General features: G+C 34.1%; 5 protein-coding genes across 7 annotated transcripts; 1 reads left to right on the top strand and 4 right to left on the bottom strand.

The window, feature by feature from the left end:
* Positions 1-12,119: 12,119 nt before the first annotated feature.
* Positions 12,120-21,919, bottom strand: LOC112017775 (putative cyclic nucleotide-gated ion channel 8). The gene is made up of 8 exons (XM_024050227.2): positions 21,794-21,919; positions 19,860-20,033; positions 18,073-18,658; positions 16,008-16,220; positions 15,194-15,498; positions 14,166-14,277; positions 13,552-13,788; positions 12,120-13,326 (listed from the first exon to the last, which is right to left on the bottom strand). Exons 2-8 carry the CDS (start codon positions 19,916-19,918, stop codon positions 12,595-12,597), a joined length of 2,244 nt encoding a protein of 747 aa, XP_023905995.2. The 5' UTR covers positions 19,919-20,033; positions 21,794-21,919; the 3' UTR covers positions 12,120-12,594.
* A 583-nt stretch (positions 21,920-22,502) lies between these two features.
* Positions 22,503-28,431, bottom strand: LOC111987658 (nucleolar GTP-binding protein 1). 2 transcript variants are annotated; one of them, XM_065781832.1, is made up of 8 exons: positions 28,199-28,431; positions 27,856-28,025; positions 26,489-26,609; positions 26,294-26,358; positions 26,058-26,171; positions 25,539-25,613; positions 23,677-23,715; positions 22,503-23,596 (listed from the first exon to the last, which is right to left on the bottom strand). In XM_065781832.1, the coding sequence occupies exons 1-8, from the start codon at positions 28,278-28,280 to the stop codon at positions 23,495-23,497; spliced, it is 768 nt and encodes a 255-aa protein (XP_065637904.1). In that variant the 5' UTR covers positions 28,281-28,431; the 3' UTR covers positions 22,503-23,494. The 2 variants fall into 2 exon arrangements, with proteins under 2 accessions (XP_065637904.1, XP_065637905.1); XM_065781833.1 differs by having other exon boundaries at positions 22,504-23,596; positions 27,856-27,989; positions 28,199-28,430.
* Positions 28,432-33,005: 4,574 nt separating this feature from the next.
* LOC112035651 (dicer-like protein 4) lies at positions 33,006-40,528 on the bottom strand. The gene is made up of 10 exons (XM_065781831.1): positions 40,323-40,528; positions 39,942-40,216; positions 39,420-39,859; positions 39,062-39,162; positions 37,604-37,809; positions 37,250-37,459; positions 36,304-36,765; positions 35,951-36,223; positions 34,457-34,783; positions 33,006-33,418 (listed from the first exon to the last, which is right to left on the bottom strand). The coding sequence occupies exons 1-10, from the start codon at positions 40,426-40,428 to the stop codon at positions 33,281-33,283; spliced, it is 2,538 nt and encodes an 845-aa protein (XP_065637903.1). The 5' UTR covers positions 40,429-40,528; the 3' UTR covers positions 33,006-33,280.
* A 7,804-nt stretch (positions 40,529-48,332) lies between these two features.
* Positions 48,333-56,418, top strand: LOC112035648 (phosphatidylinositol N-acetylglucosaminyltransferase subunit A). 2 transcript variants are annotated; one of them, XM_024068480.2, is made up of 9 exons: positions 48,333-48,506; positions 51,538-51,674; positions 52,210-52,782; positions 53,586-53,740; positions 54,825-54,915; positions 55,054-55,170; positions 55,428-55,531; positions 56,001-56,091; positions 56,179-56,418. In XM_024068480.2, exons 2-9 carry the CDS (start codon positions 51,555-51,557, stop codon positions 56,284-56,286), a joined length of 1,359 nt encoding a protein of 452 aa, XP_023924248.2. In that variant the 5' UTR covers positions 48,333-48,506; positions 51,538-51,554; the 3' UTR covers positions 56,287-56,418. The 2 variants fall into 2 exon arrangements, with proteins under 2 accessions (XP_023924248.2, XP_065637902.1); XM_065781830.1 differs by lacking the exons at positions 53,586-53,740; positions 54,825-54,915.
* Positions 56,419-62,107: 5,689 nt separating this feature from the next.
* LOC112035645 (leucine-rich repeat receptor-like protein kinase TDR) lies at positions 62,108-65,993 on the bottom strand. Its single transcript, XM_024068477.2, has 2 exons — positions 63,180-65,993; positions 62,108-62,691 (listed from the first exon to the last, which is right to left on the bottom strand). Exons 1-2 carry the CDS (start codon positions 65,734-65,736, stop codon positions 62,375-62,377), a joined length of 2,874 nt encoding a protein of 957 aa, XP_023924245.2. The 5' UTR covers positions 65,737-65,993; the 3' UTR covers positions 62,108-62,374.
* Positions 65,994-71,697: the final 5,704 nt, after the last annotated feature.

The raw sequence follows: 71,697 nt of genomic DNA, 5'->3' as shown, positions 1-71,697 counted from the left end.
TTGATTTCTCAAAAATTCATTCTTTTTATTAGACTCATCTAATCTCACAATCAATTCCTCTTTTTCAAGATTAGCCAATTGTAACTCTTTTTTAAATTTCTTAGAAATTTTCAAAGATTTAGATAATTCCTTATGAAGAGTTTCAAAAGCATCAAAAAAATCAACAGAAACAATAGTGTCCTTTTTATTCAAAATATCACAGGTATCAATAAAATCAGCAGAAGCATGAGCAGAAAGACACTTCAAATTATCCATAACAACAGGGGTCAAGGATCAGCTCTTAGATCAAAAGATCTAAAACAGAAGAGCTACTTGCTCTGATACTATTTGTTAGAAATTTAGACCCCTTAAAACACAACCAGATTGAGTAGCCTAGTTAATTAGCCAAGTTGTTACTTAGTCAAATTAAGCAATTCTAGGTTAAAACAATCAAATAATCATATCAAGAATATAAAGCAACGGAATAATAAATAACACAAGATATGATCACTCAGGAAAACCAAACTGGTAAAAAACCTGGGGAGGATTTTACCCACCGATCCTCAAGGAAAACTAAATTCACTATGAAAGAATTGAAGTTCACACAAAGGACTTACAAGCTCCCCGCTCGACTTCCTAATGCTACCTACCAGTAGAACTTACTGACACAACCCCGTGCAAACTCCGAATCCACGGACTCCTTCTTTCTTGAATTCTTCAATCAGCTACAAGCACCCACGCTTGATATTCTTTAAGTTTCAATGGTAGCAACCTTATTAATCATCAAGATGTAGATAATATCTCTACCTTGAAAACCCTAAGTTTATGTGAAGGAAAGCTCCTCTAAGATCTCACAAGAGATTCACAAAAACAGCAAATATGAGCAACAGAGACTTAGAGAGGTTTGGGTACAAAACCCTAAAAACAAAAGGAGGCACAAGAGGCACTCTAATCTCTCTCTCCACAGTCCCAAAAACGTGGCTTAGGGTTTCCTTTATATAGTGGGAGAAGTAGATCTGAAACCCTAATCCTTAATGGGCTTAAGCTGCTGTTTGGACCGACTTAAAATTCTGCAGATACAATTTTCGATTGATCGAACCAGGTAGAATATGAAGTCTTCTTCCTGCAGCTTGTATGTTCTTGAATCTTGACTTGAATCACCTTGAGCATTGTCTAATAAAACCTATAGACTCTAAGATCTATATTTAAACAAGTTTGTATTCACGATTTTCCAATTGTTCTAAACATTTAGAACCTAAAAAGAGTAATTTATAGTCACTCTAAGGCAAGGTTTGGAAACAAGTTTCAGCCAGATTTATTAAATAAATTATCTTTTCTATTACTCCAACATGTACTCATATCTCTCTAATGAGATAATACTTACGCTTAATGTATATCTTCATCATCTAGGATGAGTATATATCTTGAAGTCCAACTTCATGAATCACAATTAAACTACAAGTCAGTATTTGTACAACTAGTAACCGTCAAATCCTCACTTGGTGGACAAGCATATAATCCCTCATTCTCCTAAGATATTTGAGTACATGCTTTACTCCCACTAAATTAAGTGATCCTAGATTCAATTGATATTTGCTTACCATGCCCACCGCAAAATAGATATTTAGCCTAGAAGTATTACATGCTATACTTGACTAGAATTTAATTTATTTAAGCATTTTGAGATAGACCCAACATCCTAATTTTTGAATTTTAACAAAGTTTAATTCTTAAGATGTGACTAGTCTTTCCCAAATACTTTATATCAAGCTAGACAAGACAACAAAAAACTCCATTGATGACAATAACTCAACATTATTCTAAATGATTAGAATATCATCAACATACATTAAGAAATTTATTATTCTATATAGTTTTTACACACATAAGGCCTTTTAATACTTGATCAAAATCAAACATCTTGATTGCTTGATCAAAGATGATATTTTATAATACAGATGCTTACTTTAGTCCATAAATGAACTTTAAGCAACTTGCATATTAAATACTATTGGTTCTTTGCTATAAACAAGTCTAGTTACATCATATAGATGTCTTCCTCAATATTGCTACTAAAAGAAGCTTTCTTGATATCCATTGCCATATTTCATCCAAATGAAATATAATGAATAAGAGAATCTAGATAGAGTCAACCTTGACTATTGGTGAAAAAATCTTTTCATAGTTGAACCATTTCTTTCTGAATAAATCTTTTTGCCACTAGTCTTGACTTTGAAAGTTTATACCTTCAAATCTATCAATGTCATTTACTTGTAGAGCTATTTGAAAACAATAGGCTTAATGCCATTAGGTGCCTCTACAAGCTCTAGACTTTAAATAGAATCTAATTCTATTCACATAACCTTGATCCAGTAATCCATATTCATATCATCTATTGTCTTTACATAAGATTGAGGATCAAATTCATATCCTTGTGGAATGACTTCAAAAGTTCATTCCAAAAGTATGAATTTATTTGATAATTGATAATCCTCCCACTATAATATTGTACTAGTGTAATAGTTATCTATAGAATAATGTCTTGTGGTGTATCTAATATAACTATCTCATTTCTAAATATATTTTATAGTTGTCTTACAACAAATTCTGACATTTTTCTTCTAGAACATTCTACCTTTAAAAGAGCCCTATTCCTCCTTTACAAAGAGAGGCCCTAGATCATATTATCCTCTAAATAGAATTCATAGTCTGGGAGTATAACAAAATAATGGTTCTAAAAGCCCATCTTTCACCAATCTTGAATAACTTTTAGATTAATAAGATCTAGGCATAAGTGCCAAAACATACAATACCAAAGGATTGGAACTTTCTCTTTAAAAAATAAAACATGTAAATTTCTATCTAGAAAACAATCATAGACAATGCTTAGCTATACCAAAATGGAAACACTTTCCTTTTGGTCATACTTTTAAGTCTAATTTCCTTTTGGCAACTACTAGGACAACTTACTTGTCCAACTGTTTGGTATTATAATTCATCTTCTTATCACCCCTACCTTTTGGTTCAGGTTAAGAATTTGAATTAAATCATATTAATTCTATCCTTCACTTTTAGGATGTCTTTTGTTTCGTAGAACTCACTCATCAATTTAGATAATATACAAAGAATTTATTTTCAAAACAATCTGAATCGATTAAATGATTCTAACTAGGACTTGTGGATCATATCCATGTGAGATTAACATTTAATCTCTACTTCGAAGAATTCCAATTCATTTAAAAATAAAACATCTTCATAAAATGATATAGAATTGGAACTTCTTAAGCCTTTCTTAGCACTCAATATGATTCATACCAAACATCTAATTTAGACTTAATATAAAGTCTAAGTCTATTAGCTGTAGTACAATTAAGATAGAGGCCAATGTAACATTTTAGCATTCCAATGGAGAATATGATCACATCATAAGTTGTTTTCCATAAATGCATCATGTATAGGAAATTATAACAATGTTGAATCAATAAATATATTTATTTACTTCAGCTCCTTTAAGCACCATGTCCAAAATTATTTCTTAGTTAATGTGATTCAATTAAAATAATAGTTAGAGAACAAAAATTTATGACAACTTCAATTTGAGACTATGAACATAATTACAAGGACATTATATTTTGCAACCACAACCATATAATATGAAACCCTAGAACCATATTATATTAGGTGCAATGACAACCCAATCCCGCAATTAATATTCCTTTGTAGTGAGTTTATACCAATCACTATGATCAAGCGAGACCTATTCTCATTATTAACGCTATCATGGTAACTCTTATCAAACAAAAATAATTTTCCGCTTTTGCTTCAGCCTCTAAGTAACAATGACATAGCTCCTCAGCCTTTAAGTAACAATGACATAGCTCCTTTGGGAGGTTAACATTACACTTAATCTAGTGTACACCATTATCTAGAATCATGTGTAGCCACATTTCATCTCTCTTTTTCTTGTTTACACTACTTTAAACGGGTAAGTTCAATCTTGCAGTACTATGAAGTAAACACCCTCCTTTGGGATCGCGAGGCATATACGCTAAGACAAGGTGCTTACCCACACTACTATGAGCCGATAATGGAGGCCATGAAATCCAGACCTTGTATCTCTCTCCCACTAGAAATTTTAAAACAAGTGAATTGTCCTGAAATCATTGTGATCTTATCATAATTTTAACCCTACACATCAAATGTGTTTAATTGTTTAAATTCGATGTGATGTTACTAAGTCACGTCATAATAGCATAACGAACATTCGCACAATCACAAAGAAGTTTAATCATGTAATCCGTGAAGTAAATACCTTCCACTTGGAATGCAAGACTTGAAGTCAAGACAAGGTACCTACTCACATTACAATAAACTTAACAAAATGGTGATTTCAGCACTTCCACTCGTTATTTGGGTTTTTCTTAAATAATTGTGATCCCATCACAACTAATAACCTTGCACTTATTGAATACTCTAATCTCATTAGAATCACTAACTTAAATAGAAGTCCTAAACTATTTAGGATTCTTTAAACACTAATGAATCATAAATTAGTTATATAGAACTCTATCCTTAATTTACTAGATAAAGTATTATAATCTCATTAGAAACTATATAACCTCAATTATAATTTTAATCTCATTAAAAACCTCTAACTAAAATAAATTAGGGACTTTTAATCATAAAACAATTTAGGACTAAGAGTTCTATTTAACTAACATCTTTGATCTCAATAGGTCTTTTAGTTCGATAATGGTTAATGTATGACCTTAACTTTTAAGGACTATAAAATTAATCACATAGCCTTCCTTTTTATCAAAGTTTTAACACACCTTGCTTTTTATCAAAGTTTTAACACTTAGTCAAAAACAAGTGAAAATTCAACATCCAGTGCCTTCGATCGGCCGAACCTATTACTCAATTGATCGAAAAATGAAAAATTCATCTCAAAGGATTTGCCTCGTTTGATTAATTCTCGATTCTTGTTAGATTGATCGAAATCAACATTCGATTGGTCGAAAGGAATACTCGATCGATTGAGACAATGATGAATTTTGTCATAGAGCTTCTGCTTGACTCGATTGGTTCTCGATTCCTCTTCGATTAATTGAAAAGTACATTCGATCAATTGAAAGGAATTCCCGATCGATTGAAACTCGCAAAACTGAATTTTTCTCAGAATTTTCTAGTAACCGTTTTTAACACCTTCATTGTTCTTCCATCAAAAACACCTTTTTGATTTTATGAAAGAAGATTCACGGATCAAACATTAAGGTTTTCAAGATCATTATCAAGAACCATAATAATGCTAGAAACTTTGAAAACATAATCCTAATCTTATTAGGAATAAATTTCATAATCCTAGCATGAGCATATTGTTTGATCATAAAAAATATAAAATGCAAGGCAAGCAACAATATGATGAATCCTTTATAAACAATGAAAGACGACACCTTCATAAAAGGATATACTTTGGGCCACTTCATCCTATACAAACATTTTGCATATGAACCCATATATATAATATACGGATTCAGTAGAATCCTTGATGCATACGAACTCCATGAATACAGCAGACACATAATCATGATATGGCACCATAACTTGATGCATAATCATGAAATGGCACTATAACTTGATGCATAAACATGGTTCATTGATAATACGAACCAATATGTATATCTTATATACTAAAACATGGCATTGGCAACGGTTATCAAATAAAATTCAACTACCAACTCTATCCAAGCAGTGCAAAATGAAATGCTCATGCTTGACCGATATACTAGTTTCATTTATATTCTTAAACCTTAATCCATGTCTTTCACAAAAGAGTATGATCAAGAACATAATTATGCAGAAACTTTACTGCGGAAAATGAAATCATCAAGAAAACGGTTTTCTTTAATTCTAAAACTCAATCACATGTTATACAAGCATGATATTGAAGACCGCTCTGAAACCAATTGTTGGAAAATCTGGTTTTTCATCTCATACAAAACACACAACAGAAGCAACAAACACGGATCTACTTCATTCATGCAAGATAACATGTAACTTGGAATCCTAGAACAAAGAATAGAAAGCATACCTTGATACCGTGACATTCAAAACAAAAGATCACAAGTACTTATGAACACTTTTGATCTTCACTCCAGTTCCACTAATACCCAAGAAGTGTGGTCTCTTAATTAGTACAAGGGAGAATAAGAGAGTGGCTTTCTCTCGCACATACACACCATTTTACAATGATTGCTTTTCAAAAATTTTGTATGCTTCTTCCTTAATATCTAACTGATTATCTAATTGGGTTAGCCTTTCGGGCCATTCCAATTGGGCTTAAATGTGTGGCTTGGAGTGGGATGAAAAGGGAACCAATAAGACTTTAGTTCTAATGGGCCTTGGACTTTTTTGTCAACTTTTGACAAGTTCAAATTTACTATTAACTATATTTAATACTACTATATAAATATAGTTGCACTCTTGGCCTTATTTATAAATTATATCTCAAGACTTTATTGTACATGCAACGCCTTCATAAAATATTTGTAGTAATACAAAGTCATGAATATATGTTGCCACTTTGAAGATTACCATATCTTAATCCTCAAGTACCTGGTTTAATTCTTTAAGTTGTTCATTATATATTTATGAAATTCAATTTTATAAATATATACTTTAGTAGCTCTTTACTAAAGTGGTTGGGTCCAACACTCTGAATAACCAAACCCATTAAACTTATCTCAAGAAAATATTTTATATCTCTATTAAGAGATTATGAATTACATCTTGAGAATATATGTTCCATCAACATTAAATGCGGCTGCCCAACATACTAAGGTTTTGATCGTAACTTTAGATCTCACTCTTGATATATCAAAGCAATTTACACTTCATGATCAAGTCCATTATTCTCTCAGGATTAAGAGTTCATGCTAATAGAAGTCATGAGATTTATTATTCATTAACAGTTGTTAGGAGAATAATAAATCTTACAGTGGTCTAGTTCAATATGTCTTAACTCTTAAAACATATCAATATATCAACTAGAAGTCTCCACTTCCATTATCAAGACAAATCATCATAGTTGATATGTTATAGTCTTTGCATATGAAACGTCTAATTTCATCACCGCCTACGAACTACTTTTTGAGTTTATAAGGAACTTGTGATTTATATCTTTTGTGGCTAAGTTACATACAATGCATCTCAAGGACTATGATAATGTCCCATTAGTTTATTTATAAATAGTTTTATATAACTAAACAATTCAATTATTTATGACATGCCATTAAATTTGATTTTAGGGCATAAACCCCAACACTACTTTTAGCCCCCAAATCCCATGCCTTACAAGTAGGATTATCAATCACTTTCCAGTGACGTAAGTTGGCTTTTGTTGGTATGCTATTTTTACTCGCACACCATGCAAAGGACTTGAATTTGTTTGAAATGTTGAGCCTCTATATGGTTTTCTAGAACAATTTATTTATTTGGTTGTTTGATGCTTCCCCAGAATTCCCATTGTGCACCATCTGCAAGGCTAATTTGTAAGCACTACACACCGTGAAGTCCCCTTTTGGGGTAAATGCCTAAACCATTCGATCACAAGGAAGTCGAAAGCTAAGGGGAATGCTTAGAATTGCAGAGGCATCTGTTGGTGAGACAAATTGTTGAACCATATCAGCTCTCCAAGCCTCTGTGTATGGGTCAATGAGCAGGGAAACCTTTGCATCATGTGGGACATTGGCGGGGCTGGATGTGAGTTTGAAGGTAGATGGTTTAGTAAGCCATTTATCCCTCCAAATATGTAGTGATTGTCCATTCCCCATCTGCCATCGATGCCCTTTCTAAACAATTATCTAGGCTACCAAAATACTATGCCAAGCAAAAGAGGGATGGTTGCCTAATTCAGCTGAAAGGAAATCTCCATCAGGAAAGTACCATGCCTTGAAGACTTTATGGACTAGTGAGGTAGTGTTAGTTTGCAATCTCTAGCCCTATTTTGCCAAAAGAGCAAGGTTGAAGGCTTTAAGATCGCGAAAGCCCAAATTACCCTCTTCCTTTGGTAGACACATCTTGTTCCAACTCAACCAAGCCATTTTGTTTTTCTCATTTGTTTTCCCCCACCAAAATTTACATACCATACTAGTCATCTTATCACAAAGAGCATTAGGGAGTTTAAAAGACTCTCACAGTATACATTGGCATCGGTTGTGCCATAGTCTTGATCAAGATCTCTTTTCCTGCATTGGATAACAACTTCTCCTTCCACCCTAAAAGTTTACTATCCAACCTCTTAATTAATTAATGGAGTATATTACACTTATTTTTTTTTTCCTACCAATGATGGAAGCCCAAGGTACTTCTCATGTTGCTTAATGATCTCTGCTCCAAATTTGTGCTTGATCTCATCTTGCAAATTTTGTGGTGTGTTACAACTGAAGAAGAGAGAAGTCTTTTCTCAATTCAACTACTGGCCTAAAGCTTTCTCATATTTTTCCAAGATACCAATCAAGTTATAACATTCTTCACCTGTGGCTTTACAAAAAATCAAACTATCATCAACAAAGAACAGCGCGTGAGATTGATGGTCCTTTGGCACACGCATCAATTCCCTTTATAGTTCCAAGTTCCACTGATTTTCTTATATGGGCTGAAAGACCTTCTGCACAAAAAAAGAAAAGATAAGGGGAGAGGGGATCCCCTCGACATAATCCCTTAGTAGGATTAATGACACCTTGGGGTTGGCCATTAATTTTGACTAAATAAGTGACAGAGCAAACACACTTCATCATTATGTCAACCCACTGTGTATGAAAGCCCATTTTGATCATTATTTTTTCTAGACAATCCCACTTGACCTTATCATAAGCCTTACTCATGTCTAATTTAAGATCCATCTCCCCCACCTTTCCATTCTTTTTCTGGCTTATATGATGCATTGTTTCAAAAGCAACAAGAACATTATCTACGATTAGACGCAAAGACATAAAAGCATTTTGGTTCTCACTAATAATATGTAGTAGAAATGTTTTTAATCTATTAGCAAGGACCTTAGAAGCAATCCTACAATAACATTGCTAAGGCTAATAGGTTTGTATTGGGTAATCTTTGTTGGATTTTTCACTTTGGGAATGAGAATAACTTATAATAATAATTCAAAAAAAAAAAAAAATCTCTATCATCAAGATGAAAAAGGCAAAACAAATTTTCTTAAGATTTTTTTTTTTTAATTTTTTATAAGAAGATGGTAACCTTTATTAAGATGAAGACAACAACATTACATCATGAGTCACAACAGATTGAACTATATAAGTAGTTTCCTCTATCCAAGTTACATAACCAACAACATGCCTAGCATATTGTGCCAATAAATGAGCAGGGCGATTGCCCTGACAAAGAACATGTGATACCCTTGCCTTCTAGAAGTCTTGCAGTTTCAGTCTAATCCCCTCAATTAGAGTGCTTATTGCTGATGGTGGTTCACTACATCTAGTTACTGCATCACAAACAATTTTGGAGTCACTCTAAAAAATAACATCCCGAACACTCACATCCTAGGCAAATAAAATGCTCTCCTCTAGTGCCTTTGCCTCAAGCCTCCAGTGACCCCAGAGGTACCAAAAGTGCCTTGCTAAGAGCTATTTCGACTTGTCCATCATGGTCTCGAATGATAGCTCCTACTCCAATAGAACTGGTGCTTTCAAAGATTACAACATCACTATTTATTTTGTACCACAGGTCACTTGGGGGCTCCCATCTTACCTCTTCTTTTAGACTGGTCTGGGATAGCTTTAGATTTGCAGTTTGGAACTCATCCAGTATGTATCGTGCCTTCTGCAGAATAGCTAGACCTTGTAGTCTTGCCTTACCAAGTCTGACTTCATTACGGTTGAACCATAAACACCAAGCCACCATAATGACAAGCTCTAGCAAGTCATCCCCTACTCTTTGCCCAAACTTCAAGTGCCATAAAAAATCCACAAATTCTGGAAAATTGGCCCCACATACTTCAAAGGGAATACTAGAAAGCTTCCAAATATCTTGCGCTTTTTCACAATCCCATAGTACATGCTCGCTACTTTCAGCCCCCAAACCACATGCCCCATAAGTAGGATTATCAATCACTTTCCGATGACATAAGTTGGCTTTTGTTGGTATGGTATTTATACTCGCACACCATGCAAAGGACTTAACTTTCTTTGGAACTTTGAGCCTCCATATGGTTTTCCAAAACAGTTTATTTTTCTGGTTGTATGATGCTTCCCTAGAATTCCCATCGTGCACCATCTCCAAGGCTAATTTGTAAGCACTATGCACCGTGAAGTTCCCTTTTGGGGTAAATGCTCAGACCATTCGATCACAAGGAAGTCGAATGCTAAGGGGAATGCTTAGAATTGCAGAGGCATCTGTTAGGGAGAAAAATTGTTGAACCATATCAGCTCTCCAAGCCCGTGTATGTGGGTTAATGAGTAGGGAAACCTTTGCATCATGTGGGACATTGGGCGGGTTGGATGTGAGTTTGAAAGTAGATGGTTTAGTAAGCCATTTATCCCTCCAAATATGTAGTGATTGTCCATTCCCCACCTACCATCGATGCCCTTTCTAAACAATTTTCTGGGCTACCAAGATACTATGCCAAGTGAAAGAGGAATGGTTGCCTAATTCAGCCGAAAGGAAATCCCATCAGGAAAGTATCGTGCCTTGAAGACTTTATGGACCAGTGAGGTAGTGTTAGTTTGCAATCTCCAGCCTTGTTTTGCCTAAAGGGAAAGGTTGAAGGCTTTAAGATCGCGAAAACCCAAACCACCCTCTTCCTTTGGTAGACACATCTTGTCCTAGCTCAACTAGGCCATTTCGTTTTTCTCATTTGTTTACCCCCACCAAAATTTACGTACGATACTAGTCATCTCATCACAAAGATCATTAGAGAGTTTAAAGACACTCATAGTATATTTTGGCATCGCTTGTGCCACAGTCTTGATCAAGATCTCTTTTCCTGCATTGGATAACAACTTCTCTTTCCAACATGAAAGTTTATTATCCAACCTCTCAATTAATTGTTGGAACATGTTACACTTATTTTTTCCTACTAGTGATGAAAGCCTAAGGTACTTCTCATGTTGCTTAATGTTCTCCACCCCAAATCTATGCTTGATCTCATCTTGCAAATTTTGTGGTGTGTTATAACTGAAGAAGAGAGAAGTCTTTTCTCGGTTCAGTTGTTGGCCTAAAGCTTTCTCATATTTTTCCAAGATACCAATCAAGTTAGAACTTTCTTCACCCGTGGTTTTACAAAAAATTATACAGTCATCAGCAAAGAACAAGCGTGAGATTGATGGTCCTCTGGCACATGCAGCAATTCCCTTTATAGTTCCAAGTTTCACTGATTTTCTTATAAGGGCTAAAAGACCTCTTGCACAAAACAAGAAAAGATAAGGGGAGAGGGGATCCCTTTGGCGTAATCCCCTAGTAGGAGTAATGACACCTCGGGGTTGGCCATTAATTTTGATTGAATAAGTGACAGAGCGAACACACCTCATCATTATGTCAACCTACTGTGTATGAAAGCCCATCTTGATCATTATTTTTTCTAGACAATCCTATTCGACCCTATCATAAGCCTTACTCATGTCTAATTTAAGGGCCATCTCCCCCACATTTCCATTCTTTTTCTGGCTTATATGGTGCATTGTTTCAAAGGCAATGAGAAAATTATTTGTGATAAGATGCTAAGACATAAAAGCACTTTGGTTCTCACTAATAATATGTGGTAGAAATTTTTTTAATCTATTAGCAAGGACCTTAGAAGCAATCCTACAATAACATTGCTAAGGCTAATAGGTCTGTATTGGGTAATCTTCGTTGGATTTTTCACTTTGGGAATGAGAATAACATGAGTTTCATTAAATTTTGGGGGATGATCCCATGATTCAGGAAATCCAAAACAGTACGTGTAACACAATTTCCAACTAAAGAACAATTCTTAAGAATTGATTCTCAATAAATTATTGCACCTTGAAAAAATATATATGTATTCACAACTTTTTTGTATGATATTTAGATAGTAAACATATATTCCTTTTGTCCCAAAGTTAACCTTGGTGATGTCGCCTTAAAATTAAAGAACTGGAAACTTCTATTCAAGAATATGAAGAATCCCTGTTGAAACTTTCAACTAACTCGTGTAGAGCAGCTTTTTGATGTCACAAATTTCTTGCATTCAAATTTTGAGATACTTTTTACAAAACAAATAAACTAAACACATGCAAGTCATGGCAAAGACCAGGTGTTGGTCCTATCCTTCTAGCCATGTTTTGCAATGGGTCTCTTTACATGGTATAAAGCCTTTTACACGTAGTCCAACCTTTGCCAGGAAAGGTCCATCGAGTCTAATGGGTCATCAAGAAGAAGAAGAGAGTTAATGGTCTGCCACTCAGACCATACAGAGACCTGCACCAATCCGCCTTTCAGAAAAAAAATTCACTCTTTGTCATCACCTAGAATAAGTTGAAGAATACTGTTTTGCAAATGGGAATGAGCAATGACCGTAGTATATGGCAAGAGCTAGCAACATCAGTTCCTTGGTTTTCAACATCTAAAATAAACAAACTAGTTCTCTGAATCATAATTTGTGAAATCAGGTTCCGGGGGCTTCTGCAGTTTCACCAAGCCTCCAGCACTTGGGTTCCGAAGCCTATGACCATGAAGGGCATTAGCTGCAAATCGGGATGCTAAGATAGTTGCACCAAGCCTAGTTGTACTATCACTTCGAGAAACTAATGCCCTTACATCATCATATTCTTTACCATAGTGTAATGCTTCCTCCTCTTCTTCTTCTTCTGCCTCTTCTTGACGATGACGTTCTGCAGCTCTCCTCTTGAGATTCCGTCGCCAAGCAGCCTGGATAAAGCAGGCAGCCCAGGTCCTCCACTGCTGTGAGTAGAAGCGGAAGGTGTGCTGAACTTGCCTACTATGAAGGCGCCTAAACTGACTGGCAACAAACTTCAACTCTTCTGCTTCCAAGGCAAAGGCTTCCACCTCAGTTAAAGCCTTCACTGTCCGAGTTGATGATGGTAAGTTGGAACCAGCTTTAGGGTCCAGTGCCCAAGTTAGAAGCTCCTCTCCACAGAAGTCCCCTTCTTTCAGTAGACCTCGGTTGAAAAATCCACTCCTTCCACCATCTGTAGTGACACTCTCCAGGCGCCCACGAATGATAAAGAGCATCTCATCCACCGGGTCCCCTTCCCGAACAATGTAGGTTCTCTCTGTGTATAAACTGGGCTTCAATCGCTCACAGATAGCATCAAGTAACCTCTCATCCATATTGGCAAACAAAGGAACCTGCATACACCATCATATAGAATTCACACTCTTTGAATAAACATCTGCAAGATAGGACACAGGCAGGATACAAGACTGATTTCAAAGTGCTATCGAGATTAAATAGCAAAGGAATTTTTTATTTGAAAAATGAACTGAATGCTCTATAGGCTTAAGACAAATGAAAGAATGCTAGATATCCTATTGGTGATTCAAGTTATAACATAATTTTTTTTATATACTTACCCTTCTCACCAAATTCAAACAAAGATGTCGCTTGATATCCCTCCTGAGATCTTTTGGTAAACTCTGGACCAAGCTCTCTTCATCTACTCCTCGTGTTTCTAACCACTTATACTGGTCATAGCGTCTAACTCTTTCCCTCAGATCCTGTGGAAGTAAGCGATGATGCATCCACTGTTCAGAATCACGCCTTTTGATTCTCATCTCTTCAACACGAACTGTAAGAGACTGGAGGTATGTCTATTGCAATCACAGGATACCTTAAAGGTCAGCATTATTGTAAAATCTTTGTACTTCCTTAAAAACATAAAATCTGCATACACAATTTAAACTGTTTCCACAATTATATTCATAGTTCCACTTTCCTTTAAAAAGAGAACTTTAAAATGCATATGATTCGTCCATTTGTGCCAACAACAACTAGTTGTCAAGCAATGTTATTCTCAAAAAATGAGATATAGGAGCAATTCCAATTACTATTTTGCTTTAATTATCAGAAAAAGAATATCCAAATATGTTTCAGCACTTATATGTAATAATACTAACATGAGCGTCCTCATGCGCAACCCAAAATAGTCATTTGAAGAAGTGGTTAAAAATTGTAGTATTAAACTCACCTGCATATTTCCAATCAGAAGTGCAAAGAGTAGGAGCCCAGAAATTGCTATTAGTATGGAAAACAGAACCTCTCCAGGGTAGGTACTGGTTTCAAGCCCTTGACCAAGTGTACTGTAGAAATTGAAATAGCAATGTGCTTTAATAACGGAGATGTTGGGAGCTAAGAACTCAGAAATTAGCATTTTTTACTTTACTAAACTTAATAATTATGACAATGATAATTATCGCATGATGCAGCAATCTACCACGTATCATTGCATATTTGAAAATTATGTAATTGTATTAACAAGTGATCATGCCTGCACAATTTTTTTTTTCCTTTTTTCCTACAGTACAAATCCAATATAGAGATTTTGGTTATCCATTAGGGCCAATATTTTGGCTAGCTGCATTCACTGATCTTTAAAAGAATTCCATTACTTCTGAGTCACAAACATGTTAAAAGATTGGGAACAAGAGTAACTTATGACAAATTGGAAATTCCTTATGTACTATCTAGCATATATCATTTTGAAATATCCACAATCAGCACTATAAAAGGACTTACTGAGAGACAATGTCTAAAAATACTGCATAACTAATAAAGCCAAAATTGAGTTTAAATACTAACTTCTTCAATTCTGGAGAAAGTAGAATTTATCAGTGCCTTTCATAAAAATCTAAAGCCTTCTGACTTTGGCTAGCTTGTGAACCTATTAAGCTAGTACTTGACTAGTTGGCTGACCAAGAAAATTTATCTAATGGATCTGCTCATGGATGTACTATGCTTATCATGAAGCTACCAATTAAAAAAGTATCTCAATGATATATATATATATATATAAATAGATGCCTAAGCCCGAAAGAAAAAGAAAAAAAAAAGTAGAAAAAGGAAAATCATTTTAAATTATTCATTTTTCTATTTTTTGATGGGTAAGTTCCACATGCATATATTGCATTTGTGACAGAGCTAAATGACTAAATAGCATTTAGCCTATCAAGAATAGAAAAGCAAGTATTGTGCACGTATATCTACCAAGTAAGATACCTCAAATTTTGCAGGCCCCACCAGAAACAGTAGCAAAATTTAGAGAAAAAAGTCCTAGATGCAACAATGCCAGATGATATAGCATTTGTGTAAATTCCATAATTGAATTGTGAATCTTCATCAACAATAGAGCAACGACTACCAAGAACACCCTTACTGATCTTTTCCCAATTACCGTAACCTTCCATATGCTTATTCCCACAGTACAAGTAGTTTATGTCACATTTTCCACTATCCTTACAGGCTTGCCGCCAGCAAGTGTCATTTCGCTCAACAGCAAATAAGTACCAAAAAGCCCCGGTTATCTGAAAATTTTCATCCAAAAGTTATTTAATGTGCAAATTGAGTTCAAGACCAAAAAATTGAACTCTGAAACAATCAGAGGGAGAGATGAAAAATTCAATTCAAAGCAGACTGTCAGCCATATAAAAAAAGGTCATGTGCAACATAAATATCTTCAATCACTTCAAGTAATTTTTTCCTCTTTTATGAAATGCCTTGTATATATAAATTAAAATAATGGCAGATTGATCTCATAAAACTATTTTCTTCCTAACATGGAAGGGGGAGGGAGGTATAGAATCTTCTCTTTAGAAATCCTTTCTATATTTTTGTTTATGTACATTATTAAACAAAGATATTAACACGATATCTGGGGCTCATCAGAATAAGAAAGGCGACATTGATCTACAATTCACTATTCTTCTATGCACCTTTTTTTCCCTTTCCAAGTTTTAGATTATTGTGTCATACTAGACACAACACTCACATGAGAGCTTCACCTAATATGTAAAAAAGAAGTATGAACACTTACATGGCTGGAAAGCATATACCAAAGCAAATAGTATGCAGCACCAGCCAAAGCACTTTCAGCAAAAACACCCGCAGTCTTTTTAAGTTCTGCATTCAAAGGAAAGAAGCGGGCAAATCTTGGAACATATTGAAACAAGACAATATGTAGTAATGCTTGTTTCGTAGCCAATACTTCTGAGCCCTTTGATCTCTGGAGGAATTTCCATACTACAATCTGCAGATAATGAGAATAAAACAAAATCAAATGACGCTTTCTTCCTATTCCAGAACTTGTGGAACACTTCTAGATTAATGAAGAACTCAGCACTAAGGCTGCAAAATGGAACAATTATGCTGAAGGAAAGCCATATTAGCATAGGACCAGTCTTCAAATAGTCATTTTACTACTGTGCAAAACTGCAAATCTTATATATAATCATATAATTTCATGAAAAAAAAAATTGGCCAAGAATCCAGAGCCATATATGACCAGTTATGCATGCAGGATGCAAATCTTATATATCATATAATTTCAATTTTAAGGATGCACAAAAAAAAAAAAAAAAAAAAAAAACCACAAAGCTAATCATGTAGGCATATATCTGTATTCAACTAAGGGTAACTGGTAGTAGAAATGACAAAATGTTCTGATTCTTGCTAATAACATACCTAATTACCTGTAAAAGTCCAGTAAAATATAGTATGTTGACCTATTCCAAGTTCTTTTATTATAGATCTACTTGTCTAAGTATTCTCTCATGCAGATCTCATCTATTTTCACTCCATGAGAGAAATGCATGGGCTGAGGCCTGTAAGTTAAATGTGAGTATGCTAGCATTTCCTTTCACTAAAGCAATGCATGCATTATGTGTATGTAGTTCACTGTGTGTAATTTGTCCACCCCTCTCAACGATGTAATTGTATGTAGTGGAATCCAATCCTTTCTCTCAAGTACACTTTTGACGGTCAGTATAACTCATCCACTTCTACTTTTCAAGTTTTCGTATTCTTTTTTTACCTAGTTCATTTACTTGCAGTGATTTATTTTACCTAGTTCATTAACTTGCAGTTATACATTTAAAATTATTTTCAACTCATTTTCAACACAATAGAGGGGCAAAATATTTTGTCAAGGCCAACAAAAGTAGGAGTTGCAATTTCTTTTATAGCATAAATTGTGCAAGGAAATACTAAAAATACAAAGAGCTGAATATTTTGTACATAACAATGGATAGTGCTATATTTATCGAAAGACAAAAAAAAGGGGGGGGGAGGGAGGCGATATTGCATCATGTGAGGCAGTGCAAATCACTGTTTCAAGAAATGGTTTTAACTTATTTTTACTCTAAAATAAATATAAGTTAGGAAAGACATTCAGTTTAATGCTCCTACTAAAATGCATAATGACTAGCTCTTCCAGTTTACATCTTCTAGTTAAACTTTCAGGAATTATGCCTTGCAATTTGTAAAAAACAATATCCAGAGGTCATCTTTACAAATATTACTAACAATTCCCTAAACCATAGGAAATCCATTAATTGTTATTCAGAAAAATTTGGAAAAGAAAAAGTCCCTTGTAAACCATACACATCTGTTTCAACACTGGTTCTGATCTCATTGGATAATTTGGTTGCTTGGTTTTCAAGAATTATTAAGAAATTAAACGGCATATATCTGTTCTATGATTTAGACAGTGAAAAATCATTGATCTGGAAGTATAAAAATCTAAAAAATTAATGTATGATGTAATTAGTAATTGTTTGCTGACAGATGTATTTTGCATCCATGTGCTTTCAAACTTTCACAGTTTAAGACTTAGAACTCATAGAAAGCAACAAACTCAACAATTTAAACACAAATAGAATAAAATATATTTTTATTCCATTAAATTTTATGGAAAATGATGCTGCAAGATGGAATTAGGCATATTACAAAAAGGTCCATAGTTTTCTAATACAATAAAAGTAAAAGATATCATTATTGAGAGAAAAAAAGTAAAAGAAGTCATTCTAGAGACACAGAAGTCTATAGATTTAAATAGGCATGCAAGCTAGTAGAGCAAAGAAACTGAGCATGGTTTCTCAAACCTGAGGTAGAGGAAGCACAGACAGTAAATCTACAATGAAATAACGTTGTAGATATCGCTTGGCTATCTGTGTAGGATCTATCACAAGTTCACCTCGTCCAAAAACCCGAGAAGATGGTGCAATATACGCTGTGCGGAACTGAAGAGCCATACGAATAAGATAGAAAGAATCAAGAATTGTCCGCAGAGTAGTTGTTGTGACTGCCAACTTTGTATCCATGCCAAGGCAATTTGATGCATGATTGAAGACAGGAAGATAGAAAAACAATGGATCAATAGAAACTGCAAGAATACAAGATATGACAAAAAGCCTATTCCATAACAAGAGGGATTTATCTTGAGGGTCAAATATTTTTTTCTCAGATACTTTAAGATCTTCTGGGAACACTGCCCGGGTGACTCCAGACCTGAGTGATCGCCCAATTGTCTTTAGTCCATCTGATCCCACTTTCATTCCATACCTAAAGGATTTTGATGAATTTTTCTTTGCACGACCAGTAAGGTTTAGCCCCTCTAAATTAAATATGGCTCGCTTCTTTCCAGCAGCACCAGAAGGCATTGACATTGTAGAATCAAGATCATCCAACCTACAGTGCCAACAACCTCAAAATCAATCACTGCTACTGCTTTTGTATATCCATATAGAGAAGAACCACTGATGAAATCATTGCAAGTAAAATGTAAACTACTCCTATGCCTCCTTTGAACATAATGCTAAAAAAATGTGGTATCTACTATTTTAGAAGCACCCTTTTACTATATACTGAACTAGTTCATTGTGCAACTAACTATTATTTAAGGTGCTATATACTAAAGATCATTTAAAAAAAATTTGTATCAAAAATTGTGATTAACAAATATATCATTGATTGTAAACTATATGTGAGTCATAGACTCATTAGCTATATCTTTTCTAAATCAAAGTGAATATTCGTATTATATATAAAGCAACAGGATAAATAATATCAAAAAAATGAAAAATTGTGTCCATCTCTGATGCAAATTATATACAAAACGAAAAAAGAAGAAGTGAAAACTCTAAAAGTTCATTAAATCATGTCTTGTTATCCACACACTCACCCCATGAGTACCACTACATCCATCGAACACCATTGATCTCATTTCTCCATATTTAGCCCCAACAACCCTTCTCCAAAGAGCATTCCATCCGGTTGCATAGCACCACAGCCACTTTCATAATAAATCTTAACCGAAAATACCAAGCTTCTGAATAATTACTCCCCCTAATTTATTAGGGGGACAAACCATGTCCCAACTTACAAAAGGAATTTTCCTCTCTTCCTCTATACCACCCCACAGAAAATCTATTTGAATCATCTAGCAATGCTACCTGGCATATAGGAAAGGGTGACATGAAGTAGGTTGGTAAACTAGAAAGGTTACTTTTACTCAAAGTAACCCTTGCTCGTTTCTGAAAGTACAACTTCTTCCAGCCTGCTAACATTATTTCCATCCCTTCCATTGATCAATGAACTAATCAGGGAGGCATTGTGACAAATATACAATACAATATTCAGCATCCAACATCAAGAGAATTTGCATTTCCTAAAGTCAAAAGCAACAAAACCCAGTAGTCTCATTTTACCTAAAATTGAGTTCATTGAACTGAAGTTAATTATTTTTCCTTGCTAATCCAATTAAAAGTATCAAATAAGAACCATTTATATATATATATATATATTATCAATCAATAATCTTTAAATTTTATAGAATAGCAATGGGAATCATTTATAGCAAGGAACAACATATGCAGTATACATTCTTTACCTTACAAATTTCTCCCTCTGGCCACCAATGTACTGGGACTTGTAACCGCAATCAAACATTTTGTAGAATCCTCAATTACATTGACGTCATATTGGAGTGTTAGAATTCTATGGTAAGCTTAAGTCAAACCACTAAATGGGATATGGAAACATCAAGTATGATAAATCAAATTTCCTGTAATGCAAATAAACTAAGGTAAGAGACTGTCAATAAAATGATAGTACATAAGAGAAATACTGTGTTCACAAAGTATCATACCTTCTCTGAGTATATATATAATAATAATAAATTTCCAACATGTCAACTAGTCTGAATATCCAAAGAAAAGTAGCAGAATTGCATTGTAGACCATTAAATTTTGTACTATAAGGTTAGCTTTGAACTGAAATGAAGCCCAAAAAAATAAATAAACAGTTAAAATTACTGAATTCATTAGTACCACTATTATTGTAGTTTTCCTGTATATAATTATCAAAAGCATTAGCATTTCAGATATTTTAAAGTCATGGATCTTAACGACAAGTATAGTTTTGTAGTGAAACCTGTCACAGATACCCGAAGTCAAGTATACATGCTAAGAATTTTCTTAATTCTGCTAATTCTCAAGGCTCTAAAGAGTTTGTGCAAGAATAGAACCCCCGGGTCAAAAATAAAGGTACAAGTATAAAATAGAAAATACCAAATAACACATCCTTAGAATACAAGATCTTACATTGTTATTGGCCTACATCCATTCTCCATCCAACAAGGTAATTTCATTAATTTTTCCGAAGTGACAATTGCTTGAACCTTGTCAATCATAATTCTTAAAGTAGACTAGATTGTTGTATTTCTTTTATAATAGTTTCTTTAGCCTTCTCTAATCAAGACTCTAAAGCATTATTTCCTATGAGGAGTTCTTATTGGTGTTAAAATATAATAAGTAGATACCTATTGCCGCAAACTTCCCACAAATTAAAATTTATTTATTACCAAATTTACACAAGAGAGAGGTCGAGTTTTGGTGCGATAGAAAATGTCTTCCACCAAAAGTGACAAACTGCGGGTTTGAGTATGGAAATTAGTCTCTCCAATAAATTGAGGGTAAACTTGCCCATTATAACCTTTCCCATACTCCACAAAAATGGGAGCTTTGTGCAATAGGTATGACCAATTTTACACAAGTGGCAAAATAATAGATAAATAAGAGTCATTTGTGGCAGCATAAGCTTTAACAATTAAAGTATCCAACAAAACACCAACAATGACATGCTTAACTAGTCATGAGCCTTCGTTTTTTTTACCCCCCTTCATTTAAAAAATAAATATAAACTAATAAACAGAGGTTTTCTACCTGTTTCTCAAAAAAGAAAAAAAAGAAAAAGAAAAAACAAACCGCATGAGGAGAAACTGGTTCGAATTCACCCAAACCCATTTGATGTAAGCAATAAAATAGTGCAAAGTGAACTTTGCCAACGGTTTCATGTTATATATCTCCTCCATGAATCAGTGAAGGCATCAATTACAAGACGAAGAATATTAGCACAAGTATTGACAAGGGGATTATTAATATTGTCACAGATGTTCATGTGGCTTTGAATGAGGCACAAATTATTATTATTATTATTATTATTTTTTGGGGGGTTTTCTTATGCTTAATCCTTGTAATTGACATAGAAAAAATTTCATTGGTTCTTATATGGTGCTTTCTTATTGCTTCAAATGGTTGGCATAATTTATTTATGTTATACTAACAATTAAACAATACCAAATCTTCAAATAACAATAAGATCATGTATAGCATTGCCTCAAAAACCATCATAAAAAGAAAAAGAAAAAAAGAGAGGTACATTTTAAATGAAATAATAAGAAAAACTAAATCAAATAGCTAATTAAAAAACACATTTATAATACTGAAAAAGCGAACAGAGAGAGCGATGAAAGGAAGAACTTACAGAGATAATCGTTAGGGTTTGAAGAGGAGATGGAGAGAGAGAGATTTGTTTGATGATATTGAGGAGGGTCAGACCGTTATTATGGTTATGCAAAAGGAAGGTACTATTCGAAAATGAGTTAATTTTTTGGGTTGAAATTTCACAACTGATTTTGGGGACACGCGTGTCTTTTTGTTTTTTGAAAGTGGGACACGTGTGTCTTCATCTATCTATCTATATTATCTATCTACTAGCCTCTGAGCACGCGCTCACGCGCGTGTTCAGAGGCTCTTCTATTTTTTGGGTAAGAGTTAATTTAGAGCATTTATTATAATTTGGGATTACTACATTCTCTAATTACAAAAAAAAACCTAAGGGTGTGATAATTTAGTGCATTCTGTGTAAGAGATCAATAAATTATTAAAATTTATTATCACACCCCTAGGTTTTTAGCCTTAAATTAAAAAAATAGAAAATGTGACTTGGTCCAGCCTCAAAATCATTTGGCATTATAGTTGGATATATTGGAGGTAAACCTAAAGTTATTATAAACATTAAGTTAGCATTGTTGTTGATATTGACATAAAACGAACATGCCTTAATTTATTTTTTTCCCCAAAATAATCATAGTCCAACCAATGAATATTTTTTAAAAGGCACAAAATTATGATCTCACCATTAGTTTCTTGCATAGCATGGGGGGGGGGGGGGTAGAGAATTGAAAATTTTCAAGCTGATAAGCTCTTAAAATGCATTACTGATACTGAAATGTAGCGAACAAGTAAGAAGAAACTAAGCAAACTAAAAATGTGGACATCTGGAAAAGGCATAAGCAACAAGAAATCAATGAAAAAAAACTACAAAATGAACATATCATTCATTGCAGGCAGTCAATGTCCTCAAAGGCCTCCCTTGACTGAACTGTGCATCAAATTGAATTTTTTTAATGAATGATTTATTTCCAAAAAAATAAATAAATAGATATATATCCATCTATTTTTACATAAGTTTACAATGGAATTCTGTCCAAATAAAGTTATGTTCATGTCCACTATTATTTTCCCGGCACCATAATACTTTCTCTTGTATAAAATATCTGCAATATTGTCATGACACTAACAAAGGGCAAAATGTTGTAAAGCCCTGATCATCTGTCCCTTTAGTCAGACATGCATATTCATGTTAATTCATGCCTTTCAGGATTGGGAATTAAAATTACGGCTACTTTTTTTTTTTTTTTTTTTTTATTCATAAGTACTTTCTTTGACTTATTGTATTCTAACTTCCCTTTGAGGTGAGGATGAAATATGTTGGAGGTTGGTATAGCTTGGAAAATTTGAGGTTCTATCATTTAATTGGGGAGTATGAGGGTCCAATCACTTTTTCTGAGATTCCCCTGGAAAGATTTTGACAATAGATAATCTTTGTAGAGAAAGTTGTTAATTGTTGATTGGTATTGAATGTTCAAGAATAGTTGAAAGAAAAAAAGGAATTATCGTCCTTTAATCCACTGCTCAGTGGCAAGAGAGCTTTGTGCACTGGGAGATACAGTCATTTGTGTCCTCATTATTTGGTGTCTTATAAATAATGCCAAAAAATGTTGACAAGGGGGGTTTGGGCATCAAAGTTGTATAATTATTTGGAAGAATTAAATCTTTCTTACCTATCAAAAAAAAAAATTATTTGGAAGAATTAAAGATATATTCAAGTTTTTCACTTCATCTAAGAGTCCTGTTTCAGAAGGGAGAATACCTTGGCAATATGTAACAAAGCATCAACAGCTTTTCCTTCATGACTGAAAATCTCTTCAATTTTCTTCCTACCCTGCAGTCAAAGTCAAAGTAAACAAAATAATTTCATTGATGTGAACGGAAAATGTATTCTGCATAGAGACAAGTGCTCACCTCACTCAGTCTTTCCTCTGCTTCTCGCTTCGTTAAGGACTGCACAAGACACAAGCATGTTTAACAGGCAACAAACAGAAAAAATGCGGAAGGAACAAAAATTCCATATCCATGATTACAACATGGAAAGTTTGTACTAAGAGATTTACATATAGACAGACATCCTCAAATTATTGTTTGAGCAATAATGATAGATTGAGCTTGATGGAAGTGAAGTTAGGAAATTAATATTACTTGAATGTTCTTGCCTCTGTGAGAGCATAAAAGAATTCAATTTTCTCGCACAGAGTGGCAAGGAAAGAAATAGTTAAGATAGTAATTGTAAAGCCATTTTTGCTTTTCTTTCCTTTTAGGCTGTTTAGATACTTATTGCGTCCTATCTGCTGCAACACTATTGTTAAATTCATAACAGCCCAGGCAAACGCTGCAATCAATATCTACACTAAATCAAAGGGATAAGAACCATTGTTCTTGTACAAAACTCCTTAATAGCTAAATAAAGACCCAAAAACAAAAAACCATGGTTGACACTAGTAAGGTTGTGTGCAGTAACATTGTTTGAGAAATAAAAAAGTTCAACTCAGCAGCACATAAAGGGGCACAAACCTAGTACATGGGGGGAGTACACAAAGAAACAAAAACAAAGTAAAGATACAAGTAAGACTAACAAACGCACAAGGTATCTAGGAACTCTAGACAGTCTACCATTTAAAAACAAAAATGGAGGACGTTGTTTATTGTTACATATTTTAAAGAAAAACAATTTCCCACTGTATTAGTCATCTGTTGTTGAGATTGTCTGCTAAATTTATTAAGTTCCTATTTAAAACTTTTAAAACACGTGCAGATGATGAGCTAGCTCAAATGACACCTCCTTTCCTTCTAAAAAGTAAGGTGGAAGGTGAAATCGTTGGTTCAAGGCCCACCAAATGCATGTAAACGATAAAAAATAAACTTTTAAAAAATTATAATACATGTGACCATTTTTTTTTTTTTTGATGACATAGGAAAACTTCACTCAGATTAGTTGCACGTCGCAAAGCATACTGTACAACAATCATTGTTAATCAAACTCCTACGGGCAACTAACCCCACCCGCCAGAACCAGTTACCGGGTAATCCAGGGGCTTTTCACCCCTGATGGGCTAAGCAGTTTATCCTCATGCCCAGGAGACCATGTGACAATTATATGATAGAAATATAATTACAAAGCAAGTAGTTCTCTATAAGTATTGAATTTATTTAAGAATAAGAGGGTATGCAAATACATATATTCACTAAAACTGCACTACATTTCCTGGAAAGAAGCAAAAAACTCTTGTTTCCACCCCAACAAGCAACTTAAGTTCCCCCTTGTGGTTCAGTCATTCCTTTCAACTTCATCAAGACCAAGTTATAACCTCCATCTTCTATAAGTAACTAATATCTATTTTAGACAATTACTATGCCATTTGTGATCAAACCCCAAGATTTGTCTTTTTCTTTTCTTTTTTTGTTAAAGATTTGTCAACTGTGCTATAGGTCTGATCCATCATAGCTTTCTTTTTTTTACTCCTGAAAGATCATGTGAATGCATATGAAGTTAAAATTATATATGAACCTAAAATTCAGAGCATGTCTTATGTAACCATCAGGGACAACATGCAGGACAACAATCGATTTATAGCATAATATGGGATCCCCTAAGTTACCCTAGAAGGTCAATAAATAACTTTTTTTTTCCAATAATACAGGTTTCAACATGGCTTGAAGCAAGCCAAAGATTGAATCTTATATTAGCAATACCCATATTTGACTACACAAGAAAATAAGGATACTCCACAAGTGACACAACAGCACTTGGATTGATTGTAGATTCCAACCTTGGCACAGAGAGAAGCATGTTCCTTTCCAACAGATACCACATTCTTCCTCAGAGCATTAACGTTTCCCAACACCTATCAAACCATGAGTAAATATGCAATCAACAAATATATAAAGGAATTCTACACACAGTCAATATGTCTGGTGGCATAGACAAATGTGATTGCCTCAAACGTCTTAGAATTAAATTCTCTTGCACTGTAAATAGTCAGAAAGCTGACCAGGATTCCACATAAAAAAATGGAACTTCTTTCTAAAACCAAACAGCCTAAAAAGAAAACAAGAGCAAGAACAAATTACACTCACCATGTTACTTGTTCAATGAAACAGGAAAATACTATTATTATACTAGATTATATTTGTAGTCAGCACGCATGCACGCGCACGCGCACACACACACACATATATGGTTATTTTAATAAATCTACTACTGGAACATCATCGTTGATCCTTTCAAAGGTCTAAAGTTGCCCAAAGTTGCTTTTATAAACTGTTGACAATGAGTTAATAACAATTACCTCTTCATAATTTCCATCACCAAGAGTCAATTCAATAAGTGATCGTTCATACGGGTGAAGGTATTTCTTCTTTGGAAAATTCTCCAGATACGTCCTTAAGGGAACTGCAATTTCCTGAAGATGAAAACAGGAAGCTATGATGTCAGAATTGAACAGTTATTCCATATAGGAAGCAGAAAATAGAAAATGAGTTTGTTCTATAGAATAACATGATACATATAAAGTTAAGAACAAACTTTCATCAGTGCATCAAGTTGTTTTGCACCTCTATTTCTCTCTCGCTTTGCAATATTGGGAATGCCTACAAAATGAATAAACTAAAAATCAAGGTTAGCAGCAAGTTTTACTAACCAAGTTTCATCTATTTATCAATGTCATGTACAATCAGATGTGTCAGTGATGAAGAAAAACAGACTGCCCCCAACAAGTACCCTTCGTAGGTGAAACCCTTTTTGCCTTTTTCAATGCCGAATAAAGTATATCAACAGATGGCATCACCATGGGCAGCTTTTGAAATGCACCAACTGTATCAAGTTGTGCTGATGACTTGTCCTAAAATTAGAACATTGGAACCACAACCACCATTAATTCTTTTGCTATGTAAAGAGAATGATAAACAACATAAAACATAGAAAGAAAGCTGAGAGATGCTGAGAGATCATTGAGTAGAAAAGGAAACTCAGCTAACAAAAAGTTAATAGAAACCAAGAATACCTAAAGGGCATGGCACTTCACTAATTACAAATTTGTTCTTAATTTCATAAGGTTCAACATTACTTTAGTTAATCATTTTTCAGATACACCAAGCAATCGCCAATGCTTTGATTACACTCTATACAGCACTTACTGCTATGGACACAAGTAAAATTATTAAGTTAACCAGTCTGCATTAGTTTGGTCCATATATTCTAGAAACCCTTAACATAATAATCTCATATGATCAAATGGTATATGGATACGCTAGAATATTGGTGGCTCCACCTAGACATCTACATGAATGAATATTATTTCTTAGTTGGCAGGCCAACAATCAGAAGTTGTTAACTGCATAAGTGCCACAAATTTGAAATTCAAACTAGTCCTTCATAAGATTCTAAAGGCCCACCCCAAAGATCTTCTGGACTCTCTCATAACTAACCATACTTTTCATTCCAAAAACTCCACTCCACCATGTGTTTTCTTACCCAATCCCACCAAAGCTTTGATCACACTGCTTACTAATGAGGCCCAAAGCCTTCCTGACTTTTTGAAAGAACATAGCCCTCACCCCCCCACCCCCCAACAAAAAAAAAAAAAAGCTTACTAACCTCCTTAGGTTAACCTTCATCTAATTCCTCCAAGATGACTCTACTAGAGTCAAATCATCCATCCCTCCCTTAAAGTCAAAAACTTAGGTACGGATTCTCAGGTGGTGTACATTATGTTTCCCAATTAGATTCAAACACATGGATGTATTGACCAATAAAGCACAAACAGTGTTACCTTTTCCAAGGATAATTAAAATCAACGCAGTTATTTGTTTGAATTTGATTGGAAAATTAAATGTATTGCACCTAAGGTATTATACCTAAGTTTTATCCTTAATAATTTGCATTCCAAAACACTTTTTAACCAAAATAAAAAACCCTTCTTTGACACTTATTTGCACATTTGCATACAAAGAAGTAACACTTGAAGCATGTTATTAAAACACAGTAACAAATGCCAAGTGAAATAAAACTAGCAAGTCCATTTGTATGTAAAAAAAAAAAAAGATAAACAATCATTGGTTTTATCTACCCTGGTATCTTATCCATACCTTTATTTCCTTATCTTCTTTAGTTTGTGCAGTGGGCACATAACTTGCATTGACAACTTCATAGGTAGTAGTTTGTACGTTTTTACAAAAGTGGAGAGTTGGATAAACTTTCCAACCAGGTATCATATACAAACCTGCATTAGTATTCCAAGGCAGAAGCTTGTTCATAACTGCGAAGAAAGTATTTCAATGTAAAATTAAAAAAAATCAAAGACTTTGAAATACAATAAAAAATGGGTTTTTAAGATAACCCCACATCAAATAATCAGGAATGTTTTTAAAGCATTAAAAAAAAAAAAAAAAAAAAAAAGTGATTTCAGAGAGAGAGAGAGAGAGAGAGAACCTCTATGGGATTTGGAGGAGCCGGAAAGAAAATTGGTGGAAGGAGAATGGCATAGTTGGAAGAGAGTGTAGGCCTTACTCATCTTCTATTTCTTCTTTAATAAAAGTCTTATTGATTTTGCAGAGAAAGAAGATGCAAATCGTTTCTGGGTTTTAGCTATACTGACTGACCGAGAGTCTGGGGCTTTAGTACAAACTACAAAGTATGAAAGGTTTAACAATGACGGTTGCAAGTAATTTTTAAAAGAGAGGGGAGAATATCTTCCAATGGGTAGATTGATTGATTGATTTTTTTTTTTTTTTTTCTTTTTTTTTGGGTGCGCGCTCAGTTAAAAAAATAAAATAAAAAATTTAATTTTCTTTGAATTTTATTACAATTCTTAATTTTGCTTTTATTTATTTCAATCCTCTAAATTTTATATTTATTCAATTAAAATTGTTAACTTTTGTTAAAATTTTTTGAAAAAAAATATATAAAATATTTTTTAATCATTAATTGACCTTTTTAATTTAAAAAATTTGAAGAAAAATTTATAAAATTAAAAAATTAACTGCAATATATAACAAAAGTTGATAGAAAAATCTAAATTGAATAAACTTGAAAATTAGATGACTGAAATGAAATCTGAAAAAATTTAAAAGGTCAGTTTTGCATTTTACCAAAAAAAAAATGTAAATAGAGAAATTCCCTTCCCCCTCCCAAAAAAAACATAAAATTTTTATATATGATAAATTTTAGGCTAAATTGTAAATTACACTTCTAAAATTTTGAAATATTTAGATTTTATACCTTGAAATTTTAGAATTTCAGATTTATTCAATTAAAGCTGTTAACTTTTGTTAAAATTTTTTGAAAAAAAAATTTGGAAAATATTTTTTAATCATTAATTGATTTTTTTTTAATTTAAAAAATTTGAAGAAAATTTTATAAAATTGAAAAATTAACCACAACATATAACAAAATTTGATGGAAAAACCTTAATTGAATAAACTTGAAAATTAGATAACTGAAATAAAATCTGAAAAAATTTAGAGGGTTATTTTTGCATTTTACCAAAAAATGTAAATAGAGAAATTCCCTTCCCCCTCCCCAAAAAAAAAAGCATAAAATATTTATATATGATAATTTTTAAGCTAAATTGTAAATTACACCTTTAAATTTTTGAAATATTAAGTTTTACACCTTGAAATTTTAGAATTTGAATTTTACCTCTTAAAGTTTGAGATGTTTGGATTACACCCTAAATTTTGAAAATATATGAGCTAAAATCCAAACAAATCCAAACTTTTAGATATTTACCATAATACACCAAGTGAAACCAACTAGAGTCTACAAGACACGACAAGTAAGAAGTTAGTTTGTTGTGCAAAGACAACCCCACAAAATATAAGCATGTTATTTATACTACTGTTTAAGGAACTGCACCTGTTTGGACTAGATTTTTTTTTTGTTCCAAAATACCTCTACAGCCTATGTTTAAGTAAAGATAAAACTTAATAAAAATGCTTCTTTAATTTCCATGTAAAATATTATCTACAAAATAGGACTATTTACTCTTAAGTATTACCTAAAACATTTCCTATGAAGTAGGAATTCAAATCTGCTCTAATATCCTTCAAAATAAAAATCTGCTATAATCACTCCTATCAAAACACGTTACTTAGAAATTTTAAAAAGAAAGTTTCTTTCTTTAATTAACTTTTTTTTTTTATAGCCGTCTAAATTCATGTCTTTTTTTTTTTAATAGCCATCTAAATCCATGTCTTGGTTTTCTCCTTCAATCTCCTTATCCGGTTATCCCACGTTCCCACTTCCATTTTTTCCCCCTGAATTATCCACTTACAATTAATTTCTTATCCACGATTTAATAGACAGTAAGCACTCTTTTTTATAACAGTTTTTTTTTTAATTTCAAAATTTAAAAAAAAAAAATTAACTTCTAAAACATTATCCAACCAAGCTACTATTTTCTACTATAAAAGACGATTGCAGTATATCAATCAAAATACAAAACTAAAATTCTTTGCTAATTTGAAGACTGAAAAAGAGGTAAGTTTTCGGTGAATTAACACAGTGCTAATTTGTTACAGAATCTAAGTAACAGAGGTGAGAAAATTAAATTATTGATTTTAGGTATTTACTTTATGATTTTGATGTGTTTCTTAGCCGGTTTTTATAAATATTTGCAATTCCTCTCTTTCTTTGTGATGAAGTGTGTAGTTGAATTGCTTCTCTATAAAAAATCTTGATGTGAAAAATTTTCAAAACTGGGTTGTTTCTATCTAATTATTAGCTTGCATTTGTTGAGATTTACTTTTTATAGTTAACATCTTCTCTCTTTGTTACAATTTCCTAGTCCTTATGAAGCTCTAAAAAACAAATATGTTGAATTGAAAGCGTTGTACTTTGGGAAAAAAAATGGAAGAGCTCTAAAAAACAAATATGTTAACTGCATCTGCAAGTTTATTTGAGATTTAAGAATTGAGGCTAGATATTAGTTCAAGTTTATTTAAGTTTTAAGTAATAAGTTGGGTTTGAAAGATAAGGGTGATGTGTTTGATGTTCCATGCACCAATCCTTTTAATGTATTCCCTATTCAAGATACTCATGCTATTGGGAGTGGTATCAATCTAGATAAGGAAAGAAGAGCCCGAAGTGCAACAAAGAAAGTGGAATACATTTGGAATGATTTAAGGTCAACCAAAGCGCAGAAGATTGTATAGTAAACCTGCTCACATAATTATTATAAATTAGATTCTAAAAACAGAGTTATATAAAAAAATTCAAATGGTTTACGTCTTTGTAAACAAAAAAACAAAAAAAAAAAGAAAAAATCTTACTAAATAGACTAATTTGCAACCGTCTGTTTGTGTCTTTGTACCTTAACCCTTGGAACCGTTACTTCTCTAAGAGTCTGTTTTTGATAGATAGATTGCACACACTAAGAGCTCTTTGGCTTCTGTAATCAGATTCCAAGTTAGAATATAGATAATTGCAAACTTCTGCTTTGTCCATTTCTTTTTTTTAATATCATTTTTATTTTGAGAACGAAGATGTAACATATGCTAATATATATAAGTACTAAAATAAAATATTGGGTTTTATGAAAATGTTCCAAAATTCTTTGATATGTCAGGTTGACATATGCACAAATTTATTGGATTGCATTGAGGAAGCGTTGGAATGGAATATTAGATAAGTTCGGATGAGATTCAAACCTCACATGAAGTGGTTGTTATCTAAGAAATTGTTGTTAAAAAATTTCTTTTGTAATAGAAACTATATTTATCATTTCTATAATTCTATATGAAATTTAATTTACATTTTTTTTATAATTATTAATTTACTACTCCATCAAAAATGTTACGTACTTTTTCTCAGTTTTAAAGGTAGTTGAAATTTAAGCTCTTTGTAACTTTTGTTATGGATGTGTAGTGAGTGGCTAACTTTTAGGATTAAAAAACTAAAATTTTGAATTAAACAAAAATTGATAACTGTGAGCCTTTTCTTTAACCCAAAAAAAAAAAAAAAAAAGGGAACAACACCACCTAAAAGAAAAAAGTGGATTTAAACACTACATTTTAGAATTGAACAAAACTTGATAACTGTCATAAAAAAAAAAATATATATATATATATATATTTTTAAAAGCATAAATAAAAACTAGCCTCATCACACGTGCTACGCGCTTGCGATGAGGCTCTTTTTTTTGTTGGGGTTTAGTGTCATAATTTTTCATTTATCCCAATTTGAGGTTTACATGTTTGTCTATCATATTATGCATTTAGAAATACTAATACTATTAAGAGTGTGATGAGGCTAGCTCCCAAAAATGAACACATAAAAACTAGCCTCATCACATGCGCTACGCGCTTGTGATGAGGCTCTTTTTTTTGTTGGGGTTTAGTGTAATAATTTTTCATTTATCCCAATTTGAGGTTTGCACGTTTGTCTATCATATTATGCATTTAGAACTATTAATACTGTTAGGAGTGTGATGAGGCTAACTCCCAAATAGTATTGGATTTGTTCATTTTTTGGAGCTAGCCTCATCACACTCCTAACAGTATTAGTAATTCTAAATGCATAATATGATGGACAAACATGTAAACCTCAAATTGGGATAAATGAAAAATTATGACACTAAACCCCAACACAAAAAAGAGCCTCATTGCATGCGCATAGCGCGTGTGATGAGGCTAGTATTTATATAAACCTGTTCAGGATCTGACTGGCATCGATGAAACTGGCCGGCGCTGAACCAATCTGACCACTTCCAAGCAGTTAGTAATACGTTCTTCTTGCTCCTCTTCAAAACTATATATATACATATATACATACACACATAAAAGTTACAACCTATACATATGATAGATTTTTGTCTCCTTCGTATCGTACATGCATGTTTTACTTCATTTGAATGTAAGGGGGATAAATTTAATTGTTTTCTCACAACAATTAAAAAAAACATAAAACAAAAGTAATCACATGGGTGTAAAAGTTGGCAGAGAAAAGGCATGATACAAATAATTAGAGTTTATTTATTCATTTTCTATTGATTTTAAGTAGACCATTTTCTATAGATGTAATTTTGTCAATTGGATTTTATTTTTTATTTTTTATTTTTTATGTAATGGGTTTGGTTATGTATTGTCAAAGTTATAACTGCTGTACGGTTAATTGAAGATATCTCCTAGCCAAGTAAATCTTGATTTTATAGTGATCAATTAGTCATGCACAAAATACAATTAATAGTAGTTAAAAAATTTTCTTAAAAAAAAAAAAAAAAGTAGTTAAAAAAAAAAGGAAAAAAAAAAGAAGTACTCATTTATACTATAATCAATCTTAATAACATATTAATTTAACCGAATATCTTAACATTTAAATAGTCTCCTACTTAATTCTCAAAAAAAAAAAAAAAAAGTCTCCTACTTTCAAGCAAAAAAAAGGTTGTCTCCTACTTACTTCCATATATTATATCAAGGAAATAAAATCCTACTTTCATAATATTAAACAAATGCTTGGTTTTGGTTTATATACATTTTTTATTATTAAAAACTTGATTTTCGTGGCAGCAGTATTTCATTTCCAGTTTGGTAATTCGGCATCAGGAGTAGTTACATCTATAGGTGTTTCATCATATCCAACTAGTTTGGCTTCCATCTTGCAGCTTGACTTCAAAACTTCCTCCAAAGATGACTTGGGCTTGTAGCCTTGAGCCTGCAAACCCACATCCACAGTCAAAGAGCTCCAGAAAATGAAGTATCATAAAAGAAAGAGTGATGGGGTAGAAGGGGGAGGAGGGTTTCTTTTGGGGGACAGGGAATTTAAGTATTAAAACTCTTCTTGAGCTGTTTAGAATAGGCCTAACAAAGCAAGTAAATGATAAATACGCAACAATAAAGCATGCGTGCCTGTTTCATGAGTAATATATATATGTAGTTCCTGGACAAATAAAAAAAATTGATACTTTATACTGCCACTTCATCAATTCAAAAGTATAAACAAAACAAGACAATCTGAAAAGACAAAGGGGACCCAAATTGAAAAGAAAAAAAAAAGAAATTAAAAAGAAGTCATTCTAGAACATCAAGGGCCATTTGTGCTAAATGAGAAAAAGGCAAGATCCCGATCTTACTTTTAATAATCCCATTATTAGAGAAAGAATTAATTGAGAAAGAGATTTTTAAACAACAATAAGCTCCTTACTACCTCTTCATGCCCCAGAAACAAATTAATTGATTAATAAACTAAGCAAGTTCAGCATCCAAATGATGACACTACCAAAGCCAAGTGGGCTACCTGAATCTATATAACAATTATATGGTTAAAAGGCCTAAAAAGTTCCAGCTTTAACTCATGAAAAAACATAATGGCAAGAAAACGGGGTCAGCAGTCACCTGATATATTAACTTTTAGAGAAGACAATCTCCACAAACAGAAAGAGAGAGAGCAGATAATTTTTTGACAAGTAAAAAATTACCTGCTCTTTCTATTTCTGTGTGGAAATTGTCTTCTTTAAAATCATCTGCTCTCTCTCATTCCGCTGTAGCACATTGGCAATTCTTGATGAGAGAGAGCAGATAATCCAAATAATGATATTCAGTTTACCTGAGGTAGAGTTGTATTCCCTACTTAGATAACAATTGATATTCATTTCTTACAGAGTTGAAGTCAAGTAAAAAATGGAAAAAAGATAATTTAATAAAACTGAGATAACAGGAGAGAAAAAGCATAAATTAAGCATAAAGGATTTACCTTCAACTTTGCAAATATTCTTTGTGAAGCAACTCTAATAGCTTCTTTCTTGCTCAGGTTGGTTGCAGAAGCAGTTACACAAACATCTTCTCCGTTCACCTGTGCTTCAACTGAAAACATTCTACCCTTCTTTGATGACGAAGTATGTAGGTCCAAATTATAAGATTGGCGAAGTTCTTGCAGTTCTCTAATAGGACTAAGCTGAAAACTGGAGAACCTCATTATTGGATCCAAAAAGGAAAGCATTATCTTCCACACAAGGTTCAAGTTAAACCCTGTATCAAGAAGAATGGCACCCACACAAGACTCTACCAAGTCACCCAAAGCCTGAGGCAGTAAGTGAATCATTAGAAACTTCACATGTAATGTTTACAGTGTAGAGACCAAAACTGCTCTATTAATGATCATTGATTTTGTAGGACCTAATTGATCATGATTGATGCTGATGGATGCTGAGATTTTTAAAGTTTTAATCCTCTTTTATTTCCCATTTAATATAATAGATTAGAAGTTATTTCCTTTCCTTTCCTTCTATGATGTAATTTGGGAGTCCTATTTAAGGGCCCCCAAATGCAAATATTGTAAGCAGTTGATTATGGATTTATAACATTTGTGTTGGGAGTTTTATTCAAGTGTTTGGTGCTGATTCTTAGGTTCGTATCATGCATGGTGTTGACTCCAAGCAGCTCTAGGAGCTGATACCAAGGTTCCATCTATTTTTATGTTTTATTTGTTTGATGCTGACTTCAAGCAAATCTTAGGTGCTAATTTCTAGGTGTTGATTCTAGATTCGTGTTATATATGCAAAAGTAATGAAGAATCGGTAGACCATCTTTTACTACGTTGTCCTATTGTTTTTGAGTTGTGGTCCATGGTGTTCACCTTGTTTGGTCATCATCGTAATGGTGCTATTTAGATGGCTGTCCCTCATTGTTTGATGTGGTGCATTTGGCGGGAGAGAAACAACCGGTGTTTTGAAGATTCTGAAAGGACTATAGTCGCTTTAAACTTTTCTTCTTTAAAAACCTATTCGATTGGATGTCTATCATAGGAAGTCATTCTATTTTTTCAGTCTATGATTTGATGGATGCTTGTAATTTATGTAGTTGATTGTTTTGGTAACCTGCTGTGTACTTGGATGACTCATTATCATGTCTTTGAATAAAACTTTCTTTACTTATACATCAAAGAAAAAAAAAAAAATTCTAGGTCCTAATCCTCTGTTTTGTTCTTTTGTTTCCCAAACAAAATCCCCCACCTAGAGTTCATCGTCATCAATTTATGTTCTTACTTTTCATTTTAATCATTAGAAATTAGACAGAACATTGATTTACGTATAATGTTTACAATATTTCATTTGTTTTTAATTTGATAATTGTAGTAACATTGATATCCTAGGAACTAGAAATATTTTTCAAGATAATTACCATGTAAAACCCATTAGGGACACCCCCACCCCAAAAATAAAATAAAAACAAGAGTTTCAACGTTTACCTTAGGACATTTTGGCCCCTCATGAGGACTCCCTTCTGGTGCAGGAGTTTTAACAGAGTCCACATAAATTTTGATGGCCTCAGTAAGGCTACTGGAATCACAGATGAGAAAATGGTGGAAGGATCTATCTACTGCAACATATGCAAAGGCCTTGTTGTTCACAAATACCGATCTCAAATCTGTCAATTGACCAGGCTTCAATTTTGGATAAACTGAATACAGATACGATGTGATCAAGTAATCTAACACAGCATCTCCAAGAAACTCCAATCTCTGGTCAAAACCATCAAATCATTAAGCAAAGAGGAATGCCTGTTGCTTAACACCAGAAGTAGAAAAGAAGCAGTGCATACCTGATAGCAGCCTCCTCCGTGCTGGTTGTAAGAAGGATGTACAAATGCCTGTAGTAGCAGACCTTTATGGAGAAACTGATGCCCTAACAATTTTTCAAGGGCACCAATGTCCATACGAGCACTAAGTGGCATGCAGCTAGTGCTTGCAATGCAGACATTTGAAACTTGTGAGGCTTCAAAGTCCACTTGTATGCCAATCCATTGAAGAAAGCTAGTTGCGGCTTTGAAGCCACTGTCAACTATGAATGCTCCAACAAGAGCTTCAACCACATCAGCAATTTTTTTCTTATGTAACCAGTGGTGACCTTTACTGCACCTGACTTCATTAAAACTTGCACGATCCGCTAGATTACTTGACCGGGAATGAGTAGAATCTTCATTTTGCTTGTTACAAATTATTGGGCAAGGGCGACCGAAAGCATAGAATTTCAAGGGATCAAATGACTGATCACGTATGTATACCTGAAATAAGAGAGCAAATACCATACACTTTAGATATTAAAACCAATTAAAAGAAAATATCAGTAACGTAGAAGGTACTAATTTTCCTAACTAAAATTTATCCATTCAGCAGTACCTGACAGGAAGCATTGGGTAGTGGGAATAATATAAGCCAAAAAACTTTCTAAAATATCAGACAAGTTGAGTGTTTGCCAGCCCAGAGAGAGAGAGAGAGAGCACTACATTTACAGAAAGAAAAGAAGTGCCATGTGATACCCCAAATTGTCTACTCTCCTCTCTCTCAACACTTCCAAACATAGCATTAAATTTTGCACTTCATCACTAGGATGATTGGTTGAATTTTCTCAGTTAACTAATTCAAAAGCAAATGAAAAGAAAAATCAAGATAGAATGACAGATAAGTTCATATTTGGGAAGTAAAAAGCATATCCTTTTTTTTTTATAATAAGTAGATGAGAATCATATCCTAAAATTCATTTATTACCTGTAACTTGCTCCTAGTTGCTAGTTTGTACAAATTGGAGTTGTTTACAACATTAGAACGTTTCCTGGTAAGTTCTCCTTCATCAAGGGTATCATGCAAAAGAAAAAGGCGCCGTCCAACTGTAAACTTGAGAAAAGCATCACCTAGTACTTCAAGCCTTTCAAGTGAAAAGGGCTCCTGGCACTTCTCAGTGGTGAGTGCTTCTAGGACCTAATAAAAAATTCATAACTTTAGTAGCGATTGAGGTCCGCAAAAATATTGATCATGTGCAATTAAAGTCATGCAACAATAAAGTTAAGTTATCATTTCTCATCAAAGCCAATTATGTTAATACTATACATGAGAAAGCCTTACTCTATCACAAGTAATTTCAGCTCCTTCAGGGAATGCAGCTGAAAATTTCTTCTTCAGTTCAATGGCCACAAGCAAGTTTTCCAGACGATGCATGATTGATGGTAATAAAGATATTGAACTACCAATATCTTTAGAAAAGCCTACTATCTTCAACTGGCAAAGCTCAGGAGGCAAATCAGTAAAGTACTCCACCAGTTCACGTGATTCTGTTTTTGACAATTAAGGGGGTGTTTGGTAGATTAGTTCTAACACATATTTTCACATTTTAAACAACATTACACACATTTCCACACATTTTTTCACCCACACATATTTCAAAAAACTACAAACAACATAACTCAAATTCCTCTCCCAAACACACCCTAATGCTTATGAACAATAATTGAAGAGAGAGAGAGAGAGCTATAAGCGACACTGAGATGAGTATAGTCAAAAAAGAAGATTATTCTTGTTTAAAGAAAACAAAAACAAGATAAAAGAGTAATGGCTCCAAGGGAGAGCGAGGTATAACAAAAGCACCTATGCCCACACATACAACATTTTATATCAATGTCATGGTCGTTTCTAAACTCTCAATTTTTTTTTTTAATAAAATAACTTGTCACTCAATGTTTGCTAGAATTTCTAGCATATAAATAGTTCTGATTTTTTTCTTTGAGGCATGGAAGATTATTTATGCTTTAATTCTAAATCTAGGATTCAATATTATATTTCTCTTTCTATATTATCCTGTCATTCTCAAACTCCAGTTACTATTCCTGATTTTCAATTCTAAAATCCCCTGACCCTAAACCATCTACTACAAAAGCTAACACTAATCTTTAGAGTTTTATCTTTTGTAGATTATAGTTGTTGTCTAGCAATGAAAGCAAGTCACGTCCTACCTGATAAATTACTAGTTGTCTCAAAAGCTTATAGCTATCAGCATACCATGGATTTCATCTACTACAAGAATCCCTCATGCATAAGCTCCCATGCATGAGCCTAACACGCACAATTTTTCAAACCAGCTGGGAGCTTGTCTTTGGGTTCAACCACAAAATCTCTGCTAATAAAATACCTCACCAAAAATTTAAGTTATCTATGTCAATCTCAACACTGCCATTTAATTTCCACCAAGTAGATAAACCCCACTGAGCTCAAAATAGTTCTCCAATTGAATATGGATTACGAACAATGCAGCAACTTCAATACGGCGGATTGTTTCTTTTAATCGTGTTAGCCAACAATGAACTCTATCTGGCACCACCTCCCCTGTAAGAACAGGTGAAGGGTGAGGTCGTGGGTTTCAAGACCCACAGGGTTCACATTTAATTACCAATGTGAAAAAAAGGTTTTAGCCGCATAGAAGTTCCAGGGTTCTTATTGCTTTTAGTACTAAATGGAAATATCATTAGGACTACGAAAGTATTCAGCTCAACAAACAGAGAAGTATGACAAACCAAATAAAATAATTACCTGAATCTTCTGGCTTTCGGTTACGTAGCAAGTTACGCAAGCGAAAAAGCGGTTTTGCATGTAAAAGAGGTTGTTCAGGGTATTTGAGTTGAACGCCAAACCTGACTTCCAACATTTAAGAAAAAAAATGATTTAATAAATTAATAAAAGAGAAGCAACAGGAGTTAGTATATTTTGTACACATATATAAAAATTAGATATTTATTATTATTATTATTATGCTTTGAAGTTCATTATATATTAACAAATTCCCTTTCAATAGGCAGAAATTAGGCATAACATGGCATAAAATGTGTTTCAAAAGCAATCCAAAATGGTATAAATGGTCAACGAAGTGTCAAGAAGCCTAGTTGCATACTTCTTATACAAGTGCTCTGCATAGCTTGAAGTTTCTGAATGAGGGCTGTATCCGTTCTTTCCATCAACTATGCCAGTGACGAAGAAAAAACCCTGTTTGTATGGAGTAGCATACACTAAACTATCCTTAACCTCACTTATGCTTCTGTAACCATTGGCAAGTAGCAAATGATCACCCAAAGGAGAATTTTCCTTTTCCATGGCATCTTCTGGAGTCCTAAAAACAGGGGAAGATAAACATCTTCTAATAATCTTCCAATCTACGGTAATTGTTTTGTTATCACTATCATGCAAAATTACTGGAAGCAACAGGTAGTAGGTCAATGAACTCGATTCGCCCCAAGTATTGCTTTTTCCCAAGGAAACAGATTCAGGAACGAATTTTAATCGGTCAAGGATGACCTTGAGATACATTTCTTGAAAATTCTGTGCCAGCACAATCTGTAAAAATATAAAACTGGACAACGTCAGAAAATTTAATTAGTTTACCTTCATAAAATTTTGTCTAACAAATGCCACCTACCTCATCGTTATCAAATTCTGCAACTCCCGATGGCACAAACTTGGTCATCACAGATCTACCATGAGCCAGATGAAGATCAAGTTCCATTCTCTCGGCCTCTTCAGGCAGGGCGGCTTTGACAAATAGACCAAATTTTTTGTAGATCCTATCCTCAGGACGAGGAATAAATTCTATATAGTAAGAGTAAAAATGGACAGGATTCTCCAAGTTAGTCCACGGTTCTTTTAGCACAGCAGGAACTAGCATCTCATGTAGTTCAGGTCGTGGACCCTCACCTGACAACATGCAAAATCAAAATCAAAGACAATTGATATGACATAAATGAAAAAAAGAAGAGAAGAAACATTAATAAACAAAATTTCTGTGGCACGATGCGTCAACCTTCACAGCTATCTGAGTCAGAAGAATCCGGCCCCAATCCGACTTCATCTACATCATCTTGCCCAACCAGGAGATGGTCATTCAAGGTACCCATTTTATGTAACATTTCTAGCAGCTTCAGTTGTTTTTCTTTCCTACACTCAGGCTTTTTGTCAGTAGTCTCTGTTTGGGTGTGTCTGTGTGTGTGTGAGAGAGAGAGAGAGAGAGAGAGAGAGCGTGAGTTTGTATATTTATTAGTGTATGTGAGTGAGAGAGAGAGAGAGAGAGAGAAGACCAATGGACCGACCAACAACAAAAGTCTGTGCGTGTGGATGCATATAATTCATGAGCAATACTATGTCCACAATATTTTTACAATAAATTATAAATAGTTAATTGTTATAGATTTAAATTTTAAACCTAACACTAAGATTACTTTTTGTTTGTGTGTGTACGCGTGTGAGAAAGAGAGAGAGAGGGCAAGTTTGTATATGTATTAGTGTATGTGAGTGAGAGAGAGAGAAAACCAATAGACCGACCAACAACAAAAGTCTTTACGTGAGCATATAAGTCATATTTGTTTACATTAATTTCGGTAAACTCCTTTTACCATTCTCGATGTTTTGGAACCAAGTTCAAGAGAACTCATTCTCAAAAAAATCTCCAAGTTAGTCCACGGTTCTTTTAGCACAGCAGGAACTAGCATCTCATGTAGTTCAGGTCGTGGACCCTCACCTGACAACATGCAAAATCAAAATCAAAGACAATTGATATGACATAAATGAAAAAAAGAAGAGAAGAAACATTAATAAACAAAATTTCTGTGGCACGATGCGTCAACCTTCACAGCTATCTGAGTCAGAAGAATCCGGCCCCAATCCGACTTCATCTACATCATCTTGCCCAACCAGGAGATGGTCATTCAAGGTACCCATTTTATGTAACATTCCTAGCAGCTTCAGTTGTTTTTCTTTCCTTCACTCAGGCTTTTTGTCAGTAATCTCTGTTTGGGTGTGTGTGTGTGTGTGTGTGTGAGAGAGAGAGAGAGAGAGCGTGAGTTTGTATATGTATTAGTGTATGTGAGTGAGAGAGAGAGAGAGAGAGAAGACCAATGGACCGACCAACAACAAAAGTCTGTGCGTGTGGATGCATATAATTCATGACCAATACTATGTCTACAATAAATTATAAATAATTAATTATTATAGGTTCAAATTTTAAACCTAACACTAAAATTATTTTTTGTTTGTGTGTGTGCGCGTGTGAGAAAGAGAGAGAGAGAGGGCAAGTTTGTATATGTATTAGTGTATGTGAGTGAGAGAGAGAAAACTAATAGACCGACCAACAACAAAAGTCTTTACGTGAGCATATAAGTCATATTTGTTTACATTAATTTCGGTAAACTCCTTTTACCATTCTCGATGTTTTGGAACCAAGTTCAAGAGAACTCATTCTCAAAAAAAAAAAAAAAAATTCAAGAGAATTTAAAATTTTAAATTGACCTTGGTCCTTAAAGCCAACTTAGTTTCTAAATATGGGTTTTTTTTTTTTTTCATCTTAGAAACCAAGTTAAATTTAAATACCAAATTAGTAAGTTTTAAAATGCGTTAACTTAATTAGTAGTAGCACAATTTTTTTTTTTTTTGAGAATTGTAGTAGCGCAAATTTCGGATGTTAGCCTATTATGTTTGAGTAATATTACTTACACAAATTATTTTACAATATTTTTACAAAGAAGTGTTGTGGCTAACTTTTTATTAGTACTCATTTGAACTTACCAATAACGTCACATTTTTATTTACTAATAACCATTCATTATATTAACAAATTTTTTTTTTTTTTTTTTGTAAAAAGTCTTTATTCCTAGCATTTTTCATATATTTTGTTTGTTGGTTTGTTGGTTTTGTGAGTAAAGAGAGAGGTTTCCGTACTGGTTGGCTGTGTGGGGCCTCGAAATGAACGACTTTACTTGCGATCTAAGGTTTGCGATTCCATTCCCAGTTAATCTAGTGCTTTTTGTGAAGATCTTCCAGGTGCCTTGCTTTTCCAAAAGCCACAGGCCCACACAGCCACGTCATTGGTTGTTCTTATTGGATTTTTATTAATTAAGATTTAAGAGTACTTTTTTTTTTTTTTGTATAGATTGTGATTATTTTTATTTTTATTCTTTGAGTATGAAATTTTCATTTTGATTCGTTCCTGCCTGTAACTAATGTGACCCTTCAGTAAATATAAGACATGAAAAAATAAATTTGAAAATGAAACCAATTAGAGAGTGGGGTATTTTCATTGTGGTCTATTGTGCGGGTCGCAAATGAGGCCGATGGACCCAGCCCCACTTAGGCTCACAACTTATTTGTTTGTTGGGCTGAATTTCCTACTATGGGTCGTTTTCCAACTAAAGGCTCAATGAGATCACTTTTCTCCTCTTCAGCAATACACTACTTCCTCTTCCTCCCCTAAGATATTTTCTCTATTTGAATTTTCTACTCTCTATCTTCTCCCCCCTTTTTTCAACCAACCTTTCCATCTTATCCTCCCCTCCTATTTATAGTTCAAAGCTCAGACGCAGGTCATCAATGCTCTCATAGTTAGTGCGACAGAGGGTCCAGTAAGGTTTTCTATAAGTGGGAGGTCAGGTATGGGTGGCTTTGGGACTTGGTTTCCACCTCCGTTGGTAGCTCGGCAGAGTCGGTGCGCGCTTAGTGTTACGGAGGGTCCAATCAGGGGGATGATAAGTGAGAATTTAAGCTTGGATGGCTTTGGGACTTGGTGCCCACCTCCGTTGATAGCTCGGCAGCGGCGCTTGACAGAGGGTCCAGTAAGGTTTTCTATAAGTGGGAGGTCAGGTATGGGTGGCTTTGGGACTTGGTTTCCACCTCCGTTGGTAGCTCGGCAGAGTCGGTGCGCGCTTAGTGTTACGGAGGGTCCAATCAGGGGGATGATAAGTGAGAATTTAAGCTTGGATGGCTTTGGGACTTGGTGCCCACCTCCGTTGATAGCTCGGCAGCGGCGCTTAGAGGGACTTCTCTGAACAAAACAAGAATGACGCGCCGTTCAGTGACCTTTCCCAACATGCTCGGTAAATCTCTGCCGAGCATAACTTTAGTAGTGAAGCTTGGGCCCCCGGACCGCGTTAGTAAGGATTGGGCTTTTGGGCGAATGAGAGTTGGGCCCAATTACTGTACACTTGAAGCGGAGATTAGGAACTGAGTGGGCCTAACTGTTTGGATGCCGCACATCTATCAATTTTGAAAATTTTATATTGGCGATCCATCAAATCTGGTTTCATTTTCAAAGTTGTTATTTCATCCATTTATGTGACAAATGTAGTTTTTCTTGGATCAATAGATGGGACTTTTTTTTGGAAATACTATAAAATTTTAATTTATAGCTTCCGCTCAATAATTCAAATTTATTAAAAAGTCACATTTAATAAAGAGTTATTCTTAATAAGGCCACAAACCTTTAATGAGGTTTACATAGATTTTTACATCTCACCAGTATTAAATAGGAAGGTCATCCACATCACAATTAAAAGTAGATGTAGATACTTAATATTATCACACAAATATTTTTTTTTTCTTCTAAAAAAAAAAAGGATTCGACGAAAATTATATCCTTTCAATTTTATTATTTGTTAACTATTATAGTAGTTTTATTTTTTCCTAATCTAATTACAACAATGTGGGAGGAACGAATCTTTCCCTAATCAGGTATTGTTCGCTTTGGGAATGTGCCGATGAGCCGATGCCACCCTCACGAATTTGTTCAATCCCACATCAATCACACACACTATGGTATACCCTTCCTTAGGTCAAATGCTTATAAGGCAAGGGTGGGAGGTGTCTCTCCTTGATGTGGGATTGAACAAATTCGTGAAGGTGGCATCAGCTCCTCGGCCCATTCCCAAAGCGAATAATATTTGATTGGGGAAAGATTCATTCCTCCCACAAATAACATTTACAATACAACGAACAACAAAACCTTAGTCTCATAATTTTTAAAGGTATTGATCCTCTTCCTGGTTGACCTTGCTTGCATAGTAAATTAAACCAAAATTTTGTTTAAACACAATTTATGAAGGTTATTGTTAACCATTGAAATTATAAGACAACTTGATTCCTATGAGGCCAAAGGGTAAAGGGCCTACACATCTAATAGGAAAAACTAGTTTCCTTCGAGAAAATGTCAAGAAAAGGGAAACTTTTCCTCAAATGAGAATTGGAACCAAACCAAGCCAGAGTATTAAGTTTAATGGAATGATGCTAGAGTTTGTTTGGCATCAACTTTAGCTTTTACCTTTTATGTACAAGTGTACATCATTTATATACAACAATTTAAAACCTCACTTTTTCCCCGCTTTTTCTCCTCTTTTTTAATTTTTTTTTTTCAAGGTACAAGAATACTGTAACATGCTTTTAGCAAAAAAATTTAAGCAAAAAAACCAAATAAACTATTCCCAAATGAAGACTTGGAGTATGTTTGGCATCAGCTTTTAGTTTTTAACTTTCTTAGATTTTTATGTATAGTTTTTTTAAATCTCACTTTTTCACGCATTTTCTAATTTTTTTCAAATTTTTTCAAAGTACAAGTATACTTTAGCACATTTTTAGCAAAAAGCTAGATAAGTTATTTCCAAAATTCCATGCTTATTCCACCAATAAAAAATTTATAAAAAAAAAGGCCAAAAAGGGCACTCGCAAAGAATGTGTACAAAAATAAATAAAAAATAAAAAACTTTTTTTTTCCTAGAAGCTTTTAGCAACTTTGAAATCTTCTTGATGAAGATTTGTACATTAATGGCTCTCCACGAAGCTTTGTTATATGGCTTAATGGTTGCTTTTTCCCTTTTATTATTATTATATATAATTAAAAAAGCATCTAGGACCTTGTGTAATGGACATTTGAGTGTCTTTCATGTATTAGCTTCAAATGACTATTATTCCATATAGAATATCTATTCCCTTATTTTATATATATATATATAAATCTGTTCAGGATCTAACCGGCGCCGAACCGATCCAACCACTTCCAAGCAGTTAGTAATAAGTTCTTCTTGCTCTTCTTCAAAACTATATATATATATATATATATATATGAGATGGGTTTAAGTTACACCTGATGTAACTTTAAAGAGTTACACATTTTTTAAACCATTGGATATCAATAGATCCAAAGGTCAAAAAAAGACTCTCATTAATGGTAATATTCTTATTAAGATCTTATTAATTATCCCTCGTTTATTATATTTTATACCTGTCTTTAAATAAAAAAAAATGTTATATTTGACTCTCTCTCTCTCTCTCTCTCTCTCTCTACGTTTCTCTCTCTATATCTTTCTCCTCCATCGTCTTCTTGATGATAAAGGGTGTGTTGAAAGATTTTGGGCGCAGATCAATGGGTTTCATTGGAGAGTCAAATATAAGACTTGTTGTTGGGTTTAGAGATAGATATAAAATATAATAAATGAGGGATAATTAATGAGATTCTAATCAGAATATTAGTATTAATGAGGATCATTTTTTGATTGTTGGATCTACTTAAATCTAATGGTTTAAAAAATGTGTAACTCTAAAAGAGGGAAAATTATTGTGTACTCCCGGAATACCATAAATGGGTGCTCCCTCTCTTACATGAATGGGAGGCCCACTAATTAAATTCATGGTGGGATCCACCATTCATGTGAAAGGAGAGCGTTCGCATTTATGTTACTCCGAGAGTACCTAATAATTTTTCCTAAAGAGTTACACCAAATGTATCTCTCTCTCTCTACATATATATATATATATAAAAGTTACAACCTATAGATATGATAGATTTTTGTCTCCTTCCTATCGCCCATGCATGTTTTACTTCATTTGAACTTAAGGGGGATAAAATTTATTATTTTCTCACAACTTTTATATATATATATATATATATTTCATTGAGTGTTAAAAAAACATAAAACAAAAGTAATCACATGGGTGTAAAAGTTGGCACAGAAAAGGCATGATACAAATAATTAGAGTTTATTTATTCATTTTCTATTGATTTTTAAGTAGACCATTTTCTATAGATGTAATTTTGTCAATTGGATTTTATTTTTATGTAACGGGGTTTGGTTATGTATTGTCAAAGTTATAACTATTGTACGGTTAATTGAAGATATCTCCTAGCCAAGTAAATCTTGATTTAATAGTGATCAATTAGTCATGCACAGAATACAATTAATAGTAATTAAAAAAAAGGAAAAAAAAAGGGAAAAAAGAAGAAGTACTCATTTACACTACAATCAATCTTAATAACATATTAATTTAACCGAATATCTTAACATTTAAATAGTCTCCTACTTTCTTCTCAAAAAAAAAAAAAAAAAAAAGTCTCCAACTTTCAAGCGAAAAAAAATTTAACCGAATATCTTAACATTTAAATAGTCTCCTACTTTCCTCTCAAAAAAAAAAAAAAAAAAGTCTCCAACTTTCAAGCGAAAAAAAAGTTGTGTCCTACTTACTTCCATATATTCTATCAAGGAAATAAAATCTTACTTTCATAATATTAAACAAATGCTCGGTTTTGCCTTATATACATTTTTTTTTTTATATTAAAAACTTGATTTTCGTGGCAGCAGTATTTCATTTCCAGTTTGGTAATTTGACTATTAAAAATCTACTTTTTGAAGATTTATTACTTTTCTAAGAAAACTGCCACAGTGCCACTTTTATCAATTTTAAAAACTTTCTTAGGCCGGATATCAAAGACCATCACTAATGTTTTCAATTTCAATATCTTCATATTCTCGAGTTTTTTTTTTTTTTTAACGAAAATAATTATTTATCAAGTAATAGCAAACTGCAAACTTTAAAGAGATTTCTTTAAAATTATAGAATCATATACAAATTAAAATTTTTTAATTATAAAATTATTTCAGATGAAAATATTTATAAATAAAAAATTCAAGTGTTTAATTGCAGTACTGAAAATACTACGAAAAATCAACAACACTAGAGAACGACGGCTGAAGACTAGAGACATTAGTAGGTACTACAAAACATCAGTGATAATGGAAAATGACGACTGAAGACCAAAGATGTTAGTAGGAGTTTAAATTTTCTGTTCTACTTTTCCTGTTTCACTTTAATTTCACTAATAAATACTTGCCACGTGTTCACCTAATTAATTAAATACTACTATTAATATTACTACTAACATAGCAGGGATAGTGGTTGGATGGCTGACGGTAACACATAGAGAAATTTAGTTGATGAGTTTTGAGGATTTACATACAATCTTATTTATTATTTTTTTAGGTAATAGATTAAAAAAAAAAGTTAAAAAAAACTGTAAATCTATGTTTCTTTTATTTATTTATTTAATTTTTATACCAGAGACACCAAGACCGTTGTTTCGTTTAATCACCATTTGTTTCCCACACCATTCTCTCAGGTCACATTTCTCTCTCTCCCTCGACTTCCGAGCTCACCCATTGCCGCCGCCTTGAAGGGTTGAGGATCCCCCATCGCCGCCGTGGGGGTCGATTTCTTGTTTATATGGCAGGTAATTTCATTCTTGTTATTTCTAATGGCTTCCGATTGATTGAGCTGTTGAGCGTTGAGTAATGGCCCCTGACCTATTGATTCATGCTTGTCAACTTGATGTAGTTTTTTTTTTGGGTTTCTTATTCAGACATTTCTGCAATTTGAGATGGGGTTTATGTTGTCAATTTTGTTTTCTTGTTCTTTTTAGAATATGTGAGTCTGATACTTTGATTTGATATTATTTCTGTGAGCAATTTGAGCTGTTGATTCATCCTAAATTTATTTTTCTTGATTTGGTATTTGAAATTTGGTCCCATTAGGCTAAGCTATTGATTGATTCATGGTTGTTAGCTGAACACCACTGAGGATGTTTAGAAATTAGAAGCCACTTTGAAATTTGGTGGTTCTGTTTTGGTATAATCAATGGTGTTTTTTAGGTAATAGATTAAAAAAAAAAGTTAAAAAAAAACTGTAAATCTATATTTCTTTTATTTATTTATTTAATTTTTATACCAAAGACACCAAGACCGTTGTTTCGTTTAATCACCATTTGTTTCCCACACCATTCTCTCAGGTCACATTTCTCTCTCTCCCTCGACTTCCGAGCTCACCCATTGCCGCCGCCTTGAAGGGTTGAGGATCCCCCATCGCCGCCGTGGGGGTCGATTTCTTGTTTATATGGCAGGTAATTTCATTCTTGTTATTTCTAATGGCTTCCGATTGATTGAGCTGTTGAGCGTTGAGTAATGGCCCCTGACCTATTGATTCATGCTTGTCAACTTGATGTAGTTTTTTTTTTGGGTTTCTTATTCAGACATTTCTGCAATTTGAGATGGGGTTTATGTTGTCAATTTTGTTTTCTTGTTCTTTTTAGAATATGTGAGTCTGATACTTTGATTTGATATTATTTCTGTGAGCAATTTGAGCTGTTGATTCATCCTAAATTTATTTTTCTTGATTTGGTATTTGAAATTTGGTCCCATTAGGCTAAGCTATTGATTGATTCATGGTTGTTAGCTGAACACCACTGAGGATGTTTAGAAATTAGAAGCCACTTTGAAATTTGGTGGTTCTGTTTTGGTATAATCAATGGTGCCCTGGTAACACAGCTTAGGTTTGGTAATGCCATGGTTGGACCTGGTTTGCATAGGATGCACATTGACAACAGGAAGTGGAGGTTGAGACTGAGTAGTTGGTAAGACTTCTGAAGGAGGAACAGAATCTGGAACAGTAGATGAGGGAAGAGCAGCGGAATTAGGAAGTGGGTCTAGAGAAGAAATAGGAGTAGAGTGAGGAGATGTGGAGGCTGGGACAGTTCCTAGAAGAGAATGAGAATTGGTAGAATGAAGATGTAGTAAGTTTGACAGCTGTAAAGGATCAATGGAAGAAGAAGAAGCAGGAGAAACAGAAGGGGAAGTATGAGATGTATTGGGAGAAGCAAAAGGAAATAAACTTTCATTGAGCAAGACATGTCTGGAGGTGTAAATGGTTTGAGTATATCTGTCATAACACAAATAACCTTTGGACTGGACAGAATAGCCTATAAAAGTGCATTCCTTGGTTCTGGGTTCAAGTTTGTGAGAAGTGTAAGGTCTAAGATATGGATAACAGGCACAACCAAAGACTTTATGTTGAGAAAGGGTTGGTTTAGAGTGATACAACTTGGACCAAGGAGAATGAGACTGAAGTACAGTTTTGGGATGAAGATTAATGAGAAAAATAGCTGTCTGAACAGCATAGAGCCAGAAAGAGTAAGGAATAGAAGCATGAGACATATTTTACCATGAAGACAAATCTTACAGTTCAAATCTTGCTCTTAACATGGATTTAACTTAGGTATGAAATTATGTGTGATGAAGACATAAGGTATGTTTAGCTGTAAATCTGAAATGGTATGCTGGAATAAACCGATACCAAAATATTCTTCAAATGGACAAGGAATTGCAAATTTTGCTTTTGAGCATGTCACATTGTAGTAGTACTAGCATATGCAGTCTCATTTTGACAATCTTTCAAGTCTTAGCACCTGACCAGACCAACCTCAAAACTGTGACCCACTCTTTGGAATCTTCAGTTCTTCACTATCTCTCTCATCTGCCATGGGCTGGAATGGAACCAAAATAATTGTATCTCCCTTTCTTGAATTCTTATCAATATATCCTCATGTGACATCTGGTTGCAGCCACATAAACAGTAATGCTAGTAGTATTTTAGTTACCAATTACCATCCCAAGGTCTCAAGTTTCTGCTCCTTTTTCTCACTCCCATAAGCTTAGCTTGGATTATTGTAAAAGAGAAAAGCAATAGTACACAGCGCCTAAGGCCGAGCGCTTCCCTCTTGAGGAAGGGGTGGTGTGGTATTTCCACGGGAGAGGTTTATCGTGGTGCACTATCATGATGATGATGATAGTGCGATAGGCGCACATTACCAAAACAATTTGGGGGGATGCCATGGCTGCTCTGTTGCTCTAGTTTTTGCAGTCTGAGCAAAGGATTGTCCCTACATTCTTCTTATAAAAAAACAAAAGAAAGAAAGAAAAAGCAATAGTACACTACATTCAACTTCTCAACTGCTGGGTAAAAAATAAAATCCCTCTATCTTCCATTTATCTCATATGTAATTTGAAATTTATATTTGCATTTTGTTATTCATGTATCACCATCCCGAAACGTGAAAAATTGTTGGGCATTATCTTCAACGACAATAATCTCAATTTTAGCCATCATCCACTATGTTGCTTTCTTGCCCATAAACACAGATCTCATGAAACTTATCAAAAAGAAAAAAAAAAGAAGCAATAGTACACTACATTCAACTTCTCAACTGCTGGGTAAAAAATAAAATCCCTCTATCTTCCATTTATCTTATATGTAATTTGAAATTTATATTTGCATTTTTTTATTCATGTATCACCATCCCGAAACGCGAAAAATTGTTTGGCATTATCTTCAACGACAATAATCTCAATTTTAGCCATCAACCACTCTTTCTTGCCCATAAACACAGATCTCATGAAACTTATCAAAAAAAAAAAAAAAAAAGCAATAGTACACTACATTCAACTTCTCAACTGCTGGGTAAAAAATAAAATCCCTCTATCTTCCATTTATCTTATATGTAATTTGAAATTTATATTTGCATTTTTTTATTCATGTATCACCATCCCGAAACGCGAAAAATTGTTTGGCATTATCTTCAACGACAATAATCTCAATTTTAGCCATCAACCACTATGCTGCTTTCTTGCCCATAAACACAGATCTCATGAAATGTTTGCCATTTTCGAAAATCTGTAAGACGAAAAAATTCCCCCCTCTAATACCAATTGGATTAACTTAGATTCGATAAAGAAACTGCGAATTCCCGCCATAACAATTTCCTTTGAAGTCACGAAAGCAATTTCTGACTAATTTGAGGTAGCTGGGTCTCTCTCTCTCTCTCTCTCTCTCTCTCTCTCTCTGTTTTCACAATTTCACCTTCTTCTTTTCTCTGCTAAAAGATTGCCTTGGATTAATAAATATTTTTTTCTAATATTACTAGAAACAACCTGAAACATAATATAAAAAGATCCCTACTGGTTGACACTGCTCACCATAGCTCTTCCTCTACTCTTTTGATGATGTGATTTGCTGATAGTTTATAACTTTCTCATCAAGTTATCACATCTTGAATAAATAATATCTATCTCATAAATAGAAGATTATCTTTGTTGCAGATGATTGAGATGACATAATGGGTGACCCAAAAAGGCATAGGATTCTGATGGTCTCTGATTTTTTCTATCCCAAATTTGGTGGTGTGGAGAATCACATCTATTACCTGTCACAATGCCTACTAAAGCTTGGTCACAAGGTTAGAGATTGTTATTTGCTTTGGAGGTTCAACTCCTTGCTATTTCATTTGAACATTGCTAGAGGCAATGAGGAAGAAATTTTACAAAGGGTCTATTCTGTTTGATTGGGAAGGAAATAAAGAGAAGAGTTGGAGGAATGTACAAATGGGAATTTTTTTTTTGGAGGTTGTATTTTCCCCATTTTTTAATGAAGAAGAAGATTCTCTCTCTAAAAATATTTTTTGAACAAGCTTCTCATCTCTATAACTTGCTAGTTATTTATCTCTTCATAAATTTATAGAAGAACATTTTAAATAGTTTTTTTGACAACTAAAAGAAAATTTAAATTGTCCATTTTATTATTATTATTTTTCTTTCTATCGCCTTACCATTTCCTTTCTCTCTCTCTCTCTCTCTCTCTCTTCTTATTTTAATTTTACTTTCTTGGAAATCAATTGTGATGTCAAGAGCCTGCTGTCTACTGAATAGCTGCTGCATTGAGTTTTAGTGTTAGTTGTCCTTGATGAAAAAATCTTTTTTTATTTCATTGTTCAGGTGGTGGTTATGACTCATGCCTATGGAAATCGTTCTGGAGTGAGATATATGACAGGTGGTCTGAAAGTCTACTATGTGCCATGGAAACCATTTCTTATGCAGAATACATTACCAACCTTCTACGGGACACTTCCTATTATAAGGACTATCCTTATTCGAGAACAAATATCATTGGTTCATGGACATCAAGCCTTCTCAACTCTTTGTCATGAAGCTCTAATGCATGCCCGCACTATGGGGTACAAGGTGGTATTTACTGATCATTCACTCTATGGTTTTGCTGATGTGGGAAGCATCCACATGAATAAGGTATTGCAGTTTACTTTAGCAGATGTAAGTCAGGCCATTTGTGTTTCTCACACAAGCAAAGAAAACACTGTGCTACGTTCAGGACTGCCACCAGAAAAGGTTTATGTTATACCTAATGCTGTTGACACGGCTATGTTCAAGCCTACCGCAGAGCGACCCAGTGGTAATGAAATTGTTATTGTTGTGATAAGTAGATTGGTTTATCGGAAGGGTGCGGATCTGCTGGTTGAAGTCATTCCAGAAGTATGCCGTATGTATCCTAATGTGAGTTAAAAGACATTATTTTATATTGGGTTCATTTCATGATTGTAGGCATTTATACTTCGTTTTATTTTCTTCCTTGATAAGGCAGTAACATGAACTATGGCCCGATTCTACTTTCACCTAAATGGCTAGAGTTATATATATGACTACAATGCTTTGGAGGCTTCAACGTAAGCCAACCCAGCCATGAAAGTCACACCCCCCTCCCCCTTCTAATCCCAAAAGGAAAAAAGAGGTGATTCTTTGATATGCCTTTTCTACTATGCAGTTGCTTGACCTTTCTCTCTCTCAGGAGAAAAAAATAAAGGAAAAACACCAGAGGTGTTGGCACTGGTGTTAAGAGTAATTCACTTCATTCCTTCAAATAGAATATGACAACAGCACAATGTATACTGATGCTTTAGATGATGTTTCTAGCATCCCTTGTACACTTCCTGTGTACATGGTTTGTGATGTTCTATATTTCCAATATAACCTTTTAGTTATATCTCTCTATCTATCTATATATATATATACTGATGCTTATAATTCAGAGGTCTAACTATGAATTTCAAAGAATTTTGTGATTGACGAATAGCATGAATTAGCTATTCCTTTTGAATCCTGTTGTACTTTCTCTTGAATCTAAGGGGAGTTTCCGTCCTTATTATAAGGAAATCCTTATGTCAAAAAGATTGAAGGTAGGATAGTTGAATACATAACATCATTAATAGTATTATTAGCATGGGTTTTTTTTTTTATATTTTTTTTTATATTTTTATTTTTTTATTTTTTATTTTAATAATGTATAGATATATTTTAAGGTTCGTTTCATTGTTGGAGGAGATGGACCTAAGCGGGTACGGTTGGAAGAGATGAGGGAGAAGCATTCTCTTCAAGATCGAGTAGAAATGTTGGGCGCTGTACCCCATGCTCGAGTACGGTCTGTCTTAATTTCTGGCCATATTTTCTTAAATAGGTAGGTATTCATGGAATATCTTATTCCAATTACTATACTTTTATTTCAATTGTGCGGATAAGTAGTTTACTTTCATTTGGTATCTAGATGAACTTACTTGAAAGTATGGTTGTTGGTAAAATTCAAAATATCTGTTCATCTTACAATTAGATGTAACCAATTATAAATTTGGTAAATTATTTTGCTAGTAAAACTGAAGAATATTTGTTCATCTTACAGTTGTATACGAGTTGTACAACGTTGCTTTCTTATGGTTTACATTCTACAATTTTTTTTTGTTTGCTTTCTTTTGAAGTAGTCTATATCTTTTGAAGTAGCCTAATTTATTTCAAATAGTTTTTATACTTTTGAGATTAAAAAAAAAAAAGAAGTGAAAATGAAAATTAGGTGACAAGAAGGCCTAAATGAAAAGCAAGTATAAGAGAGCAACAGCAACTGCCTAATGACTCATACAATGTTGGTCTTGAGGCACCATTAAAAGAAAGTAAAATTGATGCCAAGGACTGAAAGGCATGCTGATGTGGTTTTCCTGCATCGCGTGCTCAAGTTTTCAATCATGACAAGGATTTCCACAGTTTTCCCTTCAAAGTGCTGTCATTTATTTCTCTTGCACGCATCCCTGTACTAAGATTGCTCCGCTTTTTGTTCTTTTTTTTTTTTAATAAATTAATTACTTATAAAAAGACTCCATAAAAAGGGCCGGAGAAGATTAATTCATTTCAGATAAAACACACACGCACAGAAATAGGCAAAAGAGGGCATGATATAGATAATTCTGGCTAAACAGAAAGCAATAGTGACACAAGACACACCTTCAGCTATTCCTTGGGTTAGTTTTATGATGAGGCTCTCTTTAAATTTTCCTCAGGTTCAACTTTAAGGTGATTGTGAACTGCCAATCTTGAGATGAGCTACAAAAACTATTGAAGGTCCTGAAACATAAATAATACCTACTTTGTTTAGCATGCATAGCATGTAAATCTGCAGCATTGCAATTGTAATAAAATTGGCATTACTTTTATTGTAGCCAAAAAAGATATATTTTTCTTCTATTTGTCTGATCTGATTTGTGCCCTTTTGGCAGTTCGTTAACAGAAGCTTTTTGCATAGCCATATTAGAAGCTGCTAGTTGTGGATTATTAACAGTCAGTACACGCGTAGGAGGTGTCCCAGAGGCATGTATATGAGATGTTTCTTCTGTACCTGGTTGATATAATATTCTCTTGTAAATTACATCTTTGTTGGAATAGATGAGTTTCCAGATTTTTTTTTAAGTAATATTTTAGTTTAGCTAACCCCTTCTATCCTAATAGGTTCTGCCAGATGACATGATTGTTCTTGCGGAGCCGGATCCTACTGATATGGTACAAGCAATCAAGAAGGCGATGTCTATACTTCCTATGATTGACCCCCAAGATATGCACAATCGTGTGAGTGCATTCTTTAAAATATACTTTAGTTTTTACGAATATACACTTATAAAAATAAAAATAAAAAAGTTTTTATGAAAATATATTTGGATAATTCAATAATTACAACAGGAGAGGGCAGATTTGAACCTTAGATGTCTCCAGTGGAAACATCCAGAGGTGCCAAACAGTTGAGCTATAAGGCTCATGGCTTTATGAATATTTAATTACTTGTACTGTGGCCAATCTGGTCCTCTTGTTTCATTATTTTTTGATAGATAAAGAAGCTCTATGATTGGCATGATGTCGCAAAAAGGACAGAGATTGTGTATGACCGTGCTCTGAAGTGCGCTAATCAAAATCTTCTAGAACGGCTGTCACGGTATGATATTAAAAGTTTACGTTTTATTTGATGCTCACGTGTTCTATTAAAGCAAGTCAAGCAAGTACCACTAAAATAAATTTGTTGTACACACAGTATCAATCATCAATTATTATGATTACCTGTGCAAATGAAAAACAAATCTTCATTAGGTGAACATAAAATCTAAATTAAGATTGTTTGTCTGGTACCATCAATGTTGGTTAAATTGGCTACCAACAGCCACGATGCTTCTTGTACTAATACAACATGACAAACTTGATTCAGCAATTTTTTAAAATAATTTGTTCAATAGTTCCCCTCCTCCAACCCCCACCCCCCCCCCCCCCCCCCCCAATTTTTGTCTATTGGGGGTGTAGAACTTAAATTTTGTAGTTTTGTTTAGGTCTAGATGTGTGAAAAATTGAGGGAAATTACTTAGCATTAAGGCAATTTCAAGGGTTGCTGATGGGCTTAATTTGTTTATCAGGTACCTGGCATGTGGAGCTTGGGCAGGCAAGCTGTTTTGCTTGGTTATGATCATTGATTTTTTGTTATGGCGACTATTGCAACTATGGAAGGTATCGTAATGCTTCTTGTATTCTTTTGCAATTTCTGCATTATCTTGTTTTCTTTGTGGCACTAATCTTCCAGTCACATTCCATTAGCCTGCAGAGGATATTGAGGTGGTACCTGATATTGTTCTATCCCATGATGAAGATAGAGAGATATCGCAGGACTTCCAAGTCTTCAACAAGGACCACAGTTTGAGATGATTGTTTCCAAGTGTTCGGTTCCTTTACATGTATGCATTTTTTGAGAATTCTTTTACATACATACATGCCTGAATGTAATGTACAATATGTAATTGTGCTTATAATATAGGGCAATTTTCCGCATTCATTAAACAGAGCTACAAGGCTCTCTTGTCACCACTAGGTCCAACTGTAAATCAAAATGGCCATGATGCAAGTTGGACATTGAGGCAAACCTAGATATTGGTTTGATCCAGTGACAGCACCAAGGTGCAGGGCCGACTCAATGAATTTAGTGGCCCTAGGCGTAAACTTTAAACGGGGTCTTTTATTATATTTAATTATAAATTCATATTTTTTTTCAATTAAAATTTATTTTTCTTGCTTTTTGAGAGGCAAAATTACTGATTAAATTTTTAGGAATAAATGAAACACAATCTATAATAAATAAAAAAATTGCAATTTAACTAGAATAATATAAATTTAATGTATAAAACAATAGAACCTGTTTTATCAAATGCACAATTGTAGCTTTACTTAATATGATCACTTTACACTTTGAATCTGCACAAAAAAATTAAAATTAATATTAATACAAAGTAAATTATTCTAAATTTATAATTTTGTTATTAATACTCTTTTTTTTTCTTTTCTTTTTTTTTGTGTAACAGGAAACCTATTTTTTTAGCATAATGTGTAGGACTCAACTTGATCTACTAAGACTAAAACCTGGTCACTATCCCTCTAAATCTGATTTCTTAAAAAAAAAAAAAAAAAAAAAAAAAAAAAAAAGAGAACGTGTAGGACTAGATCACTGGATCAATACCTAACAGTTAACTCCCATACCACCTTATCTGATTTCTTTAAAAAAAAAATAAAAAAAAAAAAAAAAAATGTGTAAGACTAGACTATTCAGACCATTCAAAAGGTGTAAGACTATTTAGCCTAAACGTGTAAGACTTTAACTCTTTTCTCTTATGGGTCTATTAACCATTCAGACCATTCAAAGAATCAAAAGGCTTCTAGAGAAATCTAAAGGAACCAAACCAAAGTTCAGCTTCAGCAAAAAAAAAAAAAAAAAAAAAAAACCACCTGCGTCACCCTCTTCAAAAGAAAAGAAAAGAAAAAAAAAACAGACCCGTGAGCAAACTCCTCTTCAAAAGAAAAAAAAAAAAAAAAACCTAGACACCCATGAAAAAAAAAACCGAGATACCCAACAGTAAACATGAAGAAGACGAAAGAGACAAAGGAAGAGAAAACAAAAAACGAACTTTCAGTGAACACACAAGTCTATTGCCAACACAGTTGATGAGTAAGCCAACTAATGAGTGTTTTTTTAGAATCAAGATATGGAGAGTCAGAGAATGAGTTTTTTTTTTTTTCCTTATTTGCCTCTTCTTTCTGCTTTTGTAATATTTTCTTCTGCAAGCTAATAATTTTTGCTGTTTGTAATATTTTCTTATGCAAGCTAAAGATTTGGTGATGGTCTGATCTGATGGGATTAGTTACATTGTCAGTTTGTCACTTCAGCTTTTTTCTGTGATAAACGGGCCTCTGTGAGAAACGGGTAGCCTGATGAGATTTGGTGATGGCTGTTTGAAATTAATTAATTAATTTTTTTTTTCGGTGAGAAACGGGTCTCTGTGAGAAACAGGCCTTCATGGTGATGGCCGTTTGTAAATTTTTTTTTTCTCAGATGGAAAAATAATATTATATACTATATTATTACTATTTGGGGGCCCTCTTATAAGTGGGGGCCTTAGGCGGTGGCCTAGCTCGCCTATAGCTTCAGCCGGCCCTGCCAAGGTGTAAGTGGATCGGATAGTTTGATCAAGTAACACTAATTTAAATGTTGCCTTTCTTAATTTGTACATTCCCTCTCTCAAAACCATACCAAAATAAATTTCATAGGCAAACAAAAGAAATTCTACCATCCTGCCATATTTCAAGTGAATATCTTCACGTATAAATAATTGCCAAAAAAATAAAAAAAATAAAAAATGAAAGTAAAAATTAAGGCAGATGAATATAGCACAATTAGCATCTCATGATGTTTTTAATAGAGGTATTCAGAATTTAATTTCTCTTATCAAATTATATATATAAGAAAATAAAAAAAATCTTTTTATTTATATAATATATAAAAGTTGAAACCTAATATTTATTGTTGTTGTAGTCTTGTTGAGCTACCTGCATAGCATTTTGGTCCATTAATTCTGCCAATTATGTCCATTTGGTTAACTCTGGTTTATTTTGTCCACTTTAATTTGTTTGATCCACTTTAGTCTATCTTGGTTCACTTTGATCATTTTTGGTTCATTCCACGAGCTCAGTTTATTTTGGTAGTGAGTGGATCTACACGTATGTAAAATGGTTTTTTGCCTAATATAAATGGGTGAGGGAGATTTAAATATTTGTTTTTTAGTGAGCTCAATTCACTTTGGTAGTGTACCGTTTTTCTTAAAAGCAAGACTTAGGTATGATATTTAAGTGCTGTTCTTTAGGTTTTATTTTTAAGATTTTTCTATGTAAATTTTTCCTTATGAGATGAAAGTGTATTTTTTAATTAAGTAGTTACATGACTAAATTTTAAGAGGAAAACTTAAAAAAATAGTACTTAAAGTACTGTATATAAGTTTTGTTATTTTCTTAATATTAATGAGTGATAGAGATTTGAACATGTGTTTTCCAGTAAAGGAAAGTAAACTATTATGGTTTACTAATTGGAATAACTTAGGTAATTTATCTTTGAGCACAATTTATCATTTTCAATTGAATTCAAATACCCCGGTACATTGAATTAATTATCTTTGAAAAAGATAACAATACTTTTTTTTATTGGTCAATATAATCAATATTTAAATTTAACTGATTTTTTTATTAAAAAAAGCTAATATTTTTAAATTAATAGTGTATAGAATTGAATTAAAAAAAGGAAAAAGAAGAAGGCTGATATATATTATTCAGCGTTAGATGAATGAATGAATTGACGTGACCAAAGAAATGATGACCATGCAAAATCCAACGTATCCTTTTCCGGGCCCACTATCCCCCACCACCGCCGCCACGACCACTCGCTCCAACCCCAACGTAGCTTTTACAACGCCACCAAACTACGCGGCGCGTCTGTCTCACTTGCTCACCCTCAAAGGCTTCAATCCCCTGTGGTGCCCCACACTAGTCACCCACCCAACCCCACACTCCCTCAAACCCTACCTCTCTCCCCCTCCAACCCTCGAATCCTTCTCCGCCATCGCCTTCACCTCACGCGCCGCCATCACATCCCTCTCAACCGCCATAGCTGACTTCGCCGAACCCCTCTTATCCCCACACGGCCACACCTTCGTCCTCGCCGCTCTCGGCAAAGACTCGGAACTCATCGTCCACGACGATTCCTTCATCGCCAAGTTTTGCCAAAACCCTAACCGAATCAGAGTCTTAGTGCCTCCAATCGCGACCCCGAGCGGTTTAGTCCACGCGCTAGGTCTAGGGCTCGGACGGAGGGTCCTGTGTCTGGTCCCAACCGTGGTGGGGCTCGACGAGCCGGCGGTGGTGGCGAATTTTGTGAAGGAGCTGGAGGAGAAGGGGTGGGATCCAGTGAGGGTGAGCGCGTACGAGACCCGGTGGAAGGGGCGCGAGTGTGGGAAGGAACTGGTGGAGAAGTGCGAGAGGGGGGAATTGGGTGCGGTGGTGTTCACGAGCACTGCTGAGGTGGATGGGCTGTTGAAGAGTCTGAGGGAAATGGTTGGTTGGGATTGGGAGATGGTGAGGAAAACGTGTCCTGATTTGGTTGTGGCGGCCCATGGGCCTGTTACGGCTGCTGGGGCTGAGAGTTTGGGTGTCAAAGTTGATTTGGTGAGTGATAAGTTTGATAGCTTTGATGGTGTTGTTAATGCTCTTGCTTTGAGATTTGGTATGGTTTAGAATTTGAGCAAGTTTTGTAATTGTAATTGTACTTGTAATTTAGTTTTGGTTGGTAGAGATTTTATGATGGGTTTTTTGTTGTTTATTCAAAATGTAGATTGGTCATTTGTCCATTATGTTTAGTTGTTCCATATTCATGAAAGTTTGTTGAGAAAAAAGAAGCAATTTTGATACTGTTGTTAATGCTTGTTGTGGCAATTGAATTGGTTTTAGTATGGCTGATTCTAGTACAGAGCAATATGATTTTCAGGACTGTGATTTCTTTGCTAGTACAGGCACTGACTAAAACCAAGTAATAGTTTTTAATAGAGATTTGAAATCTATGACGTTTTCTTTCTAGTGTAGGCAAAATTCAAATTCAAGTTTTTTATTTGATGACAACAAGAGACATTATCAATTTAACTAACTAGAATTTGCGATCAAATACTAGTTAAGAGCAGGCACTGGATTTTAGAATTTCATCAAATTGTTTCAGGAAAGAAAATAAACATGCACTGTTTAATAACACATACCAAACCAAAGGAATGGAAAGAAGAAAGAAGAGCTGGTCCCCAACTCTCTTAACCCCCCCTAACACACAGCTAGGGATGTCCGAGAATCTGAGATGGTGGAAGGACCAGTTCTGTTACAAGAAAACCACTGGGTGAGAATTGAGATTAATGTTTATGGAGAGATACATAATACAATAGCTTCCCCTATTACAATTGAAATAAAGTAGTTAAAATTTCCAACAGTAGAAGAATATTGGCAGCATCCCCTTCAGTTATGATATTTACTGGGCATAGGAGCTGATCACAGATCGCAGCAAAAAGGGCAGCCATAGCTTCTCCCCTTAGTGCATTCCCTGGATATTCTCTTTTTGTCCAAGCTTTTCTAAATTAAACCTTCTTTATCTTTGCAAATGACTCCCAGGCTCCCAGCATGACCACTGATTCCCTAACAGCTGCATCAAAGTTTAATTTTAACCAACCTGCAGTGCAGGTGGAGGATGCCACTTCCGAAGAGCTTCTGAGGCTTCGGATGGCAACCATGCTTTCCAACAATCTTGGAAGCTCCGTTTGCTTTGATAGTTTGGGCCAGCTCTAAACCCTTCAAAAATCATCTTGTTTCTGTTCATCCAGAGGAGATCACATAGCAGTACACTGAATTAAAGTAGACTGACCTGCCTCCTCCACCTCTAACTTGAAGAATTCAGCTGGGCATCTTAACCCAATGATCAATGATTTAATGGATGAAACAAGGAGATTCTCCAGTTCAATTGGCAATAACAAGTTTGCCCAGACATAGATGGTAAAAGGGCATTTGATAAAGATATGCAGTGCAGTTTCATAAGGACACCCCGAAAAAGTGCACACATCTGTTGAGGATATTTTAACTAGTTTGTAGCACATCTTTCGTAGGTAAGATATCTCACTCCATTTTCCACAGTAATAACTTCAATCTTTCATGTATTATGAGTCTCCACAATGGCTCCTAGTTTCTGTTCTGTTTATAATGTTAAAAACAACTTTGATCATCTTACATTATTTTAATTAGATTATTTTAGTTAAAATGATTATTACAGCACAACTGCATCTAGAAAAAAAAAGTGTTAAACTTTAAAAATTTGTACCTAAAAATAAGCTTTTAACTGTAACGCTATAGTACTAGAGTTTTTCTGTTGATCCCTTTTCTGATATTGCTGTTTTCTTTTAAATTTTAATAGACTTTTTGTAATTTACTAAAGTCTAAAACCCTATCAAGTGCCCCTATAACCCTAAGAACTTTTCATAAATACTCTAATTTGCTTGTTTGTCCTGGGAATAATGAAGTTTCATCTTATCTTTCGAAATGGACCTGTAACAGAGAATGTATGGCCTAGTATAAAGTAACTAGCAGAGATTATATGACCTAGCATAAAATGAAAAACAAAAACAGATATTGAAAAGTTGAACAAATATGTATATATATATAGTCCACCACCACCCCTCAAGATGGGGTGAAGGGTACACAACCTCGTAGGTCACTATTATACAGCAGTGCCACTTTTATAGTGCAAAACAGTTCTAATAATTATGATAAAAGCAAGCTATAGACCAGATTAACTACAGACAGGCACTCTTATCATCTAACTATTCTTTATATCTGTTATGTCCAATAATATATGGAAATGTGTAATTGAAATTATAACTTGGAGCCCTCCTGCTTAAGTTCTGTTGTTATCTTGTGGCTTCAACCCAGATAAAAACTTGAGTGCATCTTCTATGGATGGACGATCAGATGCCCTACTTCTAGTGCAGATCAAAGCAACATCAATAACCACTTTTATCTCCTCTTGCAAAGAGGTTTTACAATCAACTTCATTCTCATTGTAAATGTCTTTTAAAAGAACCTCCTTTGGTTTGTTGCGAATGCTTGCTCCTGCATTTGTCAACTTGCCATTAGTTAAAATTTCCAGAATGATCTCTCCGAAGTTGTAAATGTCCATGTAAAGCTCCTCTTTAATGGCATTGTTGAATTCACCTGTCCAAAGATAAGAAACAAACCTTAAAGGACTGCTTCTAGTTCTTTGAATAGAGACTGCAAATAAGTAGAATCAATAAAGGCTGAGGTGCAAAAAGATGTCAAACTGTGGGAATATTCTCTTCCAAATGTCTTTCATTGTCTCTGTCGGCAAAATAGACTGGTTTTGAATTTTGATGCTCTCTTTCAAAATAGTAGTGCTAATATGCTATTCCTGATTGTATGCTAAGATTGCCAAGGAATATTTATTCTCTTACTAAACAAGCGATAACTTTCTTGGTTGGACCTATAGTGATTTTTTAAAAGCTTATAAAGTATATGTACAGCTTGTTCAGACATTCTCTCAACTTTGCTAATCTTGGAATGTTTGATGAAAGCTTCAATTTGTTTGTTTGACATAAGTGAGTAAGCTGTTGAAAGACAAGAATCCTCATAACAGCTAACATATACTACATGAAAGAATATAAAACATATACAGTTATTCATACCTGTTTCCTTCTTGGAAGTTGCTGTATATAAACCTTTATTCAACTGTACCAGATACTTGAAGCCAAATTCTGCCAAATGGGTTTCCATGTTTTCATCAAACACTATGTTACTTGACTTCAGATCTCCATGAGGAATTGCTGGATAACAGTCGTGGTGAAGGAAGCAAAGTCCCTTTGCAATCCCAACTATAATTTTGTATTTGGTTGCCCAGTCCATCTTCATTCTTATTTTCTCAGCTAAATTCCCATTAGGCAAGTAATCATACAAAAGATAAGCCAAATGCTTGTTATAGCAAAATCCCAACAATCTAATCAAATTTTTGTGCCTTGAATTTCCCAAGCTTGTTATAAATTCTGACATGACCCCAATTCTCTTGGCTTCCCATTCAATTTTCTTCACCAGAACTGTTATACCTGTAGGCAGGACTGCCTTACAAACTGAAGCCGATGGTGCTTGTACAGCTTCTGCTGATTCTGTAGAACTGAGGCTCTTCAAAACATCCTTGGCAGTGAATCGAGGGATTCCATTAAACGAGACCATCTTCCATCGGCCTTTAAATCCTCTTTGGAAGTAAATTATCCCAAGAATTGATGCTACAATTAATATGACCACCCCTGCACACAGTACCAGGACCCATCTTAGCTTCTCTGTGCCTTTGCTTCCCAATATTGTATCTGAACCAGAACATGGTCGCAGAGGTGCTCCACATAGCTGAGGATTTCCAACAAATGCAGTGCTACCCATTAATCTAAATGAAGTTTCTGAGGGAATGGAACCGGAGATATCATTGAAAGACACATTCAATAGTAGTAAACTTGAAGAACTGCCAAACTTTACTGGTATTGGGCCATTGAAACTATTGTGTGATAGGTCCAAGACACTAAGAGCAGGAAGATTTGCAAGCTCTTCAGGTATATGACCTGACAAATTATTGTTTGCCAAATCCATCCTCTCAATAGCCTGGCAATTAGAAACACTTTTTGGGACAATTCCTGACAAATTGTTCATGCTCAGTTCAATTACAGAAATGGATTTGCAAGACTGGAATGGAGGAAGATTGCTTGAGATACTACAAGAGGATGCTGAGAAGTTTTGAAGAGGTGGCAAAGACCATGTCTCTGCAGGGATCATGCCTCCTAATTCTGGATTGTTAGAGATGTTGAAGTACTGAAGCTTGGCAGCTTGGGATATATCTGTGGGAATCCCACCTGTCAACTTGTTCCTTGACAAGTCCACATATGTGATATCAGAAAGATGGCTGAATTTTAAAGGAACCTCACCTGAGAATGAATTGTCTTCAAGTCTAAGACGAATAAGTGAAGAACAATTTGAGAGCGATGGTGAAAGACTGCCCGAAAAATTATTGGAAAACAAGATCAACTTATATAGCATACCTCCTGAACATATATCAGGTGGAATGCTGCCAATGAAATTGTTTGTGGAAACATCCACCCACTTGATTTTTGAGTTTCTGCCTAAGCTCAGTGGAAGTGAACCAGAGAAGAAATTGTTCCATATAAGAAGAGTTTCCAGTGATGGGAGTTCTGCAATGCCTTTGGGGACAGTGCCATTCATCTCATTGTACATAAGACTGAGGAGTCTCAGGTTCTTCAACTCTACAAAGCTCTCAGGTATAGGCCCTGAAATTTGGTTATCGGAAAGATCCAAGTTTGTGAGAGCCACGATTCTGCTGAACTCCCGTGGTATCAATCCAGTGAGCTGGTTTCTGAAGAGAAAAAGTGATTGCAGCTTGGTGAGGTTGGAGAGTTGCTCTGGTATTGGGCCAGAGAGATTTGCACCAGCAATATCAAGATACTGAAGTTCACTCATGTTTCCCAATTGCCGTGGAATACTTCCTTGGAAAGTGTTGTAGCCAATCTCCATATGGGTCACTGTTTTGAGTTTACCCAGTTCTGGTGGTATGTTACCACTCAGAAAATTTCCTCCTAGGTGAAGAAACTCAAGGCTCTTGAAAGATCCATATTCTGATGGGATTGGTCCATTGAAGTAACTCCCAGCAAAGTTAAAAACTTTGAGAGAGTCAAGCTGTGAAACTTCAACAGGCAATGGCCCTGAAAAACTGTTGCTGAAGGCATCAAACACAACCAGGTTCTTTAGACCAGATATCCCACCAGGAAAGTGGCCGGAAAAATTGTTTCTGCTGATATCTAAGATGTTTAGATTGGAAAGGTTGAAAATCTCCACAGGAAGCTGCCCAGAGAAAGAGTTGAAGCTGAGGTTGAGATCAACAAGCTCAGTGAAGACACCGAGTTGCTTCCCAGTCATTACACCAGAAAGATTCTTCATTGACAGGTCTAAACCAATAACAATAGTTTTGTTGCTGTTGCAAGTGATGCCAGACCAAGAACATGCAGATACTTCTCCAGGTGCATTCTTTCCAGGAGGTACAAGCCAGTCACTCAAACTGTGATAATCATCTACAAGCTCAGATTTTAAACCCAGTAGTGCCTCTGAGTAGGGATCAATGGCTGAGACCACTAAGATGAACATCAAAGAAAGTAAAAGCTTGTAAGACAAGCACCGGAAAATCTCCATTGGAACTCGCAGTGCATGAGAAAGATGGACAAATGAAGGTACCCCAGAAAGAAAACTGTGTCAGTTTATAATAAGATATGTAGAATTTGTTTTTTTAGGGTAAAAGAAATTCATTGGGACTAGTGAAAGGAAGCAACTGTGCTTAAAAGGAGTGAGATTGATATGAGAATATTATTGGTTTACCTTTGGGACAAGAGGGGACCTTTGTGTGTTTGTATATTTGGATGGTGTTGGCCACTAGGGAATAAAGCTTATATATATCTAATAAGAGCATCTTTTTCTTACTAGAGTATCCAATAAGCTAACTTTGAATTGGTGCCTGGACACTGTGGGACTCGAAACAAAATCATCAATATCCAGGTTTTAGCTTTTATAAAAATAAAAATGATAAAAAGTGTCTTGCATGGTCTATTTTGGCTGGACAGATGAACTGAATTTTAAGTAAGATAAGAGTGTTTTATCATGTAAGAAAGGCATATAAGAATTGAAAATGGACATTAATTTGTTATTCAGATATTACCACAGCTTCTGTGGAAAAATTAGTCTATTGTTACCAATTTTCTTTTCCATGTCAATTATTTTGGTGATCATTGTGCATAATAATGCATGGGGATAAAGAACGTGAAGGGAATATTATGGCATAATTGTGTCACCTCCACTGAAAAAAGTTTGGTAAAATCGTGGCAACTTAGTCTAAACGGCTATAATATATAATCATCCTTTTTGTTGTTTCCTTGCTAGTGAAAAGGAATGCTCCTATTTATATCCCTTTTACAGGATTTTAGAAAACAGCAAGATTTTACTTGAGGAGGAATGGCATTGCCATCCTGATTGCACGTGTTAAAGAAAGAGCTGATTGATTGTAAAGTTAATAAATCAATATCTTTTAATTGAATGTTGTGCAAGTTCTTAGAAAAAGCTGATCGATTGTAATAATTTTTTTTTAAAAAATTTAGCCAATGCATTTCAACATTTGTTAATTGGACCATTTAAAAAAATTAGGATTTTAACATTTTAGGTAAAAAGATTTTTATTTTTAAATTTATGTATAGCATTTTAAAACTTTTTTTTATAGGTATAACTATATTTTAAAAAAAAAATCAATAAACAAACTTCATGTACAAAACTATATCCAAAGGCAGTAATGTAATGGTCAAGATAAATTAGGATTTTAACATATTATCTTATATATTGTTTTAAACTGGTTTTGTGTACCCAAACTAATTACAGATTGCAGCAAATAAAAGATTGAACATATGAAGTAAAATAATTTGCAGAGAGTGAAAAGGAAAAAGAAAAAGAAAATGCAGCATATATGAATGAGTTTAGGGATGGATTTTTGTACCAAAGTCCTAATAAGGTTGATTATGGATGAAGAAAATTAATAAAGTAAATGATTGTTTAATTAATTATAGTTGACCATGTCATTAAATTATGGTAACAAATAATGTGATCCTAGACCTAGTCAAAACTGATTGAATAATAAGGGGGAAGATAATGATAGGGGAGGTGGTGTATTGGCCAGGTATTATAATGTATGTCACAGCATATATGGACAAGAGTAAGTCTTTGCTTGGATTCACTAATACAAGCTTTTGAAATGACAATAGCAGGTGCAGGGAAATAAAGATGGAAAAGGACAAGGGGTTGTGATAAAAGTAGTTGCCTTTTTTCTTGATTTATGATCAGCTTGCACTTTTTTGTGCTCCTGAAGGACGTAAAAGGTTTACCCTTTCTTGACATCTGTGAAGTTTGCCAGTTGCCACTCATTCCTCTCTCTTTATGCCGTGGTACAAACTCCCAGACTGAGTTTAATGTTAGAAAAAAAAAAAAAAAAAAAAAAAAAAGAATGATGCTAAAAGTCATAAAATTTTACACAACTTTAACTATAATTTACCTTATGATGAGTAGTAAATATATGAACTTATCACTATAATTCTAGCTCACAACTTGGCGTGCATCAAGTTGGGGCCAAGATTATGTGATTTTATCATTTTTTAATGAAAAATGATCAAATGAGATGCCTTTAGCATGAATATCTTGATTGATTAAGGATCTATTGGGTCCCTTATTATATGATCAACCTCTCGTGACAAATTCAGGTTTTTTAATGACTTTATCTACAGAATGTAATGCTCTTTTATTTATTTATAATTAAAGCGTGCAATCAATGATCAAATTACGTGAGCATTTGATTGATTAGTAGTGTTTATACTCTGCTTTTTTCTTTTTCTGGTATATAATTTTTTTTTGTACGTAGCAAGGTATGTACATAAGTTATTTGATTGGTGTTTATAGTTTATACTCTATAATATTCAATATCATCTTTAAAAAAAACAGTATTCAATACAATAGTTCTAGCTTATAACTTTTTAAAAGTGTATCCCAAACGTACACTTATTCTTCTCTCTATTCTTTCTCGTTCATACATAAAGTTATAGTACTGCACTGATAATCGCTTCCATTTGCCATTGGCACAAAACATATCCTTTTGGGTGTACTGTTATAGATTCGTTGCTAATACAAAAGTTTATAATCTAAAGAGATACAAAGTGCATTTGTTTGTGAAAGTGTCAAAATTGAACCAGGTTGTTCTTGCCTAGATGTTTATATATCTGGGTCAATAAAAGTTTAAATAGTATAAAGGAGAGTAAATAATAAGTGTCGAATTTATTCTAGAAGTCAAAATACTCCTTTTGAGTTTGACTCTAAAAATATGCTCTCATGATTCTCGGGGTTTTTTTTTTTTTTTTTTAAATAATAATAAAAAATACTCTTTTGGAGTATTATTAGAAGTGTATTGAATTTTCATACATATGTATTATACTTTTAAATATATAAATTGAAAGAATAATTAATAAATTTATTTCCTATATTGTTAGCTGAAGTTGTGCAATTAGGTCTTATAATAAAATTGATGACTCTTTTGATTTTTGAACATATTCCAATTATTTCAAGAAGAAAAAGTTGATTTTTTTATTGGATTAAATAATTATTGGATTAAATAAAATACTAATACCTTCTCATTAAAAAAAGAAAAAAGGAAAAAAGTAGTACAAAGACACAATGGACGCAAGAAGCTTTGTCCTCGGTAATTCAATTTATCGTCCTTTGCTTTCATTGAGCTGTGAAGTTGCTGGTCCAAAAATCTGTCATTGATTGCATGTACGCAAAAAAAAGAAAAAAAAAAGAAAAAGAAGAAAAAAAAAAGGGTATAAGTGTACAACAAGGTAATTAATATTTTGGTACTCATCATCACGAGAGGGACCGCAATTCTTCACAGTGTTCTCCCGTGACAATTTTATTGCACTTGCATGTCAAAATTCATGCATCGTTATATCATTCGTGCCTAGCACAATCGAACAACTAAATTCACATAAACTTCCTTTTATGCAAGTTTAAAAAAAAAATGTTTAAAGAATAATAATAATTATATATGTAAGAGACCCGATCTAAACTCTTGGCCCAAAAGGAGTATGGACCTAAGCCCAAATAGACCAAAGCAATATATATATTTTTTTTTGAGAAACTTTTTTAGCTATTTTATTTGCATGTCTATATTTTAGAGTTTATAATTGGCCCTCTTCAAATTTTTGGATTGGTCCAAATAGCCTAAAAGAAACTAATCGTTTTACCCTTTCTTTGAAATCATGGCTCCTCCATAGTCCAAATACAACACAAAAAAAAATCCATAAATCATCAATATCATAACTCAATAACTCATAACCAAAAAAATCTCATAGAAAAAAAATTCCCTTATAAGGGTGACAATAATTTATATAACTTTTTAATTGATTTATAAATTATGAGAAAGTCAATTACAATATTTAAATTTTTTTCAAAAGATAAAATGCAAAATTCTTTTTAAAGCCAATATTGATAATGTAGCATTGCCAACTCTTACTATTAATATTCCAATTTTTTAAAATCCTCAAACAAAGTTTTGAAAACTTCATTATTGTGATTTTTAGTTGCATCCAAAAGTATGAGTTTATTATATTGGTGAGTTGGTCAATGTGATAAAATCAACATATTAATTCCAATTATCCAAAATTTGGAGATCCGAAGTCCTCTTCATTTTTTATTCTTTCTCCGAAAATGTTTGAATATCATATTGTAACTTTCAACTTTTTTGGTTCATATTATTTCCTTCTTGGCTTAAATATTTATGGTAATAAAGTGCAATTGTTTTGTCTACCACGACTTTTTTTTTTTTTTTTTAATAAACCATGTCACTTGAAATTTTTTTGGTTCATGCTTTCGCCCCCCCTAAGTTCAAATCCTGGTTCCATCCCTGTTTGTAGAGAGCAAGTTGTAGAACTGGGTTTCAGTGAAATTAACAATGGCTAGGACAAGTTTGAAAGATCATCATGTAAGAGCAAAACACGTAAGGCCAGGTGTATATGTTGTCTGAGGAGGCAAATATTCTTATAGACCAATAGAACTGATTATAGGTGCAATTCTCATTGTTACAATGTTCCTTCTCTCTCTCTCTCTCTCTCTCTCTCTCTCTCTCTCTCTCTCTCTCTCTCTCTCTCTCTCTCTCTTTTGTCTCCCCCTCTCATGGAGGGTCTCCCTTCTTATATANCAAAAGAGAGAGAGAGAGAGAGAGAGAGAGAGAGAGAGAGAGAGAGAGAGAGAGAGAGAGAGAGAGAGAAGGAACATTGTAACAATGAGAATTGCACCTATAATCAGTTCTATTGGTCTATAAGAATATTTGCATCCTCAGACAACATATACACCTGGCCTTACGTGTTTTGCTCTTACATGATGATCTTTCAAACTTGTCCTAGCCATTGTTAATTTCACTGAAACCCAGTTCTACAACTTGCTCTCTACAAACAGGGATGGAACCAGGATTTGAACTTAGGGGGGCGAAAGCATGAACCAAAAAAATTTCAAGTGACATGGTTTATTCATTAATGGGGAGGTAACCCCTTGGCAGGATAACGTTGGTTAGAGTGAGCCACTTGAGTGCGGATAAGGCCTCTGATGGGACGGACAACCAGAAGAAAAGCAAATAGACGATCAACAGATGGAAGCAGGAGATAGGAAGATGAAAACTATAAAAGAAGAGCTAGTAAAGCCAAAGGGGGGGGGGGGAAAACCCGAAGGCCTCCTCGGCCATAGGCCGAGGAGCATTCCCCTATTTGTAAGGAAACACTTAGCCTTTTTTATAAGAAAAAGTTTGAACGTGGTGATCGACGGCCAGCACCCAAGCCTGTCAACCCACTCTCTATAAATTTATTGTTTGGGCTTATTGGGCTGAAACCCAACACTCAATTCAAATTGGGTCCTTACAAAAATAAATAAACAAATTATTATTGGTATTATTATTATAATTTTTGTTTTTTTTTTAATTTTTTTTTTTAATATCACCAGGTGTGTTCTGTCCCTTTGACAGTATAGAGAAGTTAACGTGTGGCAAATGGGAGATGTGTTGAAATTAAAAGGGTGAAGTTGGGTTTTATATTAAAAATTGAGGGAAAGTTTAGAAGTAGACATTTTTTCCACGATAATATTTATGGTCCGTTTGGGAACAACTTATTAGTTGAAACTGAAAAATTTTTGTTGAAACTACAGTAGATAAAGGTAAAAACTAATTGAAATAATACAGTATGACCCATGAATAGTACCAAAAAATGCAATAAGACTTATGAATAATAGCAAAAATAAGTTAAATAGTAAAATAAGCTAACTTTAAACTTTAATCCCAAATCAATTGTATTTTCAACTAAAGAAATTGTTGTGTTCTGCAATTACACCTCAACAGATGCCATGTTGAAACATAGGAGACTAATAAGCCCCTTTTTCATGTGAGAGTGTATATAATGCAATGGGTATATGAAATCATCCTCTCACATAGGGGTTCATACTACATACCATGCTTGTGGTATCCACCTCATCTGAGAAGGTAGTTACATATTCTTGATACATAATTGTGTAATGGATATATGAAAC

This window comes from Quercus suber, unplaced genomic scaffold, assembly GCF_002906115.3.
Source record: "Quercus suber isolate HL8 unplaced genomic scaffold, Cork oak 2.0 scaffold_280, whole genome shotgun sequence".
NCBI lineage: Eukaryota > Viridiplantae > Streptophyta > Magnoliopsida > Fagales > Fagaceae > Quercus > Quercus suber.
The sequence above is the reverse complement of the archived record's forward strand: the minus strand, read 5'-3'. Positions and strand labels throughout refer to the sequence as shown.

Excerpts from the sequence above, each read along its gene's own strand:
- LOC112035648 (XM_024068480.2), top strand. The coding sequence starts at position 51,555 with ATGGGTGACCCAAAAAGGCATAGGATTCTGATGGTCTCTGATTTTTTC. Across the intron at positions 52,783-53,585 it reads TATGCCGTATGTATCCTAAT|GTTCGTTTCATTGTTGGAGG; the intron begins GTGAGTTAAAAG and ends ATATATTTTAAG. Across the intron at positions 56,092-56,178 it reads GACTATTGCAACTATGGAAG|CCTGCAGAGGATATTGAGGT; the intron begins GTATCGTAATGC and ends ACATTCCATTAG.
- LOC112035645 (XM_024068477.2), bottom strand. The coding sequence starts at position 65,736 with ATGGAGATTTTCCGGTGCTTGTCTTACAAGCTTTTACTTTCTTTGATG. Across the intron at positions 62,692-63,179 it reads AACTTCCAAGAAGGAAACAG|GTGAATTCAACAATGCCATT; the intron begins GTATGAATAACT and ends ATCTTTGGACAG.
- LOC112035651 (XM_065781831.1), bottom strand. The coding sequence starts at position 40,428 with ATGTTACATAAAATGGGTACCTTGAATGACCATCTCCTGGTTGGGCAA. Across the intron at positions 36,766-37,249 it reads CAACTAGGAGCAAGTTACAG|GTATACATACGTGATCAGTC; the intron begins GTAATAAATGAA and ends CTCTTATTTCAG. Across the intron at positions 33,419-34,456 it reads GAATATTTGCAAAGTTGAAG|GCTCAAGGCTACAAGCCCAA; the intron begins GTAAATCCTTTA and ends GTGGGTTTGCAG.
- LOC111987658 (XM_065781832.1), bottom strand. The coding sequence starts at position 28,280 with ATGAGTAAGGCCTACACTCTCTTCCAACTATGCCATTCTCCTTCCACC. Across the intron at positions 26,610-27,855 it reads AAGAAGATAAGGAAATAAAG|GACAAGTCATCAGCACAACT; the intron begins GTATGGATAAGA and ends TTCTAATTTTAG. Across the intron at positions 25,614-26,057 it reads GTGATGGAAATTATGAAGAG|GTGTTGGGAAACGTTAATGC; the intron begins GTAATTGTTATT and ends ATGGTTTGATAG.
- LOC112017775 (XM_024050227.2), bottom strand. The coding sequence starts at position 19,918 with ATGTTTGATTGCGGTTACAAGTCCCAGTACATTGGTGGCCAGAGGGAG. Across the intron at positions 16,221-18,072 it reads CTGTGCTTCCTCTACCTCAG|ATTGTAGTATGGAAATTCCT; the intron begins GTTTGAGAAACC and ends CATTATCTGCAG. Across the intron at positions 15,499-16,007 it reads GGTATATGCTTTCCAGCCAT|ATAACCGGGGCTTTTTGGTA; the intron begins GTAAGTGTTCAT and ends GAAAATTTTCAG.